General features: G+C 44.6%; 1 protein-coding gene across 2 annotated transcripts; it reads left to right on the top strand.

Annotated features, from left to right (window-relative positions):
• The first annotated feature begins 47066 nt into the window (after positions 1-47066).
• Positions 47067-71068, top strand: BMF (Bcl2 modifying factor). 2 transcript variants are annotated; one of them, XM_082318155.1, is made up of 5 exons: positions 47067-47128; positions 48613-48773; positions 49707-50027; positions 50988-51151; positions 64967-71068. In XM_082318155.1, exons 3-5 carry the CDS (start codon positions 49712-49714, stop codon positions 65066-65068), a joined length of 582 nt encoding a protein of 193 aa, XP_082174281.1. In that variant the 5' UTR covers positions 47067-47128; positions 48613-48773; positions 49707-49711; the 3' UTR covers positions 65069-71068. The 2 variants fall into 2 exon arrangements, with proteins under 2 accessions (XP_082174281.1, XP_082174282.1); XM_082318156.1 differs by lacking the exon at positions 48613-48773 and having other exon boundaries at positions 47074-47128.
• Positions 71069-71603: the final 535 nt, after the last annotated feature.

The following is a 71603-nucleotide window of genomic DNA, read 5'->3' as shown; positions in this document are numbered from 1 at the left end:
ACTGTGAACTGATGAAAGACAGCAAGGGAGTGATGGTTACCTCTCAACATAATATAAAATTTGCCTTAGGTGGGAACACTGTTTACTGAACACTTCATTCACCCACAGTGGAAAACCAATGATGGCATTTGCTGTTTTCATAACAACCCAGGAGAACGCTGACTCTGACAGGCTGCTACCCCCGATGGCTAAATAGCTAAGGAGAAGTAATGTGAGAAACAGCTCTGCTGAAAATAACTCCCGCCATCATCACTGAAGCACATGGACTCACTCCTGCCATAGGTCTGTTTCCCCTGCAGCAAAACCCCTCCAATTCCCCTCCCATAGTGGCAGGTTGCTGCTCAGGCTCTCTTTAGCATTGTCACTTCCCCCCGCCCCCGCTTTTTTCAAATGTGTAAACCACAGGACAAAGAGGAAGGGAGGAGCTGTCGAAAGCAATGTGCCATTCTGCTGCTGAACTGCTGGGCAAAGGGGATATCAATAAAGAAAACTGAAACTTAGGTGCCTAGATGTTCTGGGAATCAGATTCAGAACACTGTTTCCAGTCCATTTCCATTCTGGATCTCAGTGAGAGAGAACTGCACTGTAACTACCTACTGTGATGGAAAGTCAGGCAGAAAAAACAAACACAGGCAAGAACAACAATAACACTGGGAACCTACATAGGACTAGTAGTACAACCCAACAGAAGACCTCATCAACATTCACATGTAACAGCTAATTCCAGGCAAACCTAGGTACTGTCCACACAAGTCAGTCTGCAAGTATAGAACTAGATGAACCACAAAATCCAGTACCTCCTGCAAAGTAAAACTGTGCTGTGATCAAGAAACCTAATGACAGCTGCCAGAGCTGAAAAGTTGTCCCAGTAAAGGCAAAACCCTTTTCAGCCAAGAAGGATAGAAAGGACAGAGAGCTTACTTAGACTGGGTGGCTCTATATTGATTATTACATTGTGGAAGTGAATAGACTTGGGTATCAAGAGCAATAAGAAATTCCTGATGCATCAAAAGAGTCATAAGAGGAAACCAAAATAGCTTCCACTGTCTCTGAACAGTTTCTCTTAATTCTGAGAATGAAAAAAAACCTGGCAAGCATCCCCAGTAGCAATGCAAGATCTGAAGGTATTCCTGTGAAACCACCTGTCACTATGGGCAAGAGTGATTAAACACAGCAAGATCCGAGACAGGCTTTTCAAAAACCTCAGCAGTCAAATTTTGCAGACTGCTATATATGTGGTTCTTTGCAATTATATATGTATATTATCCTGACCAGTACTCACCATAGGTTAGCTGGGAGTAGCCCTAAAAGGCACTGCACTCAGATGAAGTCAAGAAATAAAACAGAACAGGGCTATACTTCAGGGCATAGCTTTCTACCTGACATTTTCAGAGTTTTTAAGAAAGACTCCTTATGCTCAAATCACAGTTGCTTCTCTGCATGAGTAGCATGAATTAATGTATTTTGCCACAGATATTTTGAAAACTATTCATGGGAGAGAAGCAGCAATACAGGTAGATTGGTTGGGGTTTCCTTTTAAAGGACTATAAGAATTTATTTTGCTTGGTGCAGAGATCATATGCAGATTTACATTTTGGCTGATGAGTAAGTCCAGGAACTGAACTTACAGCCAAACGATAACCTGCTTTAGGAATAAGAAAGAAAAATCCCTTGATTAAGTTGTTTACAGTGTACATTTCCAAGCCAAGAAACACAGATGAGCCTGATACAGGCCATCTGGTATGCTACAAGAATTGCAAACATCATTAAAGAAAACTATGCATCTGGGGGACAGTTAAACCTTCTGAAGGGGCAAAGAGCTTCACACCAAGTACAGAGTTAAAAATCCCATTGCTGGACTGTTGGCCTGATCCCCACTTGCATTTTCTCACAGTTGGTGGGCTTAAGGCTGCAGAATGAACCCACATTCATCAAAAATGAAGGGGTTTAAAGTTTGAATCCAAGTGCTTTCCAGGTGTGATAATGGTCAAAGTTGGAAATCAGATGGAGACACAACTTGTGTTTTTGAAGCTGTATCAGTCAAATCCAAGGCAGCAGGGTTTGTCTGAACCACATAGTCAAACTGCTACTCTCATCCAGTACTAAGTACTCATGTTTTCCATACCTTCCTTGCATCAGTACTGCTAGGATTCCCAAATACTTCATACTAGAAGAAACAGTATACATGTTGTGCCACCTTCTCTGGAGAGGAGGAAATGAAGGCACATAGAAAAAGAGTGAACAGGTTGGGAAATCATTTGAGTGACTGAGCAGCAATTATTCCTGAGGAAAAGCACTCAGCATGCCAAAGTGACAGCTAATATCTAATTAGCCTGAAAGTTATTTAAGAGAAATCTGGTGGTAGTCATGGGGAAGCTGCAGTGTGTCTGACAAATATGCTGTTGCTGGGGATTTCTCAGGGAGAAGCTATTACTACACAACTAGAGGCAGAGAGCTCAATTCACTTCTGTCTTGCACAAAGTATAATCAGTTAAATTTGTACAGGCACGTACAAATGGGTTTTAAATACTGAAATGTCATGTCTTACATCAGGATACCCCTAAGTAAGGAAAACTGAGAAGGTGGCCTGGTGCAGTGCAGGCCCAAGTGTGCTGCTAGAGACCCACTGAGAACAGAGCAGGGGACAGAGCCAGGAAAGCTGCTGAAAGACGGGGAGGGAAGGGGGTGCTGAGAAAGCTCTGGCCAGACAGCATAGGAGACAGGAGCTGTAGGAGTCCAAGACCCCCGGGAGCTCTGCTGCCCACAGCTCTTAGCTGCTCAGCCATTCCTCAGTGTGTTCCTGTCCCAAGGCTTCCTGGGGGATGCAGTAACATTTATGGCAGCTGTGGGCTCCTTCTGCTCTTTGCCTTTCCCAGTTTCTCATGTAATCTTCTCTTGCTTTCTCAGTCCTCTTCTATTTCCTTGCTTGGCCCAGAGATTTCCCCTTGGCTGCATTCTTTTCTTTGCTCTTATCTCTACCTGCCAGCCATTGACCTAAACTTTAAGAATAGAATCACAGAATAATTTCAGCTAGAAGGGATTTCCAGAGGTCATCAGGTTCAACCTCTTGCTCAAAGAAGGGCTACCTTTGGTCAAGTTGCTCAAGGACTTCTCCAGTAAGGGAGATTGCTGTGCAATACTTGATCACCTTTATTGCAAAGAATATCAGAATTTCCCTTGCAAGTGTGACCCTTGCCTCTCAGCCTTTCATTGTGCTTTTCCACAGAAACTTCTGCTAGAAGGACCTGGTGCAACATGAGTGTGGAATACATGCAAGTAGAAGGTGTATTTGTTTTTTTTAAGTTTGATGATCCATTTGATAGAGCCTCACATTGCTTTGGCCAACTCTAAGTATACAGTATGGGAAGCAGGGAAAAAATATGGCATATTGTGCTTTATGCAAGTTTACCATAGTCACTTTAAAACTTGCAGAGGATTTTAGATTAAGGCCAGGCTCTATCTAATCTCCTTCCAGAGCCGTAAGAAGGGGTCTCAGGGTAGTAACAAGTAAGGAACCATACTCCCTTTGTACCATGCAGCAGCCACTTAGAAAACATGTTTTTTGGTCTTGAAGTGCATTCTCCAGTAGAGTGTAGTGCCTTGGGCTATGCCAGACCTTCTGTAAGCAGCAGAGATGCAAGCCATCTCCTGACCTCCTTCCTTGTCCACTAATCAGCTACCAGAGTACATGGGGAAGATGGGCATGTCTAACTCAAGCACTTCTGGAGACTGACAGGGTATGCTCACTGCAGCTTTCTCTGTGGGATGATTATGGATGCTGACGGGAATAGCAAGTGCAGATTTCAGCTGACATACTAGTCCTGGAGCTTCATGTAAAGTTTCTCACATAAAGAACTTGGAATTTGGTTTTGTGAAAGCACAGATATTCCTGCCTGGTACTGGGGAGTGTTGGCATTTTGTCACTTCTGAAGCAGATAATTCTTAAGCATTAAGAGTCCACTGTAACAGATGCTATGGTGAATCCTCAAAGAAAGATGCCCCTTTCCTTTTTAACTTGCTGACAGGTTTTTAGAGCTCAGATCAGCTATTTACATGCCTCTCACGCACATGTCATCCTTCTCTTCCCTTTTCAGAGGTCAGCTATCCTGGGGAACCCACACATTTTTCCCCATTTGTTGAAGAAGGCTTTAGGACAACCACAGTAGGCAGTCTCAAGAAGAATTAGGTACACACAAGACAGTTTTAATCAGTCAATAAAAGCCTCCAATAAGGCTGAATTTTAAAGACCTAACAGCTTTAGCTTACTACTGAATGGCCCCTCAGACAAACTTGCCTACTAATATGTCTGTCTTAGGTTACAAATGAATGTGACCCTTAGACAAACTAGCACCCAGTATTGTTTCATGAATCTGCAGTAGAAGATTTCCCCACCACCACATCCCCATCCCCAATAACCATTTTAGGTTTGCTTCAGCTTGTTTGTATCCCATTAAAATGTTTTTAGCTACAAGTATTTTTTTCCATTCTGGTACCTTAGGCTCAGTTACACTCAGTGAAATAGAAATTAATAGAATCATAGAATGGCTTGGAAGGGACCTTTAAAGGTCATCTAGTCCAACACTCCCCCACACCCCCCACAATGAGCAGGGACATCTTCAATTAGATCAGGTTGCTCTGAGCCCCATCCAACCTGACCTTGAACATTTCCAGGGATGGGGCATCCACCACTTCTTTGGGCAACCTTTTCCAGTGTTTCACCACCCTCACCATAAAAAAAATTCTTCCTTATCTAGTTTAAATCTACCCTCTTTTAGTTTAAAACCATTACCCCTTGTCCTGTCACTACAGGCCTGCTAAAAAGTATGTCCCATCTTTCTTATAAGCCCTCTTTATTGAAAGGCCACAAGATCTCCCCAGAGCCTTCTCTAGGCTAAACAACCCCAACTCTCTCAGCTTTTCTTCACAGCAGAGGTGTTCCATCCCTCTGATCATTTTTGTGGCCCTCCTCTGGACCCAGCTCCAACAGGTCCATGTCCTTCCCATGCTGAGGACACAGTAGAATCATAGAATATCCTGAGTTGGAAGGGACGCACAAGGATCATCAAGTCCAACTCCTGCCCCTGCATAGGACAACCCCAAAATTCACACCATACATCTGAGGGTGTTGTCCAAATGCTTCTTGAATATTGTCAGGCTTGGCGCTGTGACTACCTCCTGGGGGAGCCTGTTCCAGTGCTCCACGACCCTCTGGGTGGAGAACCTTTTCCTAATGTCCAACCTAAACCTCCCCTGGCATATCCTCCTGCCGTTCCCTCAGGTCCTATCATTGGTTGCCAGGGAGAAGAGATCAGCACCTGCCCCTCCTCCTTCTCTCAAGAGGAAGCTGTAGACTACAATGAGGTCTCCCCTCAGTCTCCTCTTCTCCAGGCTGAACAGACCAAGTGACTTCAGCCACTCCTCATACAGCTTCCCCTCTAAACCCTTCACCATCTTCATGGCTCTCCTCTGGACACTCTCTAGTAGCTTTGTATCCTTTTTGTACTGTGACACCGAAAACTGCACAAAGTACTCAAGGCAGGGCCTCACCAGAGCAGAGTAGAGGGGCAGAATCATCTCCCTCGACCTGCTGGCCACGCTTCTTTTGATGCAGCCCAGGATACAGTTGGGTTTCTGGGCTACAAGTGCACATTGCCAGCTCATGTCCAGCTTTTCAACCACCAGTATCCTCAAGTCCTTCTCCTCAGGACTGCTCTCAATCCCTTCATCCCCCAGCCTGTATTGATACTGGGGGTTGCCCCAACCCAGGTGCAGGACCTTGCACTTGGCTTTGTTGAACCTCAGGAGGTTCACATACACCCACTTCTCAAGCTTGTCCAGGTCCCTCTGAATGGCATCCCATCCCTCAGGCATGTCAACTGTATGACTCAGCTTGGGGTCATCTGCAAACTTCCTTACTCAATCCCACTGTCTATGTCATTGATGAAAATATTAAACAGTACTGGTCCCAATATGGACCCCTGAGGGACACCACTCATCACTGATCTCCCTCCGGACATTGAGCTGTTGACCACTGCTCTCTGGATGTGACCATCCAAACAATTCCTTATCCACCAAACAGTCCATCCATCAAATCCAACTCTTCAGTTTACAAAGAAGGGTGTTATGGGGGACTGTGTTAAAGGCCTTACAGAAGTCCAGATAGATGACATCTGTAGCTCTTACCTTGTCCACTGATATAGTCACCCCATCATAGAAGGCCACTAGGTTCCTCAGGCAAGGCTTGCCCTTGGTGAAGCCATGCTGTGTCTCAAACCACCTCCCTGTCCTCTATGTGCCATAGTATAGCTTCTAGGAGAATCTGTTCTATGATCTTCCCAGGCACAGAGGTGAGGCCGACAGGTCAGTAGTTCAACTGACTGACAGGTCAGTCACAAACCCAATCTTCTCTTACAGTGGGAGGGACTTTGCTCCCCCAGTCCCTGCCTTGAGGTTCATCCACTCACGAGGTATGGGAAGAGAGGTTGCCAGTGAAGACTGAGGCAAAAATGTTCAGTGCCTCAGCCCTCTGCTCATTGTGCCCAACTAAAATACAAATATAAATCACTTAAAGTTCAGTTCAAATTTGTTGTCAATACAGTAATTGCAGGAAAAAACAACTAAACAGAGAAGGTGATTAGCCCTAGTTTTTTCATGTGGAGCACCACAACTGTAGCAGAAGCTAATGACAGAGCCCAAGCCTAAGATAAGTTACTCCTCCCAATATGCAGCACTAATTCCAATAGCTGTTCTTTCCACCAAGAAGTCATATACATAATGACATTTTATATTAAAAATAAATGAGCAATGAGATCCCACTCTCTTGCTTTCTTATTTCTTTTTATACTTCCTTTAAATCAAACTTTAACCTTGCAGTGACAAATTAAATCCTATATAATGCTATATACACATTCCTGCTGCACAGCTTTCCAACAGATATTTGCTTCGCCCACCACACTACTTGATTCAGTGCAGGCTAAGCTACTTTTATTTCCATTTCTTTGCCACCTGTTCAGAAGGAAGACAAACTCTCACCCCTGGCACTGCCCAGATGTACTAACCACATCCCTGACCTTGTTCTATTTCTTCCCAAGTCACTCTTTCTACAGGAAAGTTTCCTTCAAGTCCTTCCACTGAAGGAACACCTGAAAGAAACACCAATTTCAGGAATAGCTCTCTGTTTATAGCTATTCCCCATCTCCTACAGGCTCTTTACATAATTAAATACCTGATGTGTTCTACTGCACCCCAGATGGTGAGCTGTTAATGCCAAAGAAATAATCTGTGTAAATTAATAGGATAAGCCAAGTGGTTGTGAAATTTAAAGATCACATTTAAAACATAGCTTTCAGGTTGGTTTTTTTTATTCTACTTAAGCATTACCCATCACAGGTTTTAACAGACAAGGTTAATATAGGCACAAAACTGCTGATAAAATAGTCAATTCTTCACAGTCTAGCCCCAAGCACAGGGCTCTCAACTTTGCTGCCACCAAGACCTTTCTTCCTTCTAATTACCAGTTTCTGGGTTCTCATTTACAAAAGATTTCTGGGTCCCTTCTGAGATCCTGATTGGACCTATTGATTCAGTCCCATCTTATTTCACTCATTCCTCCGAGATCTGAGCCACAAGCTAATGGCCTGCCTGCTTGTCAAGTAGTCAGAGCTTTGCATCCTACTGCAGTTGTGTTAGAGGAGTACACACAAATATACAAGCAATAAATATGTAGCAGCTCCTAGTTATTTCAGCTTCTATTCTCAGTGGTAGGTTGTCAGTGTTCATCCCTCTAACAAAATCTTCCTGAGTGAGTTGACTCCAAGCAACAAGAATGCTGCAGAGACCATCCACATCAAGAAGCATTTGCTGAAGCCTCCTCCCCATGCTAAGGGCTTGTCTACAAGCAGACATTTACTACACTTGGACATTCTGAAATGGCTCTGGGTGTGAATCTAGGCTTGTAATAGCTCTAGGCTTATACCAAAACAGTTACTCCCTAATGCCTGTCCTGATTATTTTAAGTACAGATGAACTGTAGCAGTAGCAAACATGCTGGAATAAACAGGGTGCTGACAGCTGCTGGTGTTTTACATAGGAGGTCACAGAGCCCTACTTTGAGCTGGATTGCTTTAAATGCTAGTTGCTGCCTGGAGCACTGTTTACAGTAATGCTCCCTTCCTCTGAGGTGAACTGCTGTTAGCAACAATGGAAAATTCTAGTCAAAAACCATTAAATATCATTAAACACAGATTAATAAAAGCTGTTTAAGGAAATTACAGTAGCACTTTCACTTCTAGAGAAACACCATTATTTGGCAGTGATGTTTGTACAGATTAGTATTTAAATTCAATTATGTAACCTCAACTGTTGTTTCAAGGGCAAGGATAATCTTCCAAGTGTAGTTTATCTACATATATTTTCAAAACAATGTATTTACCTGATGTAAGTGGCATCTCTAACAGCTTCTTGCTACTATGTCCATTTTGCCCCCTTTCTAGCTTGATGTCTCTAAGTCCAGATGCCTCCTCCAGGGCTGCTACCCCAAAGGCAAAAATGATGTCCTTGAAGTCCTGGCACTGAGCCTTCCCGTCTCCCAGAGCTCTAGACTCAAGTGGTAGTAACTTTCCAGGGGCCCTCCAGCAGCCAGTGGCTGCCAATCAACCAGGTTATCATGTGTAACATTTCATAATTTGTTTTCTTGGGATACAGGCACTGAGAATCTCATAGCCTTCTCCATGCACAGGTGGGCTTGCCCTGAAACTGAACTCCTATTTGCATTTTGATGCCAGGCTTAGTTTTGGCCCTCACACTGAACTGCATCTCCACTCTCCCTCAATGATTACCACAGTACTTGCTCTGCCCCCATGATGAATGCTGCAGCAAACCAATACTTTTCAAGGTTTATTGCAACAAATCTCTCTTGAAGAGGCGGAGTTTAAAAGTATGTCATTACAAAGCCTTCTTGTTTTAGTTGAGCTTTAAATAAAGAAAAATACCCCACACTACTATTACAAAGAAAATTAACCCTATCCCAGCCAAAACCAGCACACCACGGACCACCCAACATAGTTATGATGTTGTTACTACCAAAAAATAAGCAAAAGAAAATAAAAACATAAAGACAGTTATCAGGATAAGAAGTCTCTTCCATCTATCAGACACAATTGTAACAAGACAGAGAATAGATTCAAGACAGCAGATTCCTCTCCATCTGAATTCTTTAAACCAAGACAAGCTCTTTTTGTGGAAGGTCCACCAAGTTCTGGTAAAAATTGTAGGTTTTCCAGAGGAATTAATAAATAAGATTCAGCAGACTATGTTAGACAAAGCATGACAAGATTATTTTAAGTTTCCCATCTAAAAAGCTACATGAGGGGTTTTTTTGTTTGCTTGAGATAGGGGATGCTTTCACTGCAGAGCCACAGACTCTCTCTATTTGTATAACAAACACTAAATGTCACAGCCCTGTGGACTTGCTTCATGCAGGGCATGCCTATCAGATAAACCAGTTACAGGTACTTGTCTCTAAAACAGAGCCAAATGTATTGATTGAACTAGCATTTACACTACCCTTAAAGAAATTGGACAAACAAGACCATACCTGCCTTCATTGAAGTTTGGTGTCTAATATAAGCCATTGAGGCAAGGGATACAAGACAATTTTGTTGTTACAATCCATTTTCTCAGAATCCACACAGAAAGCGTTTTTACTTGTTCAAGCAAGTAGATAGTAAATAGCATTAAGTGAGCCACCACACTCCCTCTAATGCAGCTTCCTTCTCTTCTTTAGTCTCTCATCTAAGCTTAAACACCCATTTTCACACTTAGTCCAGTGTTTCTCTCTATTTGCAGTCACCACAGGAATTAGCACAAACCAGGCCCTTTTTCTGCAAGGGATTGAAGACCCAAATTGATACAAAACTGATATTTCACTTTTATAGCAGCAGCCCAAATCTATTTTGATATGAGACTCACATTCCCTGCCAGGGAGCAGCAGCAGGCTGGGTAGCAACAAGGCATCAACACCCCCCCCCCCCAAACAGGGGGTACAGTCACACAGCACCTAAGCAAGAAGAGCCAGAGTAACCATGGCCAGCAATCCTACCTGTAAAAACAAGGCAGGTCCAAGAGCAAGACAGCATCTGGAACACCTAACCCACAGCACACAAACACTACAGCTCCAGCAAGGCCTGAGTCCCAGGCCTGGGTTTAAATGCAGCTCCAGGGCCAATGGGTGGATGATGCGTGGGTGGAGGCTCATGTGAGGCTGATCAGGGTAATTAATGCCTGCTGGCCTGCTCAGGCCCCTGGCAAAGCCATGCACCAGTCCTCCTCTGGTTTCTGTGGGGAGGAAAGAGCGCATGTAGGTCTGAAGGGACCTCATGCAGCATGTTCATGCTTTAGCGCAGCTTAGGCACAATTAACGTTTTTGAGGTATCCCTATATAAATATGCTTTTGGATGTTATTGGTGTGCTGAACCTCACAAGTAGGGTAAAACAAGAAATTAATGCCTCATTTGAAAGCTGAAAATCTTTAGACATCCCTTTTCTTCTACTGACTGTGGTCTTCATGTACCTGTCTCCCTGGTCTAGGTTGTAATCTGCCACAGACACAGAAAATACTAAGCACAGGGGAAAAAATGTCATCTGAAGATAGGCAGCTAGCCCTGAGACGCGAAGGGCGAGTTGCTAGCTGCCTGTATATTATCAGATTCTCCAGACCTTTCGGAAGCCGTCCAGCCCTAAAGAGCATGTGTTGGTGCTTGTGCAGCATCCAGTGCACAACTGCTTGATGATAAAATGTTTGATGGGGTTTGAAAAAAATCAGAGATTTATCTATGACCTGTTTTACCTGTTTAGTCTTAACTTGGAAAAGGAATTACAGTCCTGTGTGCTGTACTGTGTTGACTTTTCTGGTTGAGACTTTATTGACCAACAGCCCTTCTAGGCTGAAATACTGCTGCTCTGACAAGTTGACTTGAAACATACCTCACCTGCCTTGGTAACCTCAAGGGAATTTGCTGTAGCTTGTAGCTGATCTTTCTTCACTGCTTTGAATAGCATTGTGAACACCAGCTGACCCTCGTTTTCTGCCTTAGAGACAGGTGCTGGTTAGTAGTGCTATATGGGATTTGCTGTAGTGTGTTACCTAATGTCTCTGATAAAAATGTACAGCCCCTAAAATACATATAACAAATAATTATACAAGCAATAACAGATAATAGATAAATTATAATAAAATAGACATAAATCATATAACTATATAGTCATATAATATATATTTATTCAGGTATCCGATAATATATAGATATATATGGATAATAACAATATAGATCAATAACACTATTCTATATAATAATATATAGATATAATACTGATACTCTCCATAGAGATCTATTTTATATTTAGATATATAGAGAGCTAAAGATCTCTATAGCAAGAGAGATACAGAACTATATATACAAAAATTGTAATTAATTCTGTTTGGAAGCTTCTTCAGAGCAGTGGTTGGCAGCTTGAAGTGAGAATGCTATAGAGAATATCCTGCATATAAGAATTTCTACCTCTTTTTATCTGCATGAATCCTCTTATTTTCTGCACCTAGGCATTAGAAATTAGTTGGTTTTACCTTCACTCAAACCATTTACACCACTGAGCTCATCCTATATTATTCGGACAATCTACTAAATCATCCTTTTGTAAGACCTGTGTGCTGAGTAAGAAAGTCAGGAATCTGCTGGGTGATGGGTTTTATAGATTCTAGCAGCTGATGCACCTTTAGTCCTCCAAACTCTGGTGAAGTTGCTGTATTACCAAGTGTCTGACGAGGAACAACGTATCACACTACTCTGGCAATTCTACCTTGGGCAATGGCAATCATGTGTCTTGTACTGTTTAAAACTATCTAGAAAGTCTTGTAACGGCTGATAGGAAATTTTACGCTCTTACTGGCTTGTTTATTTTACCAAGTAATATGATGCAAGCTAGATTTGAACTACCTTCTTCTTGCGAGACATTATGTCTAATAATCTAGCTGGGGGCATAATATTAACTACAAGACAACTTTGAGACAGTCATGAAACATCGTAAAGGATGTTGAAAAACTTCATGTAAGGACTGACACACCACCTCTGGCTTATCAGAAACCTTTTGAAATTTGAGTGTATAAAGGCTCATGGCTATGGCTCCATCTTTGGAGGAAACTGGAACATCTGAACCTCTCTCCTCCAGCATTTTGCTTGCAAAGGAGGTAACAAGATTGCAAGAAACTGTGTTGCACTGAATAAGTCTTATTAAGACTGTCAAGAGAGACTGGCAAGCATGGCAAACTTCAGTTTCTTGGGCACAGCAAGAAATGTCTTGCGCTGCGAAGTCACTGACCTGATCTCAGGTGTTGATTGCTAGAAAGTGAATTGGCTTTTGACAGCTTCCCTTCACCTGAGCAAGTGATGGCTCGGGTTGCACCGAGGTGAAGCTGCTTGCTAATCGCCCTCTCACAAGGCTGCCTGGCAAACCTGCGCTGTCTTTGTGTCAGCAATCAAAACATCAGCTGGAATAGCAGCTTCTTGGCTCTGCCTTTGAAGGGAGTTACATACAGGTGACAGAATCTCGAAATGCTGTTTTTCCCATTAAGGTGAGGACTCATGGTAAGATTTTTCCTAATAAAAGAAGCACGATACAAGGAGGGATGTAGGACAGGCTTGCACAGACAGTAAGTTCCTGTTTGTTATTCAATGTTTTTATAGCGGTAGCTCAAAGAAACCTCAGTCAAGAGAAGAAAACCCTCCTTTTAGATGTGCAGAATTAATGATCTGAATTAGAGATGTCAAGTAATTGAATGGCTCATAGGCTGGGTATTGTGTACTCGGGAGGTTTAAATAGGCCACATAACATATTCATAATTTCATTTAAAAGAAAACTTTTTGGTCACTGAAAAGGTAGTGTTTTAGATATACACTCACTGCGAAGTGGCACAATGTTCCCTTTCCAAAGCACCAAACTGGATCAAATAGGGACTGAAAACTGTGAAGCTCTTATCCCTTATTTAGATAATTGAGTTATAGCTCTACGTATCTATATCGATCCACCTACGTGTATGACTCTTCAATATAGATTAAAAAAACACATCAAAATAACTTCATGGTTTCAAAGGTCAGATCTCAAATCTTAGGATATTTGAGAATTCAAGCTGCATATGCAATGCATATGATTTAGCACTGGTGCATTATGATATAGATGTGTACAGTTACCTGACCTTGTGGGTTTTCCTCAGAACACTTGCCTCATCTGACCCTGAAAGGAACTTGTTTTTCTATTGAATGATGCAGAGTAATATCATGCTTAAGGAAAAACACTGTTTAAAAAATGTTATTAGTGTGCGTAAAGTAGGTTTATTCTTGCTTCTCCCTGCTTTTGAGTGCGATGGGAGAACATAGCAATTTGCTACTGCAAATTGCATCACCCCTAACTGAAAAACAACCATTACCCTCTGGTTTAAATACCTGCTCTGAGAGAGAAATTCAGAAGAGATCCCTAACAAGAACCAATTAGCTAAGTACCTCTGATGAGCTTCAGTAACATCCTAAGAGTTATAAGGGCTTACTATCCCATGGGAAAGGAGACAGAGAGGAATCCTTTGGCCAAGCATAGATCTCATTTTAAATGAGATTATAAACATGCTGACCAGCTGAGCCAATTTTACTTCTGCATATAATACTGTATGCTGTTCCTTGCTTACAAAATTGTAACTCCTATTGATGTCAGCAAAAGCAGTAGTTATTTTATTTCTAAAGCAACAAAAGCCATTTTCTCTACCACTGTTACAAGAGAACTCCACAGGATAATATGATCATAATTAAAATAGTAATAGATCTTCCAACAATTTAATTCTAGCAACTCGCCCTTGCCAAAAAAGAGAGGAAGGTAATAAGTGTAGGGAATAAACGCGTCAGGGGTAGGCAAAAATGTTCCACAATTTAATCAGTCCGGTCTGCACAGCTGCATGGCAAACACCACTTCTAACCTGTGCTCTCTGGGAATGGGGAGGGGAGGAAGAGAGGAGAAGTTTTAAAATTGCCAGATGAAGCTGGCACCTGAATGCATCTCTTCAGCTCTGTTGTTGTGGCCCCTGGTAAACTAAAATCATGTACGATACTTAGGGAAAATCAATGTTTCATTCATTCATTTACCTTTTTTCATGTTTCATCCTCAAACTATGGCTTTTTTTTTTGTACTTTTAAAAAGCTTAGAAATTTCAGGTTTGTGATAATATAATTTATACTTTTTCAGATTAGAATTTTACCTGTTAAACTTTTTTCCTGCTTTTTCCATGCTTTTATCCTATTTATTCCACAAATACTTTCTATCCTCCTTATCTGTTTGCCTCTCATCTTTTGCTTCCTTTTCTAAGTGAAAACAGACTCAATATATCTTAGCTTGATGATCATCTCTAATTTCCACCCTTCATTTTCTTCACTTTGAGCTAGCAACTATTGGATGAATAAGAACCTGCCTGTAGAATTATGTCATTTAATTAACAAAGAAGGATACAAAATTCCCAATGTGATTGGAAAAGGCAGGGAAAGACAGAAAAAGTAAAAATAAAGGTCTTGCATGAAGTAGTATACCACTGGTGAGACATTATTATAACTGGTGACATGCCCTCTCGTGGTCATACTGCTACAAGAGCAATCCCTTCTTTTAATTAAGGGCAGGCTCCTGTTCAGCTAGTACTTAAGCTTTTTAGTTTAAATCACGTGTCAGAGCGCTAAAGTGTGAGTTTGCTGGGCAGAACCGTGCTACAAGGAGAGAAACATCAGTTAGGAAAAAGGGAAAACATGTATTGAACTGTCCCCACAGTTTTGGGGTATAGTTTTTGTGGTGATATCCTGAAAATACAGATCAACATTCCCTATTCAGAAATAAAAAGGACTTCATCAGATGGTTTGTGTATATTGTGTACTTTCTACAGACTCCTGATGTTATATATATCCTAAAGCTAAAAAAGCAGACTTGGAAGACCTAAGACGTAATGACAAGACTTAATTTCTTTCTGAATGTCAGATGCCATTTCTGATCTGCAGTTGAATATAGATCAAAAATACAGATTTAGTCTGCAGGTAAATATTGTTGATTAGTTCCACAATTGATTCTTATTGAAAATAACAAGATACACTTGTTTTCTAGGATAAAGTACCCTGATTTAATTAGGAATATGCAATTATGTTCTTCTTTGGGTTTAAATGGATAGTACACTAATTTTAGAACCTGAATCCAAAATTATCCATATGAGATGAATCCGCTGTCTTCATTTACATTCAATTTGAGCTAGGCATCACATCTTTTGAGTCATTGCAATTTCTGCCCGAATTGAAGCCCCTGATTGCTCTTGCTGCAAGTGTGCTGAATGATGCAGAAAGCAGCATTACATCTGCTGTTACACCACTATTTTAATCCCCTAAAAACATCATAACACCATTTTAATTCTCTATACTTACGCATACCAATAGGTACACACGTAACAGAAGAAAGTTTCATTTGCAGCTTAAAATCTCTGGAAGTGATGACTATGTTGTCCACAGTTTCACAGAACACCTTTGGTGCCCATTATTCAGGAACTTGGCCTTCATTGCAGGTGCAGTCATATGGCATTGATAAAGGAAGTTGCATCGGTTGAAATTTAATGGCCTTTACACTAGAAAATATGCTAAAGGTTATTAAATAACAATACCCAGGTGTTCACAAAACACAACATCAGAAACTCTGTAACTTCATTTTCGTCCCTCCCTTGTGGATTCTTCCAGGAGATCCATGGATTTCTTGTAAAGGGTGCCCCAGTCTGGACACTAGAACAGTAGTCCTACTGAAATCATCATCTTAGTATTAGGGCAACATAGAAGCAAGACTTCCATTCAATGTAAAATCCACAACAGCACAGTGCCATTTTGTGCCTATTATTATTACTGCAGTTGTATTTGTATGTTTTATTGTTCTTGCTTGAGGTTTTTAACCAGTGTTCGTCCATCAGATTTCTCTTATTTTTTTTCCAGAGCTTATCTCCAATCTGCAAAAAGATCTTGGTTTCTGATTCTGTCATCCAGTGTGTGTTTTTTCCCAGCTGGGTTTAAGCTGGTTCATTGCATCAACCCATGTACCATCTCCATAAATTTATATTAAATTATTCAAAATTATTGCAGGCTGAAGAACTCCTAGCCACTGTTGGAGGTGATGACCTTGCTGTCTCAATGAAGTAGGACTCTTTGAGTTAGAGTCTAACTGCTGCCTTTTTTGTTCTCTTAAAAACATGTTTTCTTCAGGTTGGTTTATTCCTCCTAGCTTATTGCTGTCCATCTGCTCACTGTATGTGCACCAGTGGTACCAGCTTGCTCTAACAGTAGCCCAGTGACACTGGAGCTTAGGGAGTCCTGTCTACATTTGCTGGGTCCCAATTGCCTTCCCTGCCAGCAGTGTGAAGGGCAGGGGAGAAGGGTCTAATGCATCTGGGTTTCCATTTCAGTGCTCCTGGAAAATGCCCTCAAAGCAATCCTATGGCTAGTTATACCAGCTGTGGAACTTCTTTGTATTTACAGGACAAGACAGCAAAGCAACAATTTCAGGATAAGTTCAAGTCTGAAGTTAGAAAAATCATCATAATGCAAATTGTCTCTTGACTCAAGATCCATGTTTTTCATACAAACGTCAGTAGAGCAGCCTGGCATCTGTGGCTGCATAACCACAATTACTGAATATTTCTAAAGAAAAATGTCCTTCTATAGTTTTATTACTATGGATACTTTCTCAGATAAAATATAACAGCTTAGCCTTTCAAATCAACCAAAAAGATTTAAATAGATGGACTTAAAATAAGACTGGAAGATAGGTGCATAAAACTGCTCTGAAAAATCTGGGCTATAGTTCATATAGCTTTAATTATGCACTTCTAAAGAAAGGAAGTGCTCATTGAAGTTAATGAATATTTTGGTTCCTTATCAACTTGTGGATCAGAGCCTTGATATAAACACAGCTGGTGTGTGTTCAACCACATCTTCTACTGCTCCGCAAGTTATAGGATGTCATTTACTGAGGAGGTCTTGTGAGGATGTTTATCAAGTTAGCTTGAGTTCTCCAGAAGTAGATGATGTAAGCACTTTACAATAGAAACAGACACAAAATATGCCTAAAGCTTGTAAACACCCCTCCCCCCCAAAACAATTTAAACAAGAAGTTGTAGATTACATATTGCATAAAATATCATCATACTTATAAATTGTATGTGAAATTTGTGGGAAATAGTTAATCTGTTGACAAAGAAGTAACTAAAATTTTTATTTACTTTCACATCATAGTACATCTGTTTTGTTTGATTTTGAAATTCTGTTACTGCAGATTAACATTTGATGTCTATCTGAGCTTTCCATGTGTAACTTCTATGGGAACAGTGGCCCTGCCTAAGATATTGCCATGCTGTACCATGTGCTACAGTGAATTAGATGTCTTATCCATAAATAGTTCAATGCTGTTTCAAAAGAAAAGGAATTATCACTCCTGTTTATGGAATTTCTCCCCAAAACCCGGAATTTGGTTGATCTCAAGGTCAGGCAATATAAGAAGAAATATGAAAAAGATCTTGGAAATATGAAAAAATCCTGGTTTCTCAGTTGTCACTGCTGGGTAAATACCAGTTTCCTTCTTGTCTACAATTCCATTTTTCTTTCAAAGAAAACCCAGACATATGGGACAATGATGTACTGCTTGGTCTCCCTCGCGGTGTTCAACACAGAATTACTGCAAGACAAAAGCACAGCCAGAGACCATGACCATGGGACACCCCAAGCATCTCCATACCTTGCAGCCACAAGTATTTGAAAGATGCAATGACTATTTTGTCAGAAGTTTGTTGTTTAGCGACACTTAACCTTGCGTTGGACACCCAGGCTGTGATGCAATTAAAATAGAATTCACTAAAGGAACAAACAAACAAACAGCAGAAAGTTGTCTACCCAGCCTAATGAGAAACAGTGAAGAGAGAACTAAAGTTTAGGCTCTCTTCTCATCCCTCAAGAGTAATTGGGGGTCACCATCTGACTCTACATTCTGGATACTAATTTCTCTAGAGTTTAATCAAATCAGATCATCCCTTTTCTCTTGAAGAGCTCTGCACGCTGAGCATGTGTTTCCATTATAACGCCATTCTGGTTGCCAGGAGCCAGGCTGCTTTTTAGTTTAATCAGTGGAATTTAATACAAGTTGGTAGAATAACTCCTGATTTTATTTACATTCTCAAGCCTGAGACTGAAGCTCAGGGCTCCCTTATGGATGACAGTTTCCTCTATGTTGGATCAAAGACTGTAAATCATTCATTCCTATTGACTTTAAAAATGACAATGCTGAAATAGAAATAGAGACTGTCTAAAATGAGCAGTTTATTATGAAGGAAGATTTAAGTTGAACTACATTTTATATGGTGGTTTTGTTGTACATCCTGAGTTTGTATGCTTATTATACCAATATCAGATTGTGGCTGAGACAAAACCTCTGGGACTATCTCATTTCACAAAATATGCAAACTAAATATCCATATAACTGATAGGGATTGTCTATGGAAATTGGCAGTCTGTGGGAAGTCTTCCATAGTAAATGTGCTCTTTGGTTTAGTTTCCTCTACCACAGCATTGTAATTCATTACAATCTATGTAAATGAAGCTACTTTTTATTGTACATTAAAAATTACAAAAAGGCACCCCAAACAGCTTAAAATCTCACATCATGTTAAATGCGTTAACACATACATGCACCTACAGGTATATCGCATAAGTGTGTTTATTCAAGATCTATACACAAGTGTTTCTGCCTATCTTTTGTCAATGACAATCATCAGTTGTATAGTGGAATATTGCTATTCGCAAACAAAATAAAATGTAGAAAAGGAAAATTAGGATAACTTTTTTAGGAATCCAAGTTTGACAGTTTAATTAGTAAGCATTTAGTGACATTTATTAGTGAGTTAAGCCTTCGATACACTGTCTTGCGCTGTTTCAAAAAGCTTTGTTGGGAGCTCAGATACTAATTCGTACATGCTGGATGAGTGGTGCCTGATACTGTGATCCTTGCTCTTGGGGTTTTTTTCCAGTACATACATTTGAGTCCAGCAGGCTGCCTGACTTATGATATAGCATTCATAAGGATCCTAAAATAACTTCTGTCCCCTATTTGATATTTATTTTAGGAGCACACAAAATAAAGGATAGGGAAATGCTGCCACTGGTAGTATCAGTAGAAGTTAGAAGTTTCCTGTCCCTAGGGGTTCATGGCATCTCGTATAAACCTGCTACTTGTCACCTTGACGCTTCCTCACACAAGGCTTGTCTACTTAATTATAGTTAGTTAGTAAAGTTAAGGCGAAGGAACTAATGCATCAAAGGTGATGAACGTTAAATAAAACCCCTCTGGATGCTCTGACTCAGTGACTCGGCAGGAAAAAAGAAAGCTTAGGGATAACTGATATGTAAAGTGAAGAACTAAGGCCAGTTTACATCTGCTAGGAGCACTAATTTTATCCTCTGTTTAATTCTGAGCCTAATGTGCTGATCTTCATGTACTTCATGTGTCTAGGTGAGTTGACTAAACTCCTTGTTTAGTCCCACAGCCCTCGTAATACAAATAAGGAGAACTTCAGTTGAAATCTGTGTCATTGCCTGAATGCAAAAACTGGAATTAGAAGAGAATAGCTATTTTTGTTATGGCCAAAAGATAGGATCAAATTATCTTTAATATTACCAGTGGCAGTTAGTCTTGGTTCTGATCATCCGAACAAGAGCTTCGACTTTCAGGGAAACAGGGTAAGGTTGTGCAGAGTGTGTTTGAAAATCCCACTGAAGATGTGCCTGTTCAGAATGAGGAATGATTTGTATTTATACAAATATAGGGCATTTATTTGTATCTCTGCTTCTGCATTACTCTCTTCTCTGGAAATGAAGCTCCAGTTATGTTGCGAAGTTCCTACGAATCTGGACCGGAAGTGATGTTTATAAATAAAATTAATACGTCACCGTTCATAATGAAGTCTCCTTTAAGGAAACATTGCATGGCCTCAGTATGGTAAAACCACATTGTAGCTGTTCTTTCTGTTTCCTACTGTCCACTGCAGCCTTCTGAGAAAACACTAGTGAATGACTCAGAAAAGAAGAAAACCAAGTTTGATCATGCGAGATGTAAAATATATGAAACATTTAAATAAAGCAGTATTCCCTTAGCAACTTCTAAGCTTTTCTGTCTAATGCAGAACACCAAAGTGATAGTTACAGCATGTGCATGGGAAGGTATATGGGGTGAAACAGAAAACAGGCACAGATACACCCTTATTTTGACATTTCCTTTTAATCGTTCTTATAAAGTAATAATTCCTTTATTCTCAGAGACGAATACCTGACTAACGTTTACTCTTTTGCTTCTGTAGTTACGAATTGTACTTTCTCTTTGAGGGAAACGCTTGCTGAGGTTGAAGCCAATGGGGCTGTGAAGTTTTCCCTCTGGCCACTAGATGCTAGCACAGCACAGCCGTGGCCGCCCGGAGGTGCCGGGCGGAGGGAGCCAGCCCGGGGCCCCCTTACCCTGGAGGCTCACCTGCCACAGACACCGGAGCACTTCATACCCATGTACAGGCTGGCAGCTGCCTCCGTACAAAAATGCAGCTCACTGGCACCTTGTACTTCTTCAAAAAGACCATTATATCAACAGCGATACTTGGTGCTCAGGGAAGAACGAAAACCTGTAGGACGGTTTGAGCAGCGCTACGGGGTTTTACCTGATTGACTCAGTCATATATACAATTATTTTGGTGCAGGTACAGGGGTTTATTGTATTATGAAATAACAGACCTTATGAAATGAATAAAAACCCAACCATGCTAACTGCAAATCAATACCTTAAGGATTCCAGAAGATCAGATTCAGCAACCAAAATGAAGCAAATATTAGGGAAAAGAAGCCTAAAAAGATTTTTCTGGAGTGAAGAGAGATGTGTAGCATTATATATATGTGAGATGCGTATCTTAGTCAAGTTTGATTCATTTAGAAATTCTGCTTTTCAGAAAGTATTTGGTACTGGTATTGGTATTTCATAGAATCACAGAATCATAGAATCGTTAAGGTTGGAAAAGACCCTTAAGATCAAATTCTGAAGAATTTTTAACATTGTTGGCATTTCTTTAACAGTTGTGATTTCAGGTGTTTTTGAGAATAAATAAGTAAACAATAAATAAAATGCATTCTTTATAAGTGTAGGGCTTTGTTATATTAAAGACAAAAAACCCAAGCTAGAAGAATACCAGAAAACTTAAAAATTCAAAAACTTGAAAGTCAGGAATTGCCAGAATCAAGGCATGTATGTTCTCTTGATTTGGTCCATGTGTGCATACATGATGACAGTCATTAATTTAATAACCATACTGTGCTTTTTCTAAAGACTGGAGACCTCATTTAGTGCACATGAAATGGTAGTTATTTATTAGTTACTTTTCTCCACTTCATCACATATATACCCCTCTGCATTATCTACTATACAAACCATACAAGCTCTGCTTTCAAGATAGTATTATTTTTATCTCTTTGTAGCATCCTCTATGTTCATAGTATCCTCATTTTCTACCCCTGGTTAATGAACTTTGAACTTTTCTGTATGGCACCTAAGAAGGCCAGATGATCATATTCTTATCTCGTGGATAGGAGGCTGAGCCACAGAGGGTAAACACAGCATTTCTCAATGAAATTTATCTCATACCCTGTATGAGAAAACAGTTCTACAAACTTTGGTGGCTCTTGAGCATCTTGTAATGCATTTTATGTTCAAAGCCCAAACTGCCTTTGGTTACTGTAAGTGCTCAGTACCTTTCCAGGATGCATCCCAGATTTGGGAGCCAGAAGGAACACGAACATTTGTCCCTGTGTGATGCTGAACAGATGGGGTGGAATCCATTTCTCCAAAGCAGCCCTCAGCTGCCTTGGGCAGTCCCTTCTTGCCTTTCTTGACACAGGCCTATCCTGTCTGTTTGGGCCCTTCTGCAACAAATAAAGTATAGGACACATTCCTGAAACAAAAGCTGCCCTCCTTACCTAATTTTGAATTCTTGCTCCAAACTAGCAGCATATCACATTTAGGAAACCGAGTATGGATTCAGCCCTATGCTACGCCACGATCACATCACCGAGGGGCACTGTTGTCTTTGGTTAAAGTACCAGCCCTGGAAAATGATGGTTCAGTGGGTAAAGGATCTCTGTACCCAGCCCTGGCGCTTCCCAAACAAGCTGCGCTGCTCCATCAGTATTGCCCTACCCTGACAGGCAGGAATATTTCAGAATTAGAGAGGAAAAAGTGACGCTGTTGCCTAGTACTTGGGCTTTTTGTTGAGATCACCTCTTACTACCAGCTGTGAAATTGCCTTGGAGATTTATCCACTGGGAACTAAGAGAGACCGAGTCATTTTGCATTCAGATAGTGACTGCTCAGTGTGATTCAACTGATCTGAATTAAGGTAGAGGCAACAAGCAGCATCTCATTTCCAGGCTCTGGTTCATTCATTTCTCAAAGAGATCCCAAATTTTAAATTTAACAAAACTGATTTATCATCTGTTTCATTTCAAACTCCTTCCACAAATGCTGCAGACAACCTAAGGCATCAGATCCTGATCTTGGTTGCTGTGAATGTGGAGTGAAAAAACACCAGTAGCTTCAACAGATTCATATTAGATTGGTTCCATTTGTGCTGAGCTACCACAAAACTGTTTTAGCCTTGGAACTGGCAGCTTGGTTACATTACTATGAAGGTCCTGGTCACTGCACCAGAGATAAGATGACAGAAGGCTTTTCCTTTTAATGGCATTTCTGCCAGCTTGTACTTCTGTCATGAATATTCTTTTAAAATAGCCCTCCAAAGGCAATTAAGAAAAACAAAAAAATAAGGAGAACAAAGAGACTGTCATTAGTAATCCAAGTAGGGTTTAGTTTCTGAGAAAGGATTAACAATGAAGACAAAGAGCAGAATGAGAAGGCAATTGATGTTGTCATTATCAGCAATTTCTTCAAATTAAATTGGCAAGTCTTGTATTCAGCATGCAATATTCATTGTGGATTGGCATTTGAAAAGATTTGTAAGAATTAAAAATAAGTCTTTAGAGCAGGGCGGCAGAAATATGGTCTGGATCGGGACCTTGGGTAAATTCCATCAGGACTCCACTGCAGCTCTAGCTGTGCAACATGTTACTTGGTCCTGGGGAGAGCCTGTATTTTTTCACTGTTCTCTTCATCTCTCAGGGCAAAGTTAAGCACATGAAGTTTTTGGCAGACCAGCCAAAACTGGAGCGTGTGCATTGCCTTCTGCTTTGCAGATCTATGTAGAAACTACGTAGCAGACCTCAGCAAAATTAAATGAGTAGCCTGGTTTAGAGTGAAGGAAACATTAATAATATAGTAAAAGAAACAGAGCTGGGAATTTCCCTCTTTGCAATAGTGAAGAGCTTCGCCATGTAACTAATGGCAAGTTTTAATAGAGTATATGGTAGGGATGGCTGAAGAACCTCAGCTAATTTATATCATAATAGGATTTGCTTGGTGGGGAGCTCGCTCCAGTGAGGGGAATGAAATGTCACTGAACATGTGGAATTTCAGAACAAAAAATAGTTAGTAGCCAATGAACTATGGTGCAATATTAACATTGGCAGTCTCCTTCAGCTCATATCGTCTAGCAAATATCATTAAGAAGATGGGAAATGTCAGGGTGTTGCCTGTGCCTATTCTAAGCTACTGCCCTGAAATGATGGGCTGGTGGCTTCTCGAGTCTGCCTGTCCCTGGCTTTGTCAAGGAACGCACTGAAACACCTTGATTCCATCCTAGAATTGAATTGAATCCATCCATTCATTCCAGAATGAGAAAACTGCACAAAGTGTCCTAGGATGAGAGATTCGTTCAAATAATGTCATCAACAAATCTGATGTCTTTGTCTCTGTCCTCTAATATCTTCTAGCTTTGCTTAGCCAAGGCCATTGAGTTCACAAAACCGAAGCGAGACCTTGCTATTGTCATTCATCCCTGCACGCTTGCTCCTTGCAGTGCTTCTCTTAGCATTTCCCACCATTCTTTCCTGTCCTGCGTTTCTGCTGCTCCTGCCTCTTTTCCCCTCCGCTTTCCCTGCTTTCTCTCCTGCTTTTGTCTGCTGCTCCCCACTGCGCCTCTGTTACTCCTTTTGTTGTGTCCCTCGTGCCGGTGTGTGCACCACTCCTCCTTCAGCCTCCCCTGCTCCTCCTGCTTCTTCTCGCTGTGCATCCAGCCACTTTCCTCGTATATCTGCCACTCCGCCATGCACAGCTGCTGCTCTTCTCCCCACCTCCACCACTCCCGCTGCTGCTGCTGCTCCAAAAACAGTTTTGACCAGCTCTACTTCCAAACAATGAGGCTTTGACCTCTTTCCCCTGGGAGAAGATTTCACAGCCAAACACGTCTCACTGGCAGGAGCTTTTCCTGATATTCAGCCTGTTTCCTTCTCCCATTGCTCCTACTTAAATCTCTTTATATTGAACGAACAGCTCGAGCTCCGGGCTAGGTGTTTTACCCCTCCTTTTCTGCCTATTGCAAAGAAGGGCTGGATACAGCTAGCGAGGCCAAAATGAACAGGGACACCCTCATAATACGCAGCACTCTGCATCCAAGTAAGCAAGCTCCTGTCGTACCCAGAAGGAGCAGAACAAACACACTTACTATAATGAAAAATAGGCCACATGCCTTACAAAAATTCACCAAGGGCCAAATCTTGATCAGTTTTTATCCATCTGAAGGAAAGATACTCATACGGACAGCTGTGTCAACAGCCTGTGAGCCAGGAGCTGAGTGAATCTGAGCTCCTGAAGGGGGGACAGTGATCTGAAATAGGTGAATACGGCTCAAACTGAGTAAGTTTGGATGCAGAGGGAGAGGTTTGAACCCAGGAGGTAGAGGAGAAAAACATTAAGCTCACAGAGAGTGCAAAAGCAGGAGAGACTGAGTTTAGGTAACACAAAAGAAAGGGAAGAAATACAGCAGACCGTATGGAAGGGAGAGGGGCGGGAGGGGTGTTCGAGCAGCCAGACGTGGGCTGAGGTGCATTAGGTGCCCTGCAGTGGGCTGACATGGGTTGAGTGGGGCCAAAGGCGAGCACACCCGCCACACACAGCCAGGTCAACAAGCTGTGGAAGTGACTGAAGCCAACTGGGAAGAGACTCGTGTTTTAAGGGCAAAGACTGTCTTTTGACTAAGTATCAGAAAATTGTTCAGCAGAAAAGGGGATTAAGACTGATATTAAAGCTTCATTTCCAATTTGCAGTTTCTGAGGCAGCCAGCTGATGTCTGTATACATGTCTCGGTAGCTGGTGTGAAACCGAAGTGGTCATCTACCCATACAATCACCTAGACTCCTCCTTGCTAGGCTCAGCACAGAGGCCAAGGATAGAGACTGTAGTTTTACCAGGTAGAGTGAGCCAACTTAACTGCTGAAGAAAGGTGGAGATTTTCTGCTCATTCCTATCCTGTCTCCCAGCTGCATCTTCCTGCCACTAACTCGGCTCTGGCACTTGTTTGCACCCTTCCATCAGCTGATCCAATTCACTAAACCACCACAAACATATCCATTTCTTTTTTGTGATCGATTTTCTGCTGGCTTAGTGAATTGGTTCATAAAAAGGGTCCAGAGAGCACCAGTTTTAAAGCAGGGAGCAGGACTGTACAGCTGGGCAGGGGATAGTGGAGATGAAGGGAAGAGGGAGCATGATTTCTCCTCGTCAGAGGCAAGACTTTAACCTAGCTCAGTGTACAGGGCACTACACCCTGAGCGAGCATCTGCTCCCTTTTCTCCAGTGTTTTAAAATGTGCTAACCAATATGTACCCATTAGCACATTGTAAGGGCTGCTCATTTTCCTAGTCTAGACAGGCCTTTCAAGCAGACATGCAGATCTGCCTTCAGGCGTATTGTCAGGGCAGTCCTCAAAAGTACCTTTCAGAGGCTCAAAAGACGACTTCAGATGGCAATTTGGAATCTTATTCTTAGTGATTAAAATAGCTTATTTTGGCCAGTCCAAAAGCTAAATTATTAATACCAGCTGAATTAATAGCAGTGAAAACCACTCATTAGAAATTATAATAGCACTGAACACCATAACAGATCCCCTATAGTGTAAATCAACCTGGCCCCATTTATTTAATGAAGCTACAGCTGCTTACAGCAGCCAAAGACCTGCCCTAACATTTTCTTGCTTTTGCATGTACCTAACATAACATCGCAACCTTCTTGCTCAATTTTTCTGCCATTCTTATAATTTTTCCCTTAGAGGGCTTCTTTAGACATAGCAAAGACTGCTTGGTAATTTTTATGTCTAGCCTCCTATTTCCCTTGCTACTCCCCCATGCAGTAATTTCTGTGGGGAAAAGGTAAATCAGAGCCACATGTTCCCTTTATAAGCCTGAGATAAAGGGCAGCAGCAATATTGTTTGCTGTGAATTCACCAGGATTAGTCAAAACGCTGTTAACTACGGAGAAGATCACAGTATCAGCATGCTTCCTCTGTTTTGCATGTTACTTTATTGGGGTGAGCTTAGTTTCTTCTGTCCGTATAAGAGGCAGCTGAGGGTGGTATAACACCTCCCGGTGTTCCTAGGCAGAGGCCTTCCCCCATCACAAGCTGGCACAATTAGATGTGCCATATTCAGCCAACCAAACGTGCTGTACCTGATGGAGCATAGGCACTAGCTGAAGGTATGAAGAATATACAAACATTTTAAAGTTTTTAGTTACTGCCATAGCAAAAAGATTGGGTTTTAGTTCATCAATGAAAAAATAGGAGAGGTGGATAACACAGAGATTTTTTCCAAGGAAACTATATTATTCATGGAAATCTGAAAACATAACATTTTTATTTTGAAACACCACCATTGTAGTGTGTGTGCGCATGTGTGTGTGTGTTTCTAATCTGTCTCCTGTACTGGGGAGGGAAACGTGCATCACTGGTTACGTCCCACCATAGGAGATACAGTCCAATCAGGTTCTGCAGCTCTCAACAAAGATTAGCATTATTACTAGATCAAAGAAAAAACTCCTTTATTAATATCATGCCTAGGGACTGACAGCCCACCGAGTCACAGCATTGTGAACTGTGATCTATTCCAATGAAGTCAAGAGCATCACTGTGGAATTACACTTACATGGGCGGAGACTAAAACTCTTGGTCTTATTCTGGCTCTCATATCTGTTCCCAGTTATGCTAATTAGCATTTCCCTGAAGACCAACCATTAATCCACCTATCGCCAACTGAAGAGTGCAATGCTGACTATTTGAGCAGGTATTTAATTCTTCCCACCAGATATTTTTAGAAACTATTTGTTTCATCACACATTTCCCTAGTTTTGCATCTCCGTTTGAGGTTGCATAAGCACAAAAACATGCATGTGTCCTGCACTCACATTTACGCTGGAAGTAAGTTAAATCCACAGATCATTTTAGCATTTCAGGTAATGCTTTTGCGCTAGAGCTGCTGGCCAGTCTGGTTTGTAACACAGTTGCTTAAAATCAGTGTTTTCCAGAGTGTTTCAAAAAACAGTTATCAATAACTTTTAATGAACATTTGCTTGACGTGCACTCAGCAGTTCTGGACTACTCAATAATATCACCTGTAGCCACATGGCTTCAAAGATCAGTCTCTTCTACTGCCAAACTGAGAGTGTTGGAGGGACTTAGACATTGTTGACACTGGTAGTGGAGCATTTTTTCCCAAATGGATGCTGTTATTCATCTCAGGCTGAAAGACTCAGGGGATGTTTTCTCCCACTTCATTTTGGACTCTGAGACTTGCAGGGCTTTTCTGAAGCTACTAGGACTGATTCTCAGTGAATGATACCCATATGTTTTAGCTTTAAAGACAGAAGAATCTCTTACAGTCATACAGTGGGACCTCCTAATACTTCTCTAGGACATTTCCATCAGCTGGTCCAAGTTTTGCACAGAGCCACCATGCTTTGCTGTAGGCCTTGTTTGACAGGAGATGCTGCACCTGAGGTGCAGAATAAAGCTCATCAACACCACTATCCCCCTTTTAGCAGAAAACTAACTGTGACTGCAGTGTAAAGCCCCGGCCAATATTTTCACCAGCTTGCTGGTGTAAGCAAGGACAGGGACACACCAGCTTACAACGTGGTGAACTTGGCTGTGAACTGAAGAGGCACCATCACCAGCTGCATGGTGCTTACCTGATAAGCAGTCACCCGGCATAGCCCAACATAAAGGGGAGGTGGCTGTCTCTCCTCCTCCTGCGGTGGCTGCCTGTCTCTCCTCCTCCTCCCAGGGCCAAACAGTCTCAAGTTACTCCATGCTGGCTGTGGGTAGGAGCGTGTCTCTGCACTGGAAGTTTCGCAGCCTTTGATGATTTAATGTGTCTGTACCCTGAGGACAGGACTAGGTATTCCTGGTTTTCAGTCACAACCTCTGATCTTTTTAAAACTCCCTTAGCTCTTCTTTACTCATTTCCTTTCCACCTTGCTGGCTTAGTCCAGGTTTTGGTCAGGTGAGATGGCTCTGGGAAGCTTTCCCACTGTGGAGGTAGCTACTCCATTACCTCTGTTACTGTACATTTGTTTAATTAATTGCTCATTTTGTTCCTGAGCTGTTATGCTGGCCCAGTGCACTTATGGTATGCATGAGTGCCTAAAAGGTGACGAGGCTCCGAGGGATGACTCTGTCCCTTTCATTTATTTATAGAAGTTGAGCACATGATCCCTTATTAATTCCAGGCACCGTTGGCTCAGCCTGACTGGAGATAAAGTGGCACAGGCTCCAGCCCCACTCAGCTGGCACTGACGGCAAGCAAGGCAGTAAGGGCCACGCTGCAGAGAGCAAGACTGATCAGCCTAGATCAGGAAAGCAATTAAACTTTATGTGGCATTTGAACTGTAGACCTGGAGGTGCACAGAATAGCCTTTGGCCACTCTAAGGTCTTTTTTTTAAGTGCTGTGACTACTTAACAGAGGTAATTGTAAGAGCATAAATCAAGGTTTCTGTTATTCCTCGGGAGGCCAACATTTATCACAGCAGATCTTAAAATGAATTTGAAGCATAGAAATTATGAGAATTTACGTAGCAAATGACTTATCGTCAACAGGCCACATAGCAAAAGCTTCAGCAGCAGCAGCTGAGACAAGCAGCCTCATCAGTATATGGGCTTATGTTTAAGCACTGAACTATGGCAACATTTGACAAATGTTTCTTCTGGTGGGACTGCTGGTTTAAACAGCCCGAACTGCTTGTTCTTATCCCTGAGCTGCTCTTTCAGATGTGCCTTGGAGTAAACCAGGGCCACTCTGTCAGTCTGGGTCACCATCCAACCCACAAACAGCTGCACTGGCCAACCGAGGAGGGGGTGGCACAGGGTGGGAAGGGGAGAGGGTGTGAGGGCTGCTTGAGCCAGCACCGCTGCTAAAAGCCATCCTTGTCAGACTAGGTCCTAGCAGTCCGAAGCCCTGGGATCTTTGCTCCTTTTCAGCCCACAGACAGCTTTGAAGCTTGCTCAAGTGTCGAGCTGGGGATTTCCAGGTGCGCTTCATCCACCTTCTCAGTCCCTGGTGTGTGGGCAGGGAGTGGGTACAGCGCAGTATTGTGGGGTGGGGATGTGCTGCACCCGGGTAAAACATACATAGTCAATAGAAGTTTCGCCTATGTGTGCTTGGAGGGCAGTGGATGAGAGGAGGTGACAAGCAGGTGTCCTCCATAGTAGATCTGTGGGTTGAGGGAGTCCCCTGAGGCACAAAACCTTCCTTGCCAGGCTACGTCAAGTCCAGTGCAGAGAATTTATTGTCCTGGATCCAGGCCCAAGGACTGCAGCTCTCGCTCTGCTGCTATCTGAGTAGTCTGGGACCAACATTTTACCTGTAGTTCACTTTTCACCATCTGTTAAACATCTTAAGACATTTGTGCTGAACGTCGAACATGCCGAGTTCTGTATCAGCTGGGTTATAATTAATGAGCGGTTATGATATGGCTGTTGGAAGACTTCCACAGAAAGTGGAGCTTCTTTTATCCACAACAGCTCTGCTCCCCCTATTCATCCTCTGCACGTTCCCTGCGGGTGCGCGCAGCTGAATCACACAGTACTGATCTGGATTTCCTTGTTCATAAGCACTGCTTTTTTTCCAATACAAAAAGGAGATGCCAAAGAAGGTTGTTGACTTCGTGTAATTTCTCTGAGGTGCTTAGATACTGAGCTGCTGAGCATACTCTTGATAGATGAGATTAGATAAAGAAGGAGTGAGATCAAATAGCAGTTTTCTGTTACTGCCTTCCAGACAGTTGAGATGGAGCTCAGATACTAATGTGATGGGCACCCTAGAAACACCTAAGAAAGACAGGTCATTGAGAAGCAACTAAATAAACCATTCTCTCCCCCTACAATTGTAGCTATACAGATGCTTTCCCCCATCCCATTAAACTCTTCTCTATTCCCAAGAGGCGGCAGTCTGGGTCTCTAAATATTACACAGCCAGGTGTAATATTTCTGGCTCTTTTTGTCTGCCTGCAGTGGCTGTTGGAAAACTGGGTTTAAAGAGGAGTAGGTAGCAAAACGCGAATTTGTACATATGAAACTTCAAAAATTCATTAGCAAAAATGCTATCCCTTTTTAAAATTAGCAAGGATGATGATTCTAATTCCCATGATGTTTGATTAGAGAGCTAGGAAGTTTGCAAAGTATACTTTTGCTAACAGATTCAACTTGACAATGTTTTGTGAACTAATCCTATGCCTTGGAAAGGCTTTGATATATATTTTGTCTCGATGAATTGATTCCACAGAACACAAGTGGTCAGTAGCCTGTTAGCATTAAATAAGTTCGGAAGAGTGCTGCTCTGTTGGAATTTAAATCTTTATCTCAGCGGTAATACTTGCCATCTAATTTTGACCAATAGTTAGAAAAGCATAGCTAGCTTCCAGGAAAACTTTCACAGAAGCTGTCATGGGAATTATTTTTTGCTGAAACGCCTGGAAGCATTTTTGGGAGAGATGTGGGGAAAAGAGGAAGAATCAAATCTTCCCACATAAAGACACTATATTAGAGAAGAATTTCAAGCATTTTCATCCGGAGACATCCCAGGTCATCCTTCTCTTCTGTCCTGTTCCCCTTGTATTCTGACAGACCATTTGCACTCCCGCTAGCAAAACGTGTAGAGGATTTGGGACCGTGGGATCCATGCAAATACAGTTTCCATGGCCTTCCTGGGACTACTTTCCTCCTGGTCTTCTACCCCTGCTGGTTCAGAGACTCTTCCCATGATGAGAAAAGTGAGAAGAGTTTTGTGCTTTGGTTCTGAGATCAGTACATTTCAACCACAGTGCCTGAAATTTAGCAGCCAGGGTCGTGCACCCGTTGTGAGAGGCAAACTGCCTGATTCAGCTCAGAATCTAGGCTACTGAGTGTGCTTGGAGAAGGACACCATTTGCAGAAGAGGGTGCTTACAAAGGCTTCCACTGTTTTCTTGAATAAGAAGAACACCTTGTGCACCACAAACTTCTCTTGGAGTTCCTTCTTGAGATGAGTCTCTCTGCCTTGGAGATTAGCACACTATAGAGGCAATGCCCCCAGTAGAGCGAAGAAACATGCCTCTATACTGAGCCAGCACAGTAGCAGCTTCATTAGTTACTTGAATAAATTGTCAGCCAGTGTAGCTGTATGTCTCTAGACTGTGACGCTGGTGAGGCTGTATTGCTATCTATCTGTACCATTTCGAGCTGCAGTGCCAAAGAATGAAAGTATTTCTAATATCATGTCAGCCAGCTCTGCTCACGGATGTTCAATGCTGAAGTGAGTAAGAGAAGATTTCCAGAGTCTCTCATCTCCTGTGGCATCACTGTTTCAGAAATCCTAGCACCCTTTCCTCAGGAAGAAGCTTCTGGCTGCCATTGGCATCACCGAATGATCTCTTTGCGAGCTTGCATTTAGGCCCTGGACCAGTGCCCGGTTTTCAAATCACATATACTTCGTTCTACGAGGGGTGCCCCTTCTGACCCTGGTGTCTCCGTTCCATCTCAGGCCGAGACTACAGAGGTTTGGGCCAGCAACTTCTCCATTACATCTCCGGTAAGAGTCAGTTCTTCCGACGAGACGTGGTCTCCAGAAGTCCCCGGCGCGGCGGTGTGCATTCCAGATTCCACTTCAATTATTCACACAGGGCTGCAGCGCGCTACCTGCCACTCAGACAGCCTCTCTCTCACACTTTTCTTTTAAATAAGACATGCTCTGCTCTAACCACAGAGAAAGGTCTTGGGAGCTGACATGTATTTACTCTAAGTGGGGTTCTTGATCCTACCCTTTTGGAAAGCGTATCTCCTGTAAGGTATCACTGGCAACCCCAAAGACAGTTTTGGTGAAGCACATTAGGAGAGACTTGCACCATTTGAATTGATGTGGCAATTAAACAAGAGCAAATGTCCAGGTCTCTGTCCCTCAAGCTTTGGGGACCTTGGGGCCTGCACCTGAGCTTTAAGGCACTGATGTTCTGTAGGTTTAAAATACAGTGTTTTCTGTTTTAAAAACTCAAGAACCCTGTACCTGGAAAGCTGCTTTTTCTGCTGAAGGATTCGCTCTCATTGACCCTCAGAATCCAAACTGACCTGTTCAAAGCCTGGTCTTAGGGATGCTGTTGGTTGCTTGTGACCTGTCAGAAGCGCTTTGCTCTTGGGCTCACACACCTCAGAGAAGATCAACGACTGGCATCACTCTACTGGAACCCAGCAAGCAACAGCCAGCTCTGTGCAGGCCACATCTGGGGTTTCTACATGTACAAATGGTCAGACAGAGAGTCTTTCTGGACTACTAAGAATTATGCAATAGGCTAATTAGAGATGACGTTTAGAAAGGTATTTTCCATTGTAGTCCCAGAAAGTCTCAGATTTCACCTATAAAAGGGGTGCTCTGACTGGCAGCCCAAGGGCCGTGCTTTGCCCACAGAAAATTCCTTTGCTTTGCTGGAAATGGGGAACAGCTGGTAGGACTGCACACAAGGCCCAGCAGCTGAATGACCCCTATGGTGCCTGTACGTAATCAATTATTAAGAGTCAGGACCTGCCACTGTTGCATCCACGTGACCTGAAAGACAGCTTGTGGGGAGAGGGTTGGAGAGGGATTTAGCCAGAATCACCTGGAAAGGCTGCATTTTCCTAGCTGGTTGTACTCACAGCTAGCGTGTGTGGGGGAGCATGCAGCTTGTTTTACACTAGACTGCTAGGTCAGACAGGGTCAGCAAGACAGTAGATCATACAGCTTTTAACTGCGTTCAAATCCTACAGAGCTTTGTAGGATAAAAAAGGGTGGACTGGCATCAGCTATACCAGTGCTAATAGCATTGGCTGGCTTTTTCTGTGAAGGTATTGTTTGTACTGCCTAAGAGCAGGTACTACACATTACCTGAAGAAAGGTGCATTTTTATATACCAAGGCCAAGAAACAGTAAGGCTTGGTTTTGCCAAACATCTCCACAGCTGCTTTATAGCCACTTGCCTTTGAGTTCATGAGCCCCAGTTAGATGACCAGTGCCCTGGAGCAGCTGGTATTGGGAACGAGATTTACAGCAGAGGTGATGAGCAGGGGCATACTGAAGGAAATCAGGAAGGCTGGGGCATGTGTGGAGCCTCACCCTTCCCTAGGACTTAGGTATTTACCTGTGGCCTTGACTTAGGCACCTGTGTACAGTGGGGATTATTCATGGCCCCTGAGTTATTTCCTAAAAGTAGTCATCCCTTTGGACACAAGTAACTGGGTCATCAAGCATGTACTTGACATTGTAACCAACCTAACTATTACAGCAAGGCAGAAAACACAGCAGCTGTAACCACTTTCATTCAAAAGCAAGGCTGGAAGAGGAGACAGCCACATGCCTGGTGTGCCACGGCTGGTGGTTGGCTCCCACACCAAGGAAATGTCAAGAAACAGAGCGGCGTCCTTGAATCCTGGTCCTGCACATCTGCTTTGCAGCTCCTGCAAAGTCTATATGTTAACCATGGTGCAGCAGGAGCCTGGCAGTGATGCAGAGTGTGTGAAAGCCATCATGCCTTGTAGTCAGTCAGGCTGTGCAAAGCCCATGTTCAAATACCTTCCAGGACGCCTGCAAGTAGGTCACACTGTGAACAAAGGCACAAATAAGAAAAATGGGATTCTTAGAGCAACTTTTCCTAAATTTCCAGCCCTTCAAAGTCTGTGTGTCCCGTCAGCCCTGTTTGGGTTATACGTAAAAAGTACAGACTCGTTTGTAACACTGCGTATTCCCGTACTGCACACCTATCTGATGACATGACCTCACTGCCTCCTCACGCCTCCTCTCTGGCCATCTCCTGGCTGAGTCACAGCCCCAGCTTTGCTAACAGTACATTTTCACTGTGGTTGTACGAGGGAGTATCAGTATTAGCAACACCAAATACCTGGCGATCATGACCTGAGCCACAAAAAGGCAAGAGTTTACTTTAAAAACACATGTTTTTAAGAAGCAGTAAGTGTGTAGGATTCATTCTACCTGACTTCTTGCATTTCAGTATTGAGACTCTTGCTTTCAAGCTTTTCTCGTCCATCACCATGGTTAGAAATAATATTTTGGTCCATGAGCTGAATGTGCCAGAAACCACTAGATATCTTGAGGCTTACAATGAATTGTTTGAATTGACAATGTTGTTCAGCTGTTTACAAGACTATCTGGCATTTAAACCCGGTGCACAAAAAAAATCTGAAGTGGGTAGAAAATGTTGTCAGACTGGAATGGCAGCTGACTTTGCAAAGGTGTAAACCACGGTGAAGGATGAGTGGTGCCAGCTGCCTGCACCATCCCTCGCCTGCCATGGACTTCCCAAGTGGCCTTGGGCAAGTCACTTGGCTTCCCTGGGCCTCAGCTTCTTGCCACTGTAAAAAGTGGGGCATTTCCTCACTGCACAGAGGTACCGGGGAGATAGGTGTGTTACAAGGGAGATGGGATGGGGCAGTAGGGTTTCTAAGATTAGTTCTACAAGGTCAAAGTAATAGAGAGTTAGGGTTAGCCTGGAATCAGAAATTCAAATTGTTTATTATGTTAAAATTGTTTCAGGAAACTAAGATATTAAGTAAAACATTCCCCCCCCCCCCCAAACCTCTACAACTTGATTCTGCTACAACAACTTGTAAAAAAACCTCACTTGTCTTTCTTCTTCAGCTGTTCTGAAATATGAGTGGTTTTTCTCATTTCATTCTGAAATTGCACAAGTATCTTCATCTAGGCATGAAAAAAAGCTGCTTGGTTAACATTAATTGGTGGGCCTTCAGTTTAGTTCTCAGTCATCTCTCTCAGGGACAGCAATAAAACAGGTTAAAAAGGTATTGCTGCATAGGATACAAAGAGGAGTTTGGCTTCAGAATTTATCAAATTGAATGAACTAGTGGGAAGATCCCTTCAGGTCTTTGCACTTCAAGTGAAATAGCTCCGCATGTCTGCAGTGCCGCCTTAGTTCAGGTGAGATGTTTTAGTGATGCCTTCAAACAGTCTGTCTGGTCTCCTTGCAGGGAAGAGCAGCCAGGCTCCACCAGCGAGACTCTGCCTTGCAAACCTGAGCTCAAGCGGCTCTGTCTGAACCGAGCCAGGGACCCCGTGCCTCACACCGAGACCCTGGGTTCCGGCGCCTCAGAGCTCACCGCAGCTCCCTTCAGCCTCTTTACTACTCCCCATGGGTCTGTAACGAAGCTGACTTGCGAACACAATAAAGATGTACCTAAAGGAGAACTAGACCGTGTTTTGTCATCAACCCTCCAAAGCTTTTGTGGGTTAGCAACATGGTTCCACTTTTGACTCATCTCTAGAAATGAGCTTCCTTTCTTTCTGCCAAAAAAGGTGACCTGCCAGCCAGTCTGACGCAAGGTAATTTGTCCTGTTTATCTGATGACTTTGATAAGGTGTAGAGATTACTGCTCTTCCTTCATACTAAAGTACCGGTTTGTTTATGTGTTGTAATCCCAAGTGACTTTTTTTACGGTGAGAGCTTGAACGTGACAATAATTTGGAGAAAAATCTTGGTTGTAAAACTAAAAAAAGCACTTTAAATATACTCTTGGTGTCTTTTCTTCCAGCTTGCACATTATCCCTTGTCCTGGCCCCTCTCAGCAGTCACGAGATAAGCTTCGAAGAAACAAGGCCGTTGATTGACGGCTCATTAGAAGTTGCAAGAGCAGCACAAGGGAGCCTGCCGGCAGCCGGGGCTCGCTGCCTGCCTGGCCGGGAGGCTGCTGGTCAGCACTGGCCTGAGAGGAACAAAGACCGCGGGAGACACTGGAGGAAAACAACATGAAATTTTCATGGTGCGCGAGAAAGGCCAGGTGTAATGGATCAGGGCCAAAGCCTCCCCTGCCCCCACCGCCCCGCCGCGTAGATTTACTTTCTATTTATAGGCACAAACGGAGAGTATAAGTTGTGCCACACGGCACGTACACGCGTGCAAAATTCAGGGAATCCTGACTTCTCTATGCCAGACTCAATTTATTTGTCGATCCATTTATAAATGAAAGGCTCCAAGTATGTACGGTGTTAATATCCGTACATATTAGATGTCACGGCTCCAGCCTTAAATAAGGTCACACGCTGAGCCAAACTCACCCCTGCAGCGTAAGCCAGGCAAGGTTTACTAGGAATGAATTTGGCTTAATGTGCCTGCCTGTAGTTCTGTTTGTTTTTACAAATCCTGTTTATCCCTCGTGTAAGCATATTCCTCATAGTTAGAAGACTTCTACCAGGCACATGCCAATCCACCTTCAGCCCACGAACGGGGATGGCTGTTTCGTTAGCTTCCCTCAGGGGTCCTTCGAGCCCCCTGGTTCATGCTGGAGACCGCTTGCTCGTCAGACGTCAAAACCCCTTCTCACCGTGCAGGGCTGGCGACAGCCCTCCCTCGGTCCTGTGAGTGCTAAACAGTAGAGAGGCGTTCATAACAAATTAATGCAAGGAAAATTAGCCTTTGCCCTTCGTATACAATGTCCTCTGACAATAGCTACAAGTGATTTTTTGTTGATATTTTCCAATTCCAATTTTTCAATTTGTAACTGAAGTGATTTTTAGTTGAAATTTTCCAATGGCCTTTTTTTCCTCAAATTCCCTCTTTCTCATGCTGAGGAGTATTCTGTTTAACGTGTAGGTACGTGTGCTTGTTGTCAAAGATCGTATGATTTCTATTCCTGTAGGTGACCTAGTCAGACTTCTTCTGTAATTACTCAGAAAAACATGGTTATCTGTCTTATCTAGCAGTTATCTAACTTCAAGGAGTTATCTAACTTCTAGTTATCTTCTAGTTACCTACTTTTCATGAATAGTCAAATACAAGACTTCAAATTTCTCTTTTGTAAGCTTTCGTACTAGTAGAAAATAGCTATACAAGTGGATCAGCATGGCTGGATGATGCTTGTTTTGGCATTTTAATACATTAAATAGATGCAGAATTTTTGTAGGATACTCCTAAATCTGGGACACCCTGGTGAAAACACTAGACTTCAAGAGAAAATTTCTAAAAGAAAATAGAGGTGGGCTGCAACAGCTGCTGTTAGACTGTTTAAGCTTAGAAACTCTCGCATCCTGCTGGAATTTAAGCAACACTTCTATTTGCATAAAGACTTTGCAGGTTGAGGAGAGACTGTGTTTTGTGAAATGGATAAACCGAGACCGTAGACATTATTATGGCATGGAATTTGTTGATAAAACCTAAGCCCATGACCTCCGTTCTTCAGTAAGTATAGCTTAATACTAAATTCCCTCAAGCTAGTAGTGTTATGTGGGCATAAAACTGGGGTAAACAAGTATATGATCTAGAGCTCAATTTCAGATTAAGAAAAGTTGCCTTTCCTATAATACAGTAATAACCTTTTTCACTTCTTTAATATGCTTTCTCTTCAGATCTCAAAGAGTTCTACAGGTGATGCATAAAATTGTCTTTATTTTAGCAACAGAAACTCTGAGTCATGAGCCAGGCAAGGTGATTTGCCTAAGATCCCCTACAGATTCATTTCGAGCCATCTTTCACTCCTTTGTTCTGCCTTCTGCTCATGCCAGATTTAATTTTACTTTCACTTAACCATTGAATTTACTTGTAAGTATTCAGAAAAACTTCCAAAGTTCTATCTGCTGTAAAACATGATAAATTAGTACGGACTGGAGCTTGCATACAGAAATCAGCTGATTTCGGCAGAAGTGTGAGTATGGGAATCGGGAGCTCTGAGAGAATCACCTAACACACAGCTATAGCAGACAGCCTGTGTGTGCATGTGGAGGCAAATACCCTTTCAAAAACTGCTATCGCAGCACAGCGATACACAAAAAGGCACGAGATGTAACCTTTCTCCTATATTGTAATCCACCCCTTCCCTAAGTGGCTGCAGTGAATTGAAAGGAAATATTGAAGCAAGCTGCTCATTCTTCTGGCGTGGGGCTGTGTGGGCTTCCTCGAGCCCCGCGCCACACAAAGGCGAGCACCGCTCTGCAGGGACCCGGCGGTCCCGGGGGGCCCTGCGCGGGAGCTGCCATATCCCTCCATTGTGATTTCCCCTCGAAAATAGTCTAGCGCTTTACAAAAAGCCCAAAAGACAATAGCGTGACTCAGCAGTTTGGATCTGCAGGCTACCGAGCCAGCTCTGTAAAGGTGCCGTTGCTTGTGACCGCAGGAGGGGCAATTCCAGTGCCACCTGCTTTTCAACCTCGCTTCGCAGTCAGCCTTCGGTAAAGGCGTCCAACAATCTCATGTCAGTGCTGCCACTGAGCTGCTGGATGTCCTTGGGCAGACATATCAGCTAGTGTGAGGTGCTGAAATAATAGGCGCTTAAGGAAAATATACATAGAAATAACATAATTGTCAAACCTGCCCCGTGATTTTGGGAGGCCAGCTAGCGTCTCGGACTGGATACCAAAAATCATTCGGCAAGCAGATGAGGTAGCTACCTCAGCTTCCCTGTCAACAAAGTAGGTCGGATACTGGCTTCTCTGCCTCTCTCAGTTACCATAACAATACTATTTGTAAAGCGCTTTGACAACAGAAAGCACCAACTACAGCTAGCAACACTCTGCGGCAGCACTGGGGGCCGGAGTCGCCGGTCCCCTTCCTTGGCAGGAGAGAGTAAGGGAAAGACAACTGAAAAATGAGACCAGGTTGTAGAAAGCAAGGGACGGGCGGTGCAGCAAAGGAGACGAGAGGAAGAAAAAACAAGAGGGGAGACAGAATTAGCAAACAGAAGCAGAGATGTGAAGAAGAAAGAGTAGCAGAAAGCTGTAACGAAAGAGAAGGAAAGGGGAAAAAGAATATGAAAGCTGATTTGACCAGAAATAGTCCCTCCAGTTAGTCCCCCGGGAAGGGGAGCGATGAGTCAGGCCAGGCGTGAGGCTGTGCAGCAGCAGTGGGGAAGGCAGGGTGCTTCCCCAAGGGGGGACGCACCGGCCCTGAGTCGCACAGGCAGAGAGGGAGGCGATGCCTGGCCATCGCCCTGCAGCTCCCCTGCGCCCCGCGCGCTGCAGCCACCCAGAGCTGGGACCCACAGCTCCCAGCCGGCCGCCCGGCTCTGCTCACCCTGGCTTCTCCCCGCTTTTCCGCCCTCTCCTCCTGCCGCTCCCCTGAAACCAGCAGTCAGCCTGCTGTCTATGTGAAACCCTCACGAAAGCTCTAATTGCCCCAAGTTCGTGGGTACCCGATCGCCTTTCAAACTTCCCCTTTTGTTTTCCCCACTTTGTTTTCCCCCTAAGTTTTCCTCCAACCAGAAGTTCTGGGCAAGATCTTAAAATCTGTGGCAATGCTCAGGCGGGACTTCTGTACCCAAGGTACACACGGACATTTGAAAAGATGGCCATTTGGGGTTTGGTACTTTCCAACAAAGTGGCTTTTTGAAATGAAGCATGCTATTATTCAATTGCAAACCACTTTTTCCATGGAATTTTTTGAAATGGTTATGTTAATATCTCCCTTTAAAGAGGAGACAACTCTTGCACTTTGCTGGGTTTTTTGTTCCAGACTGCTCTATTTTCAGTGAGCAACCCCCCAAGTTTTCTTTTCTTTTCACAAAAATTGGAAGCAAATAATGAAAATCAGTCCAGAGAGTTTCATGTTCAGTTATGAGTTTTCCACATGTGTCAATCTACTCTGCCTGTGCACACCCTCAGCACCCGGCAGGGAGGGAGGACAGGAGTTTGAAGGAAGACAACCTCCCTTTAACGAACTGGACAAAAATACCATTTGCCACCTGCTGGCACCTTTTGAAGGAGCTCAGAATGTTGTCCACCACAGTATTGTCCATACCGGACACCTGTCGAACCTGAAGCACAAACCAAGGGAGTGGATCCCGCTGTAGTATCGTGCCTTTGGCAGAGCCGGGATGCAGGCGTCCCCTCCTGATTGCCCTGCCCTCGGCAGCTCTCCCTGCCCTGGCAGTCCTGGCGGTGGGTGACCTGCTGGGTTTTCATGAGTGGGCCGTAAAAATGAAACAAAGTTTGTGAGAAAGAAACAGCAAACACCTCTCCAGATTTAAGGAGAGACTTTACTGTACTTTTGTAAGAGGATCTTGTCTATCTCTTTAATAAGTAAAGAATTTGGGTGACACAGGACCTTCTTGTCTCCAGTGGAGGACATTTTTTCCCCGGGGAACCTGAAGCTCAGTTATTAAAAATGAAAATCTGTCTCAGCCTTTCAACTCAGTTCTTGGAAACACCAGCTGTTAAAAAGGGGAGAGTTAAAAAGGAGCCAAACTGAGGGACCCTTTCTAGATAAAGCTTTCCTGTGACCTAGGGACCAGGACGGCTGCATCCAGCTGCACGGAGGAGAAGAGGTGAGCTATGATGCTTGTTGCATGTCACACAGAAAATGCTGCGTTTCCTCTTAGGTGCTGCCTACCCGGGGTGCTGAGCTGCATGTTCACGAGTCAAACCCAAAGAAAACCCTCTTCCCAAAACCGGCTGGTGCTGCTCCCCGGGCTGGCCCGGGAAATGGGTTTTCATGAGCATTAGAGGTACTGCGATGAACTGGTGAGTCCTTGGTTGCAAACATTCCTTCAGGAAAATTGTAAGGCGTCCTGTTCTGACAGATTATTTTCAGACTTGTTTTCCAGGTTTTGAGATTTGTCAGAAAGTTGTTTGGTTTTTCCTACCCAAACTGTAAAAGTCTATCCATTCTAGTTTTACTGGAATTTGGAGATGATTTGCCACTGGATTCACTGGGAGGAGAATAAGGTCCTCAGTTTTATGTTAGTCCTCATAAGTATCCATAAAAATACTACATTTACAACAAATACAGTGAAAACAAAAAGTCAAGGAAGCAAAAGGAGATTTTTCCACAAAAAGTGGGGGTTTTTTTGCCTTCATAGCAATCTTTAACTTTTGTGGTTTATAAAAAAACTTCTAACACGAGGAGAATTTATTAATATCATTTGCTGAAGACAATAAAGACAAAGATCAAAAAGTACTTTAAGAATATTCTGTGAGTGGTGAAACAGAGGACATAGATTTGCATATGAAAATGGAGGGCCTGAATTTACAAACAACGGTGTCCCCAGCCAGAGACTCTGCTCAAAGGTAGTCTGAGCTGACTCAATAGTCAACATCCTGTAAGCTCTTTATGAAACTGATAGGAAAACCTGCAATTGGAGAGAAAAAAGTTCTTTTTATATTTTTCTATTCTATATTTTTAATATTTATTTATCTTTGTATATATTTTGTATATATAATGTATATATATTTCTTTGTATATATTTTGTATATATTTTTGTATATATTTGTATATATTTTTAATAAATAGATAACAATGTGAAGCACGCAGCAGCTTCTAGCACTAGATGTTCCTTTTGAACTATTGGCAGAATTAGGCAATTCTGGTTTTATTCCCACTTTTACTTTCTAGCTTCAGTTTAAATTTTATTGCACCTAGGACTTGGTGCTCCACTGTGCTGAACACCCTGCACGGTCCTGTATTGCAACAGAAAACATAAACACTCAGCACTAGGGGTCAAGTTTCTCTGCTTTATCTTCACATTCAGGATCATCAAGCTCTATTTTTCCACCATTTCCCATCCAAATACGAATGTTTTTGAGGTCAAACCTCAAGAAGTAATGCAGAGCATTTACCAAGATAAATGCAATAGTCTCTGCTGGTTCCAGCCAAAGGTCCATGTAGCCCAACGCGCAGTCTTTGGCAGTTCTTTGCCAAAACACAACACACAAATGCGATGTTCCTCTTCTGTAAGATGAGAACAGTAATACATCTGTCTTCTACTGGGACTACCTGCAATGTACTTTGTTAGGACCTGATTCTGCATCAACTTCTCTGTTTTATGTCCTGTGAGTGGCATTGAGAATAATGAAAAACCAGGGAATTTAGAACCTGTGTATGTGCCCCAAGATAGAGTTGATTATTGTCATTAGTTTAAAAAACAATGGAAAAATAGACTGGGGAATTTTTAAAAAATGTAATAAAAATGTATCACTTTTCAATATTTTGAACTTGTTATTTGAAAAGAATTTTCCACCCAAGCTGTTTCACACTGGCACAGGTTGCCCGGGGAGGCTGTGGATTCTCCATCCTCAGTGATACTCAAAAGCCACCTGGACATGGTCCTGGACAACCTGTTCTAGGTGGCCCTGCTTGAGCAGGGGGGTGGACCAGATGAGCTCCAGAGGTCCCTTCCAGCCTCAGCCAGTCTGTGGTTCTGGGATGACGGAGTGCCAGAATCAAATAGTCTCGTGCAGGCAGGGAGCCCTTGCAGGCAGCGAAGAGCATGGTGTCAGGCCCCGAGGTTACACATTAGCCAGCTGTGACATTTAACAACACCATAACTTTTCGTGCAGTGATATAGAGGAAAGACCTAATTCTGCCTGGCACTGGGTATATCTGGTGAGTACTGCGTATCTTCAGTGTCCATTACCAAGCGTGCTCAAAAAAGTTCTTGGTATTTCAGAGTTGGATCTTACCCCTCTGAAGTCAGTTTTCCTTTGCCTTTGGCAAGGAGCGGATCAGGCCTTTACAGAATGAGGCTGCAACTCCGTAAACCTTATATACAGATTTTACTTTAATATCTAGCACATTTCCCTTACAAAATCCCAGTAGCAGAGTCAAATATCTGAGGGAGTTTATGCTGCAGGAGTTGGTCCAGAATACAAGAGGGAAAGATGACAAAGGAAGGAGAAGCAAACTCATAAGAATGAGATGATAGGAGTACATAGATAGGAGTACAGAATCAGGAGGAAAAGACGGGCAATGGAAGAAACCCAGAGATGTGAACAAATGCTTTTTTTGGTCTCTTTTTTTCAATAAAAGGGAAGAGAAATCTTCATGGGAACTTCCCCCTAAATTGTTGGCATGGTGTAGAAATTCTGTTCCGTGCAAAGCCTCTGTAGAATTGGACAATTCCTTAGAGAAAATGGAATTGTACAGCAAGTCTTTGTGAGAGGAGGGGAATGAAAGAAAGAAAGAAAGGAAGAAAAAGCAGGGAGGAAAAATTCAGGATAACCCCAGCATACAAGAGCGTGTTCAGTGATACACAGAAATGTGCACACCTCAAGCCCGGTTGTCAGCGTTTCCCTCAGCCCGCTGCCTCTAAGGCCACGAGTGAATTATGCAGGTCTGACAGGAGAAACGCGGAGTGGAAAATGCAAACTCCTGCCTTCAGCATTTGTAGTAGGAGTCAAGCACAGCACCCCAAGAGAGAGGATGAAGCATTTTCCCAAGGCAGTGCCATTATCTGGGGAGAAAAGGAGTGTTTCAGTTTTGGTTTCAGAAAAGCTAAAAGGAGCAACCCTGGCGAGCTGCCTTAAAATTTGCTCCCTTCAGAAGAAAACCCCAACAGCAATATCCTCTCACTATGATTTATAGTCAGCAAGTGATCCTGCTCCCAAACACACCTTTTAAAATGTGCAACATTTTCTCCTACCAGCACTGGGTGCTGACTGCCGTGAGCCCTTCCGTCAGGACGGAGGCCAGCCTTCTCCAAGAGGTCGGCTGGCATGAGGAATGCACAAGAACAGTCAAAACCTGGAATTCAAGCTAGGCTTTTTCTGCCTCACACAACAGTAAAATATGGCAGAACAGAGTTAGTCTGTTGATATGTGTCAGGGCAGGAGACAGTGTTTTCCACTCCTCAGCACTCAGATTGAGCCCCCTGAAAAATCATCCCATTGACCAAATGTTCTTAAGATAAGAAAATAAATAGAATCAACCCCGAATGTTTTTCTTGTTCATCCTTGGCTTTATGATCCATGAGGCCACCCTTAATTTCCCTATTCCAACCATGAGAGCTAGAAAAATAGAAAAATAGAAATGAAAACTGAGCTCATGAGACAAGACTACCCCCCACCAAAGTCAAGTTGGCCCTGTGTGGGTTTCGGAGCCCACCCAGGCAGAGCAGCTCGCAAGACCCGTGCCTAAGATCACAATGTACTCTGCAATTACGCCACAAGGCTGACAATAGCGTTTTGTCAGTAAAATAAGAAGAAATAGTTCTGAAGACACGCGGGGAATATGTAGGGGGGGCTAACTAAATAAAAGCAGCGATTTTGTTCAGTAGTCTTTTGAGCAGCAGAGCAGGCTGACAGAAAGGCTATAGGATGGCACAGTATTTCCCTCCACAGATGTCACAGGGACACTACTGCATGCAATTTAAGATTCATCTCTTGAATCAAAATGCCACCATGTACACTAATGAGCAAAAACTCTCTGGCAGAGTATCCGTCCCTGGGGCTCCTGCTCCAGGTAAGAAGTTTGTCTCCATGCTATTGTAGAAACACTCTCTCGGCAGAGTGCGGTGAGGCTGGTGGTATAACTTGCCCCCGGTTCACAATTTTCCATTTCAGACTCGCTGTCTCTGTCTTGGTTTCGGTCTATTTACTCGGAGCCATTTCTTAACAATGTCTAATTTCCTCAAGGAATCCCTCTGAGTCCCCTCTCTTAGAAATGCTGCCATATCTTTTTTTTTAATCACTGAAAGGCACAAATATCCTTCCTGAGCTCTCTTACCATCCAGCCTGATTATATACATAGATTTCAGTTTCCATACATTTTCTACACAGTAGGAGTTCCCAAAACGCAGCCTCTGGGGATATAAAGTGTGGCCCCAACTGCAGCTCAATGAGATGAAAACAAAGCCGATCAGGTACGGTTTTTACTGTTAATGAGCCTAACCAGCAGGCAGTTATTACTCAGTCTGGAAGACATAAGTGGTTGGAATCATAGCACATTCATTTTTTATTTATAGTGATGCACATTCAAATTAGAAGCCTTCCAGCAGCTGGCATTTTGCCAGGGCCTGACCATCAGTGTGATAAAATTTGAACATCTTGAAGATATAGAATGCCTTTTGTTGCTTTTTTTTTTTAACAGCATTCTTTTCCCCTCCTACTCGCAACTCCCTTGACCGTCAAAAGTGGACAACGAGGCTTAATTAATTTAGGGTCCTGGCCCTTACTGAAAATGAAAGAAATCGGTCCTTTCTCACCTGGTGGTGAGGTACAAGTCAAACATGAGCTGATCTTCTTGTAATAAAGCAAAGGCTCAAGCCTTCTGGCAAATAAAAGAGTAGAAATGAACCCTTGGACAAGGACCATAAAGAAATGGGTTCTTGGAGAGGATGCATGTTATTAGCCTGTTGATCTATTAATGGCAACTGTAAATACCTCACCCAAAATCACACTGACTCTGAAGCATTTAACTGGAGAGGCTCACAGAGCCTGGCCAGGAGAATGCGATACAAGGAACCTGCAGCAGTTCGCCTCACCTTGCTAGTCATCGGTTTCCAATCTAACCCCTCCCCTGAGTTTAAGTTACAAACCTCAATAACTGTGTGGCAGACTTGACAGCAATTAACATTACTCAGCTGCCAGCTGGGCTTTAAAGTCTCCCTTCCAAGTGATCTTGTAACATCAGTTTTAAAAACAGCCTGACAGGGTGCTGCTCCATGCTGAGGAGCTGGGTCCTGCCTCTCTGAACTTGGTGAGATTTTGCTATTGATTTCAGGGGGAGCTGGTAAATCAACGGTAGAGTAAGGGTAAATGGCACTGAGCTGTTGTTCGGAGCGTGAGGCTTGGTTTTTTGTTTTTTCTTCATCTTCTCAGTGAGGGGACTTCACAGAAAGCACTACTGAGAATTTATCATTATCAGTTTAGTTCTTTAGTCCTGTGTATTACTCATATACAGGAAGGAGCAGGACATGCTGCAAAGCACTCCTTGACCCTCATACCTCAATGTTCAGACTTTAAAAGTCAAGGAGAACTTTCTAAGTCATTTAAAGCCAAGAAATAAGAGTTTTGTTGGAAAATAACTAGCTGGAGTCAAACCCCCATGTTTTAAAGCCAGCCCAGCAGCGATGGTAGCTCTGCTCTTGGCTTGGGACGATTGCTGGGGCAGGAGGCTCAGGCTGAGCGTGGCTCCAGGGGGGCCTGGGCCCAGCCGTGAGTCCCGCTGAGGGCTGACAGACAGACAGACACTTATTTCCTCCCTGCTGCCACCTGAAACAGGACGGAGACATTTATTTTCCCGCAAAGACAAGGGATGGAAAAGCAGTTCTTAAGCGAAGGCTGCTCTCCCTGTCACGCAGCCCCGTCTCTGGGCCGCGGGCTGGGCCCTCTCCTCCGCCTCCTTCCCACAGCCGGCACCGACGAGGAGAGCGGCGAAGCGAGTACTCGGGCCTCCCCCACAGCACTCGCCCGGACGGCGTCTGCGAGCGGGGAGTTGGCGGGTGGCACACGGCAGCGGCGGCTGCGCCCCCGAGGGGGCCGGGCCGGGCTCAGCCCTCGGCGGGCCGGCGAGGGGAGGGGAGGGGAGGGGAGGCGGGCCCCGGTGCCGGTCCCGCCTCTCGCCCTCCGCCGCGCCGCTCCGCGGGCGGGGCCGGGCGCACCTCCCTCGCGGCGGCGGTTGCCCCTCGCGGCGCGCCCCGCCCCTCTGCGCCCATTGGCCGGCGGGCGGGGGCGGGGCGCGGCGCGGCGAGGGCGGGGCCGCCGTCAGCTGTTCGCGGTCCGCCCGGCGGCGGCGGCGGCAGTTTGGCGGCGGGGAGGCGCGGCGGCGGCGGCGGCTGCTCCTCCCGGGACGCCCCGTCCCCGCGGGACGCTCGTCCCGCTTCTCGGTGAGTGCCCGGGAAGCCCTTTCGCCAGCGGGGGCCCGCCCCTCTGAGCCAGGTCTGCGGTCAGCGCGGCGCCGAGGCCGGGCGCGATCGTGACAGCGAAGGGGGTTCGCCCCGGGGCAGCCCCGGCCCGGCCGGGCGGTGCGAAGCGGCTCCTGCCCGGGGTCCCGCGGCGTCCGGGGCAGCGGGGAGAAGGGGGGAGCGGGCGGGCTGGGAGTGAGCCGGGTGGGCACCGAGAAGGCAGCGATTTGCTGATGTAAGCGATGGCCGATTACCGGCAGCCAGCGCTGCCCCTCCCGGGCCGGGCCGCCCCGCCGGGCTCGGGTGTCGTCGCCCGGCGCTGCCCGGAGGCGCCGCGTTTAAACCTCTCGGCCGGGGGTGAGCGCGCGGGGCTGGAGCCCGGAAGGGGAAGAGTTAACAGCAGCTGGCGGTGCCGAGGCGAGGCCGGCCAGCTTTGTTTTGGGAAGCTGGCACGCACGTGGGCGCTGAGCCCTCCCTCCGGCTGCCGGCCCCGCCGCCTGTCAGCCCGCCCCGGCCGCCGCGCAGCCGGGCTCGGCGGGGGCTGCCCGGGCTCGGCGGGGGCTGCCCGGGCCGGGGGGCTTCGGGGTGGAAGCGCCGTGGGCCGGGCACGGCGCTGAAGACGCGCGGGCTCCGTGTCCGTGCGCCCGCGGCTGGCAGAGCCCCCGCAGCCCGGGCTGCGGCGCGGCTCCCCCGGACGAGAGGCGGCGGCTCTCGGAGGCTGTGGCTCCCAGCGTGAGCTGCGCTTTGAGGCTGTGGAAGGAACTTAGGGGAGTGGTAGGGTGAGTTTTCCTTCACGCTGTTTCGGCATTCTCCCTTCAGCTTTTTCCAAGAGCTCTGGCAAAGAAGTCGGACCGTGTTGTGGGAGGTCGAGTAAAACCTGTTGCTCTCCAAGCCCTCTTTTGTTCAGGGTTTGGTCTGCCGGCTAGCTTTCTGCCTTTGTTGCGCTTTCTTGCGCTGAATGCCCGTGTCCCAGTGGGGCTCTGACGGATGAGATCTGGCAAATCTTGCTGCAGAGACAAAATACGTTATCGCCCTGCCTTTCTGTCCGGCGGTGGCCATCCAGCAGCAGAGCTGGCAGGAGATCACCCATGCCTGCGTCCCAGGAGCTGTAGCTCCTTTTGGTGTGCTGCTTTAAGCCACGGATGCGAGTCTTACAAGTGTTACGCCAAGACAGCACTGCTGTCTTCCAGCGGAGCTGGACCAGCTGTGGGGCTGGTACCTGTTCTGCTCTGCAGGCTCTTCTTTGGGGGTTGTGGCTGGGCTGAGCGAACTGCTGAGATGCAACAGCTTAAATAACTGTAGTGCCTCCGAGTGAGAGCCCTGCACAAACAGTTCTTGCACCGCTGGGTCCCTTTGTCTCCTCTAGCCTGCTGGTGGTGTGAGTGCTGCTCACCTGGGGGGAGATGGGAGCACCGAGGGGACCACTGAACACATCCTTATAAAATTATTATTAATGTCTCCTTCAGGCCTGAAATTCCTCTTGCTAGTCTTCCATTCTGTTAAATGGCAAACCAGAGCAAAGGAAGAGACGTGAAGAGTTGAATTTCACTGCCTTGTTTGGAACTGGGTGGAAATCCTGGAGATGGATCTCTTAGGAGACTGTCTTCCAATTGGGTTAGATGCACAGGTAACAGTAAAGGGACTTGTGGCTTTTTTGGTAAATCTGCTTCTAATTGCTATATGTTTGCAAAGAGCTCTGAAATAGTGATTTAGGGTTTATTGGTTTTTTTTTTTCCCTCCACCATCTTTGTCCAGCTGTGTGCTGCAACAGAGCTCAGGAGTGTTTACTATGGCAGCTACAGAAGTCCTGCTTTAAACACTGACACCAGCAATGTTTTTTCTTTAGTAGTAGGGTGAATTAATGCACTGACAGTGCATGTAGGCTTTAGGGTAAGAGGGGTAACAAAGTGACTGCATTGCCAAATTTGGGATATGCCTGAAGTTGAGCTGAGGGAAGAAATGAGAAGTTGAAAGGAAAGTTGGCCCTTATAGGGAGAAGTTACGGAGAGCTTCACAGAAATGGCTTTGCCAGCTCTTGAGTTTTGCAACCACGGGGGTTTCTTAGAAGTCTGGCCTTGCAGCCTTGTGATTACAAGAGCTTTTCTTCATCAATAAGTAATAGATGGGAAAAAGTGAATGGGGCATACCATAAAGTTCAAATACAGCAGGCCAAAGCAAAGCAGACCCCAAAGAAGCTGACTGGCTGACTGGATTGGGGTTGCTTTTTAAAACAGTATCTTTTCAGTTTCTATGTGCTGAGGTTGGGGGTTGGCTCCCTCCTTGTGACGAGCTGTGGAATTGGAGCCGTGGGTGGACTCTTAGACACGTGTGAACTTTGTCTCCCTCTGGCCCAGCACTCGAGGACTTTCCACAAAGCCCTGACCTTCAGCACTGAGTCACTCGCCTCTCCTGCCCATGCAGATGGGCAGCATTGGGAGGGAGGGAGGCAGGCAGGCGTGGAAAAAAGAGCTGTGTTTTATTGTTGGTGCAGAAGGCATTCTCTCCGGGACAATGTTCTTGTTGTGTCTTAGCTGTTTCCTCAAATGTCCCTTTATTGCAGGAGCAATGGATCGCCCCAGCTACCTGGAAGAGGACTATTCTAGCCTGGATGGGCTGGACGATGACGTGTTTCACTCTGATGACTTTGGACTTGCAGGTCAGCCTGGTGAGATGACTGCAACTGGCATTTTCACACAGAACCAGTCCTACAGCTGCCTTCTGGGGAGGTTTCAACTATTCCCCCTCACACACTGCTGTGGTCCCGGTATCAGGCATCCTGAGCAGCAGGACAAGGCAACTCAAACACTCAGCCCATCCTCTTCCAGTCAGGATGTTATGTTGCCTTGTGGAGTCACTGAAGAGCCCCGGAGACTCTTCTATGGTAAGAGCACTCCAGTGTCACCAGCTTTACAGCAAGGAAACTGTCCCTTTAGCACTTCCCCGATCAAGCAAGGTTTCTTTCATTAGGCTGTTCTGTTAAAGGACTGAAAATTATTTTGCTGTGGTCTTACTCCCTCAGGAAAGACAGCTTGCATTTTCTTACCCTTGCTTGTCCACTGCAGGAACGAGGCACTTGCTCATTGCTTCCACTGTCCTTGATATTCCCACTCTTTTTCTTTTTGGCTTTTTTCTGTCACATTTTATTTTACTGCTAGAGTTTAAGTGCTCACCATACCTCGTATCCTACAATTTGCCTACATTTTTTAACCTCTAGTGCTGTTTCATCCATATAGGAAGACTTGTAGAAGTTTTCAGTGGAGAGAGGGAAATGCAAAAATTTACACTTAGTGGGACACCTTTTAGGCTCTTTACTGGAGTTAAAGTTGTTGAATAAGTAGCATGCCCATCCAGTATTTTACTAGTAACTGATGGGACACCACTCAGCTTTGCCTATCTGATTCAGCTTTAATTCAAATCAGTCCCACTAAATGCCAGAGAACTGAGAAAAGTCTGACGGAAAAGATACAGCAACCTTTAATGGGAGACAACTTGAGGCAGAGATCTTGTAAAACTGAAAAATTGTTATTTAAAAAAAGAAAAAATCAGCACTTGGCTGAACTATAAAGAAGCAAAAGGAACCAAGTGTAAGATCCTGCCAGTCATTTGATTATGGGAAGCAACACACAATGCTCTGCCTAATCGATATAAATCTGCTTAAAAGCTGAGCAAATGCTTTACTGCATGGTTACAGTACAGAATCATTGTTTGGGCTTCAGGAGCTGGACTTTAACATGAGTGAAAAGTTTAGGATTATGTGCAGCTCTTTCCTCTGTAAAGTGTACTGAGTAGAAGAGCTATTCTTTGCGCTGGAAGAATGACTCTTCTGATCTCTCTTTTGTAGGGAATGCTGGTTACCGTTTACACGTCCCTCCAGTTGGCTTTGCGTTGGATCCGCACCTCCAAGAGGAGCCTCAGGAAGGTCAGCGGGAAGCGCGTGCCGAGGTGCAGATTGCACGGAAGTTGCAGTGCATTGCCGACCAGTTCCACCGGCTCCACATACAGAGGGTAGGGTGTCTCTGGAGGGGAAGGTGGGGTTTAGCTCTCCAAGAGTGGTGCTGGAGAAGACTGGCTCCAGGCATCAGCTAAGCAGGCTGTTGCCTAAGGCAGCAGACTGCCAGCAGCGATAAAATGGCAGGAGTATCCTGATGGATTTTGCTTATGCTAGATTGCTGGCTCTTCCTAAAGATTGGCAGGTGGAGGGAAGAGAATGTATGGGATTGCATTTACCGCCTGGGAAGGTAGCTGTTCTGCGTTAGCTGCTGTTATTCCCGCTCTTCCAGTTCAACAGCAACAGGGTCACTGAGGCTTTCTCCAGGGATCTCCCCCTTGCTTTTTATTACAGCTTTTACTCTTCTCCACCCTCCTCACCACCAGTGTCTTCTCTTCTGTGGCACAAGTGGCGATCGCCATCTGTGGCTTATATCAGCTCTTCATCTTGGAGATGACAACAAGCCTGGAGTCTGTTCTGACACTCTTTGTTGTCTAGGGGTAGTTGTCTGAAATGTTGTGGAGTATATTTAGATCATGCTAGACTTGCTAGCTACTCTGTCAGACAGTCCTAGCTAGTGTCTCAGACTTGACTAACTTCCTCACAACAAAGGACAGCTGTTAGATGCCATCAGGTCTGAAAACCACACTCAAGAATCTTGATTTTGTTTTCTTTTTAAAAAAAAAAAAAAAAAGAAGAAACCCTGCTCTTCAAAGAAACAAAATAAAACCAGCACCCCTAAAACCCCTGATTCTTTCTTCCTTGCATTCCTTCCCCTGTTGAGTAGGGGTGGAATGGAAATCCCAGCCCCTGCCGTTTGTCAGAGGTGGCAGAGGTTTGGCAGTAGGCAGCACTTCCCCACTTCTGTGCGAGCCCGACAAGGAGAGTGTGTATCCGCTTGCATATGAAGAAGCTGATGGTCTTGCTGACTTCAGAGAGGGACAGAAAGCTTATCTTGCGCCAAGTGATTGGTGCTCTGTTAACTGCGGGAGCTGTTGCAGTTCTTCTCAAAGGTAAGTGAGGATCTCTGTCCTGGTCAGAGAATGTGGCTTGTGGCTGGGCAAAGGTTTGGTCCTCTCTGTGTCATGAGAGGGATGAGGGAATTCTGGGACTCTTCATTTCCAACTAGCAGGAGGATTAAAGAAGCTGTAACAGGAATGTTAGCCTGTAGCAATGTAGAAGGGGCTATGAATGTCATTTAGCAAATTGCAGGGATAACGAGCTACCACGAGGTTTTTAACATGTGTTGTGTGTGGTTGAATGGGGTTTTCCCCAGTGCCACCTTTTTGCCAGCGACAGCTGAAGACCCCGCTCTCCCTAGCCAGATTCTGACAGGAAAGGGAAGGTTAACCTCCTCGGTGGAGGAGCCCTGGAGCGAAGCGGTGGAACTGGTTGTAACTTGACCCCTTTCATCTTGGGGAGCCTACCTATCTGATGTCTGTGCCTTGGAAAGGCATCCAGGGGTGCCCACCCAAGCCGGACGGGCTAAAGCTGCCCTGGGCTGGGCTCTCTGCTGCCCGGTGGCCCGGGGCGAGCTGCCAGCCGCCGGGGCTCCCGGTGCCACGCACAGGCCCGCAGCCAGGGCCGCCGGCCCCGGGCGAGCTGCCCCTCAGCCAAGCATGTGGGAGAGTTAGTAAACAAAAACCTCCGCCTGCGCTACCCGGCGGCGCAGCCAGCAGAGGAGGAGCTCTGCTGTCTTTGTTTGAACTGGAAGAGCAACAAGTTGTAAAGGGGGGGAAGAGCCGTTCAGCCATTTAATTTTGAAAACAAAACAGCAAAAAAACCCAACCCGAAAACTTAACCCAAGGATGGAACAGTTCAGCCAGTGGTTCTCCACGGCCTGACCCTGGGATAGGCCTTGGCATTTGGATCTGTTAAGGGATTTTTTCTTGTTTGTCAGGAAAACTGAGTACTGAGCCACATGTTAGTGTCCAAGGCACTGTTCCCCGTGGAGTGTTTTGTTGTTGTGCCCAATCCCTTCCCTGCCAGCCCTGCATGGAGGATTTCCTTTGGCTTTTGGCACAGATCTGTGCAGAAGCCCCTCTGTCCTGTGTGCAGTGACTCTTCCCAGCCCGTTGCTGAAGAAGCAAGCCGTCTGCCCCTGGAGACACGCGAACTGCTTCACAATGTGTTGTGGTTTGGAAGGGGCAGTCTCTGAGACGTGGAAAACTGGGCTGTCGTTTGTCTTGCTGTGAAACTAATCCCTGATTTGGATGCCCCATTCCAGCTTGTCTCAAACATTTGGTCAAAACCAACTTTCCAGAGTGGTGTCTTGAATCAGATTTAGAATACCACAAAGTTAGTCACACCAGTGTGGTCTTGTGAAGTCCTGAGAGAGAGCAAGCCTGGTTTTCAACAAGCTGTGCCTCTTTTCGGAGCCTACAAACATCTTATCTGTGAACATGTGGAAAGAAAACGTATGTGCCCTTTCAGTGGGAGTTAGGAAAGGCTTTCAGCATCGGAGTAGTGCATCCAGCTAGTGTTTAAGAGTTGCCCTGTCATGGCGCTTGAGTTCTGTGAGACTCTCCAGCAGTTCAAGTATGGCTCCCATTCTGCTGCTGCAGCAGCAAGACTGTGTTGACACAAAGGCCGCTGGTTAATGTACATCCCTGGCTGAGAGAGGAACTGAGCAGGCAATAGCTGCTGAGGTTGACGTCACCGAGTTGTCATTGGACTCAGCCGCACACACGGTCTGACCCCATCCCACACTGGGAACCCTGGAGAGTCACTGTTATCTCTTCCCTGGGCTCCCGGAGCTATGTGGTATTTATTCTGTGGTTCTTGGCTATACAAAGGATTTTTGGGTATGCATATCGTAAGAATAAGAAAGTTGGCCGCACCTATGCTTGCTTTTGGCATGTACACCATTTTCAGGGTTTCATTTCCTATTAATATATTAAACAGAATACAGTAGTTTAAAACCTGGCGTTTTCATCCTTAGAACAGTGCTAGAGCTATAACGCAACATTCGCTAGCACCCTGCGGCTTTCATCTTAAGATGCAGAATTTATTATAGGAAGGACTTGAGCAACGCTCTGCGTTCCTAAGTAGCAGAGCCTGCTACAGGTTGGTCCAGTTTGCAAAGGGCTCTGCAGAATGACATGCAAGACCCATCTATGTTTCTCGAGCTCTTTAGTGCCTCTTACCTGTCTGAGGCTGTGTAGCTTCTGGCAACGTTCCCTCTGTTGTGCTCTTCTCACCCTGCCCCTGGAAAACAGAGGTAGAGCCAAGCCATGCTTTCTGGAGGAGAACCTAGTACCTGCCACCTCCTTCTTGGTTTGGAGCAAGTGTGCCTTTGCCATGGGATCTGTGAACTGTTTGCTGTAGCCCAGCCTGTGGCTGAGCTTAAAGAGGTTATAGAGAACAGAGCTGAGCTTAGGGGATCTGCTGGTCGGTTGGCTAGGATGCGCTGGCTGCGCTCCACGTGCCCAGGCCGTGGCAACAAGTACTTGGGCTCTGCTTTGGGTCCTGAGTGGACTCAAGCTCCCTCGCCTTGAGAAGGGGCTTCAACCTGTGCTGAACTGACAGTGTATTTCACAACATGACATGCTGCTAGATGGGATGGGAGTAGACAACCAAGGACGGCAGCAGCAGCAGTGCAAAGCCGCCCCATAGGAGCATGGGGTTATACAAGAGTGGGGTGGATGACACTGTATATCAGTATCACACCCCTTTGGTTTGACTTGCTCCATTGAGACACTGGAACGCTATGGCTTTTTCCAAATAAAATAACTCTTTCTAAGCAGGCTGCAGCTTTGAGGGGACTGCTTTTATCGCATCTCTTCTTCATGGTGATAAGATCACTTCACAGGGGATGAAATTGTCTCTTTAAGAGCCAAGGAGTGGTAGCCTTGAACAGTTCTGGGCTCGGGTCCAAGCAGAGCCACTGACTTGCTGTATGACCTCAGACAAGTCTCTTGACCTCCTTGTGCTTCAGTCAACCCATCTGGAAAGCTCAGTTTAAAAAAAGCTGAGCCTCAATGAGAACCAGATGCTGAATCAGAGCTGAGCTTTCTTGAGTAAATAAGTGCATTACAAACAACAACAAAGCCCCTTTCCAACACATCAGGAATCCTGCAGTTGATTTAGATATGCTGACCATGCTCAAAAAGCCTCTGTGGATCTAGCTATAGAAAACTTTGTTTCTCTAAATTTCCCAATTGGTTCAGCAAGAAATTCTCTTGCAGTCACTGCAGTGGGCTTGAGCAGTCTGTGGAGCCCGAATGCCTGCATCCACACCGGCTGTGGACAGACGGCTAGGCATGTACCTGTTTGCCTCAAGTTAATGACACTGAAAATGTCCAGGAGGAAATGTTGTTTTCCTTTGAAAGTGAAACTTGTTACGTTTTGCATATTTTTTCCCCTCTGTCTCTCATGAGAGTTATCGAGGCCTCCTCTGAGACACTTCTGCTTATGCAACAGGGAGCCCATGTCTCTTGTCGGAAACTTATCGGTGTGAGAGAGTGGGCATGCAGCGCTACGTGTACATCATTTATCCCAAACTCCATCGGGCTTTTCTCCATCGTTTCTTGAGGACACTCAGGGAATTTTTTAACAGTTGCTTTTTTAAACTGGAATTGTTTGCAGGAAACTGCCCTTTATGATGAATTTACATTTTAGGAAAAATGTTCAGAAAAGCTTCCTAATAACGTAACACAGAGACTCTCAAGCTGTCCTGCAATTGAGCCTGTAGCACCGGCAGCTCCATATTTTACTTGTAACTGTGGTCTCTTTGAGACTTGGGGTAAGTGCTTTCATTCATTTGTTTCCCGAGTAGGTCAGTGCGTTTCAGGATCTTCTCTGCTGGCTAGTGCTTGCTGGTCCCTGCTGCTGCTGTGCAAAGCAGTGGGTCTCCTCTTCAGCTCTGCTGTCTGTGGGTTGCCCATCGGTGCAGGACTTGAATTTCCAGCTGAGGATGCAGGAGCATGGCGAGGGAGAGTACCAGGTGGAGGACTCCTGAAATGGGTGAGCCCGGTTTAGAGGGCAGGGGGTAGGGTGGGTATGAGGTTGGGAAGATTGGGATGTAAAGCAAAGTTCTTGCAGGGCTATGGAATTGGGATCCTAGGCTTGAGAAAAGGAGGGTGCCATGGGTGGGGGAGAGGAGTTCCCACAGTCAGTGGAGTCAGGAACTTGATATGAGGAAGCGGAGACAGATTTTTTTTTGTTAATGTTGTTAGATTTTTTTCCATTTTGACAAATGACAATGAAGAAAGAGGTGGGCTTGGAAGTGCACCTTCCCCTATGCATACAAATGACACAGCAACCTGTTGCCCCTTGCCTAGTACCTGTTCTGAAATCCTGCCACCTGTGGAGCTGATTACTTGACATTTAGGTTAACAGAAACTTGCTGGACTCTTTCACATCTGATCTGAAATTATATTCTTTGGTATGTTAAGAAAAGAAACTGAGAACAAGAACATAGTTATGCCACTTTATAAATCCATGTTTCTCCCATATCTTGAATGTTACGTACAGTTCTGGTTTCCTTCTTCCAAAAATGATGCAGCAGAATTGGAAAAGGTTCAGAGAAAGGAAAGAAGGATGATGAAACTTCCATATGAAAAATGAAAAAATGGGCTAGGACTGCTAAGCCTAAAAAAGACACAAAGCAAGGGGGCAGCAATATTAAACAGAAATCAAAAGTGACATGAACGAGATGAATAGATTAATTTCTCCCAGTACAAGAACTAGGCAAAATCAAGTCAAGCTAGTAGGAGCCAGCTCAAAGTAAATGAGGTAGTTTTTCATGCAATAGGTAGCTCTGTGGAACTCCTTGTCAAGGCATATTGTGCATCCCAGTGCTTTATCTGGGTTCAAGGGGAATCGGGACAAGTTTATGGCCATTGAAGGAGACATTAAATAAACAGAAACCAGATCTGACTCGGGAAGTCCTAAGCTCAAACTAGTTAGGTGCTGAAAGAGTATTAGGGGGAGCTGTTGCATGTACTTGCCCTCTTTGCTTTTCCTCAGGCAGCCACGTAAGGCTGCTGTTGGAGGCTGGGCTAAGCGAACTCTTGATGCGACAGTCACATACAACCATTGTATATTGGTTTAATAAAACCCACAAAACTCTTGCAGCAGCCTAATCTGTCCTTCTTCCCTATGCTTTCAGCTGACAAAAGATTTAAGTATGTTATGGTTTTGTTCCTGCATAAAATAGGGGATAACGTTAAAAGGCAAAACTTCCTGCCTAGCTCTGGTGGGGGAAGTGGGCAGAGGATAAGGGAGCCCAGTGGCAGGAGAGCACTGCGAGCTGTGCAGTGGCCCGCTGTGAATCCTTCACCCCGCTGGACATGGGACTGCAGTGTCTTAAGGCAGTGGGGCCACAACCTCAAAATAACAAGATTGCCCACATTAGAGAACACGAAATAATTCTTTGGGACGGTACAAGTGAATTGTTTTACAGTATTTCTAACATCACCTGCAGTATCGGTGTATGATTTAAATTGCATTCAGTGCTGCTGCGTCTCCTGTACAACCTCAGTGGTCTCCCCAGGCTCTTCTGTATTTCTTCAGCTTTCACAGCACCGTGCTGGCTGTGACTGGTAATGTGCTTTCTGCTTGTAGCAGTGTGACAGCTGAGAAATTATTTTTCAATTAAGAAATAATTGTGGTAATATCCCACTTCTTTTTTAGTGTGGGAGACTAGGAAATGCAGGTTATAACTTGTCTGAGATCATGCAGGGATCGCTGATTGGAACCCAGTTGTTCTGCCTCCAGTCCTCCACTTAGGTTGGTTGATCTTATTAAGATACTGCCATCTCTGAGGGGGATGATGAGATGTTTGGACTGATTATTTATGGTGAGGAGTGTGCATGTTTGTATTTTACTCAATGAAATTTTATGGTGGAAAGGCAGGAAAGCAAGTGCCCAACTGCAGAGTCCTCCTTTGTTTCAAGCCATTGAGGAGGAATGTCCCGCTAGCCTTTTATAGTTTGTTTGGGGTTTTTTTTGTTTCCCCTTGGTAGCTACCCTCGCCAATGGCAAAGGAATCTTTCCGAGGACTGTACCACAGCAGAAAGAATAGTGATCTAAAAATAAAAGCAGTGAGGCAACTTCTATTAACCCCAATTAGGTTTTTCCTGATGTAGCGCCTGACAAGACGCTGGCGATGGGGGACCGCAGCCACCCGCCGAGGAGAGCCCCCGAAGGGCGCGCGGACCCCGGCCAGCGAGGAGGAGCGAGCCCAGCGGGCCATGCGTGAGAGCGGCTCTGCCGGGCAGTGTTTGCGCTGCGGCTGCTGTGTTTATATCGCTCTCTAAATTTAGCCTCTGAGTCATCAGAACTGCTGACGAGAGGCTGCTCTGCCCGCAGGCTCCAGCGCTGCACCTGCCCGCCCGCCCGCAGGCTCCCCTCGCAGCGGGGCAGCGTGTGCCCAGGCCAGGGCCCTGCGCCCCCTCCTCGTCCCCCCGCCAGGATATTTTCCTGCAAAAACTTGCAAAGTGTTATTTTAACCAAAACCCCGAGGTACTCTTTAATCAATAGGGGATGTCTCCCGTGCACCAAGCAGTTTCAGCAGCACCTCCCTTCTTCTGGCGGTGAGGGAATCGATGTGAAATAAGGGTCAGTCTGTCCCACGGCCTGTGCAAGTTAGGTGCCAAACAGGGTAAGCTGTGAAACACCTCTGTCAGTTCACACTTGGGGTCTGAGTGAACAAACCTGCCTGCACTTGCTGCCTGCAGCTGTGGCTGTGGGAGGGGGTGTAGGTCTTCTCCTGGGCACGGAGGCAAGGTCTGGGCATCTCTCCCTGCACACTCATCCCTCCTCCCAGCATGGGGGTGAATCCCCCCGGACCCCGTGCCGCAGGTAGGGAGCAGTATCAGGTGCGGCTCTATGGAAATGCAAGACCCTTATTTACTGTATTTATGGAAAATAAGCCGGTGTGCCCCCCGGGGGTGCAGGAGGGGAAGGCTGGGGGCCTGGGAACGCGGTGGCCGGTGGTTGCCCTTCCCAGGTTGCCGTCAGCTGGCTGTTGCCATGGCGTCTGTCTGCTTCCCCTTCCTGCCTGCTCCGGAGAGGAAGGCGCGAGTGGCTGCATGTTTGTTTTTGAACTACAAGAAAGTTGAGAAAAGGCTCACCTGCGCAGCTGTGCCTGCAGCAGGTTTGGGGCAATGAATGTGGCCGTTTGCTGCTCCGACCAGTGCCTTGGCAGGGGTCAGTGCCGTCCCCCTTGCTTGGGCTGGGCAGCCCGTAAATGGGTTTTGGGGGTCTCCTGCACCCCACATCCCCCCTGCTGCGCCCGCTCCTGTACATCCTCTCTCCATAAACACACGTGCTGCTTATCTTACTTTGCAAAGCCTGACGGAGGCTTTGAGAAAGGAAGCAGTACTTGAGATGACGCCTCCCTCTACCACAAGTTTAGCCCCACATAAGAGAGCCATGGGGTTTGCAAGCCAGAAGGATGCAGATCCCCGAGGAAGATCCTTGTCCTCCTCTCTGTGTCATCACGAGAAATCGTGCTGCTAAGTTCCTCGTTCAGTTTTTCTGTTACCGTCTCCTTTTTTTTTCCTGCTGCTTTTACACATGCATTATTCTTTGGTCATTAGGAATCACAGCTGGAAAGATTTGTATTTGACTTCCATTGGCCTGCATTTCTCTCTCCAGCGGGGGACACCTTCTGTAACCTCTGTTGCCTTGGGGACTGTGACTTTCTAGTCTTTCTAAGCTAAAGCATATTTTGTGGTAGCACAATATGCCTCCAGCCACCTGGCAGCCAAAACAGCCTTCAGCGATGAGTCAGCAACTGCTCCCGGTGTGCAAGTATTTTTGTTTTCAGTGAATAAATAAAGTCCCAACAACTTATTGCTAATACTTGTATTAGTCATTAAAGGAAGAATGATGTTTTTATGTACACATATGCCATTATTCTTCTTTTGCTCTAATAGTGCCATTTATGGCCATATTTTAATCCTTCTAGTTAAGATGGGATCAGAATTTGACCCTTAACCATCTGGAAGCCTGAAGCAAAGTCAGAAGTTGCCCATGAGATCAAGAGGGTAGACAGGTATACCCTTCTGTCTACGTGATAGGAAGGTACCAGACCCACATACGATGTGTATATGATGAACATATTCTTTATTGGCCTCAAGTTGTGCCAGGGCAGGTTTAGGTTGAATATTAGGGAAAAACTTCACTGAAAGGGTAGTCAGGCATTGGAACAGGCTGCCCAGGGAAGTGGTTGAGTCTCCATCCCTGGAGGTATTTAAAAGATGGGTAGATGTGGTGCTTAGGGATATTGTTTCGTGGTGGACTTGGCAGTGCTAGGTTAACGGTTAGGCCTGATGATCTTAAAGGTCTTTTCCAACCTAAACGATTCTATGATTCTATGATTTTTTTTAAGGAGGGATATTAATGGCACGTATGTATCCGGTGGAAAAGTGAATCCTATTCATCTGTTAAACATTTACGCTCAAGGATTCAAGAAGCTGTGTCAGAGGGACATCATTTTCTTCAAGGTGTATTACCTGTCCTGATCTTCCCTTGATCACCCCATGCAAGGGCTTGGTAGGAGTAAAAAGCTTTTGTCATCTGGGGTGCTGTTTGACAGATATATATCTGTATGCTTACAGTGTGAAACATGTATTAGGAATTAATTATGGGGAGGGAATAAATGTTGGGTCAATCATGTCCCTCTTTCATTTGCTTCCAGGAAAAGTCTTGCTGTTTTTTTGTGTTTGTTTACCAGTATTCTGGCTTTTGGTTCAGCACAGTTCATGGAATAGACTTCACTAACATACTGTTGTTGCAGAGGACACTTTTCCTGTAAAATGGCCTTTCCTTGTGACTCATTGAAGCATTCATGCTAACGCCTCAGACAGACAGTCTCTTAAGGATATCCCCTTTAAAAAGCAGCAGCTGCAATAGGAAATGGTTTAATGTGTTTCCAGCTTTGTGTTGACTTACTGTATTCACAAGACTAGTCCTCTTTAGTTACAGTTAGTACAGAGGGCAAAGGGGGCTTCTTTCCATCTTGGGAAAGGAGCTTCAAAATGTTCATTGTGTTGCTACCACATGGAGGTGGCAAAGTGTTCATCCCTGATACTTTTGTGCAGTAGTGACCCTGAGGATTGCATTGTTATGATGAGGGACAACCAGCCTAGGGAAGCTTAGGAAATTATAAACCTGTGCCACAATAGTTATGAGTCTTAGAAGACTAAGAATTAATTTGGAATGTATCACATCTGAAATAACGAGATACCAAATTCATGGAGTCAGTCTCCTGGGTTTTCTGTCGTTCCTGGCAGCTAAATTATACCACACAAAACCCCCCCAGTCCTGAAATATTTTACTATTTTGGTCTTGGCAGAGGCGTGTCTAGGGAAAAGCTACTGAAACTTGTGAAAAGGACGTTTTTTAGGCTGGGACAGTTCTTTCCATAAATTGTTTACTCTATCTGTATTGCAAAGAATATCTGCCGTTTCCATTCTGTGGCTCTTGTCCCATGCTGAATTAGTACCACGGAAAGCAGATCAGCCCAGAAGTGAAGCCATAACTCTAAACCTGTTAGCTAGGCTTGCTGCTGAAGCAAGCAGTGCCAGCTTGCTCCTCTTCTCAGGTCACCTTTCTCTTGTGCTGGCACAAGCATCAGCTTGACTACATGATGCCATGGATCAGATGGATTAGGATGACCCGAACAATAGTAATGACAACTTCTTTATCAGATTAGTTCTGGCCTTGATCATTGTCCTGCTCTAGTTCACTTTCCTGCACTAGTGTGAGGAGAGGACAGCGCGAATGGGCTGCTTCAGTACGCAAGCCAGGGAAAGTGTGTGTGGGACCACACCACCGTGGAAGGAAATGCAGGCTGAATACGGACCCAGGGAAATGCAAGCCCTAGGTCTAGGAATAAAACCTGGAAAGCTGCCCTCGGCCTAGTGCTCTATTTTTTCACTTCAAAATAAAATTAATGGTGTCAATGTCCTTCAATGTCCTTCATAAAGTGATTTGAGATATTATGCTTTTTCTAAGCAGGGCGGAACAAGGGTGAAGTAATTCCTATTCTGCCCTTGCATGGAAATCTCCTTGAGTGTCTGAGGCAAATAGTGGGAAACACTTTTAACTGGCGAAGGACAAAAATGCTGTACCAAAAACATGGCTTCAAGAGGCAGTGGAATAAACACAACAGAGTATGAACTGAAAAAAAATTAGTTTTTCTAGTATTTGTGATGCCACATCCCGCTGGTTCTCTTGCAGGTCTGTAACCCTCCTGAAAGTAGAGATCTGAAACTCTTATTTACCAAATAAAAACAAAACCCAATACCTTCCTCAAAAAGCTCTCCCACCTTCAAAAAAAAAAAACCAGGGAGGAGGATGAGCTCAATCCTCCCACTGTTTTTCCTTGAACATGGCTTCCTTTACCTATCACAGCAAAGAACAAGTAATCCTTTTCTCCTGAGGTGGCATTTAAAACTTAAAGAGGAGACAGAATATTTAGAAACCCGCTATGGTGTGTGAGAAGCCCAAAGCAGCCTCCTACACGGAGGAGGACATTAATATGGGGATTCTTACATGTATTTGTCCTCCTGACAGTGTGGAATAGTTGAAATTGCACGTACCAGATCAGCACACCTCCTCTTGTCTGCCCCCAAATTAACCTGGTTTATAAAATTCCATGACAGCTTCCATTAAAGAGGGTTCACCAGTGAGGCTGAGATATATTTCAAGTTTAGGATTTTGATACCAATTTTTAAACATCCTTTTGCATTTCCCATACTAAGTCCCTATAAGGCACTTCTTTACCCTCTTGGCTGCCAATAGAATAAAATAATCTGCCAGAGCAGATTGTCTTCAGAGCATCTACAGAGCAGTGTTTGCCCACCGTGCTCTCCTAGCATAGTTCCCTACTTGTGGAAACTGCAGAAGGCGGCATTGTGCTTGCGTGCCACTTCACTGACATGCTACCCAAGGATCTCCGTTTAAGCAGTCCGCTTAAGCTGTAATGGCTTGATAAAACCATGGTATCTAGATGTCATCGGGACATTGTGGCTCCACGTGCATGTTCGAGCAGGTTTGGGAGTGTGGCTCAATGGAGGAGGGTGAGAAGAATCTCTGGAGTTTGATGAGGAAGGACAAGCCTGGTCAAACCGAGAGGCGAGTAACAAAACAAAAAGCATCTTGCTTTTTGAGATCAAATTCGGTTTTTGTAACCCAGCCGTAGGGGATGGTTTATAAAAGATTGTTTTCACCTGTAAACCTAGCAATGCCTGGACGATCAGTACGGACCAAACCCAGGGCCGGTTAGTTTGAAATAAATGTAGAGTCGCTGTCTGTGGGTTATGCTCCAAACACAGTAGTGTTGAAATATGTGATGGGATCTACGTGAACTCTTCTAAATCCAGGAGACAACTGTTAAGTCTTGAGGGTAAGAATAATGACCTACTGCTAAGATGCAAGATGAACACAGGTTTTCCGAAGCCCGTTTTGTGTGTACTTGTGATTCAAATGGCACAGGTCTACTCACGCTGAAATACGAACATAATTTAATTACTATCTGGGAAGGCTTTGAAGAGCTGTCTATTGACACATCTCCAATACACCAACTCCGGTTGCAGCTCTCTCTTATTTGTGATTACATAAAGAATGCCTTGCAACCGTGTTGTTCTGCCCTGTTGGGCTAATCTGAGTTGAAACATCTTGTTCATATAATGTGCTTCAGTGCTCTTTTATGAACTCCTGTGTACTGAGGCAAAGTTGTTGGAAGCCAGTCTTCTGTTTCCTCGTCTGCTGGGGATTGGGGGGGGGGGGGGGGGGGGATTGGGGCCGGTTTGTTTTGTTTTCCAGAAATGATCAGTCCTGCTTAGCAAATATGGAATTCTGGATGAGAAAACAAAGACTGACTTCTAATAGAGGGTTGGTTATTGAGGTGAAATAGTATCCCAGGCTGGGCAATGTAAAGAGAAACCCACCTGTTTCTATGAGATGCCATTTAAGTGCGAGAAGGTGGGGGTATAATCGGAGCCACTTTTGCAGGGGTGATTACATATAACAAAAGAAGGAACAGTGTTCCTGCCCCAAAGCTGCATTATATAGTCTGGTGTCCCCCTGAAACTCAACTCCCATGTTTCTTCCTTGACAATGGGACCTGAAATAACCTCTTGGTTTTGGTTTTTTGTGTGTTTTCAAGTATGTTCTTGCTTAAGGTTTAATTGGCTCCAGTCAGTAGGAAAGGGCTCCAAGGCTGATTATTTATGGCTTACTGTCAAAAGTGGCTATAAAAAGGGCAGTATTATCTTGGAGATGCTGGGAAGGAAAATGTGGTGGGGGGAGGGTGGGGGAGTGTGTGTGTGCACGAATGTGTTTTCTTGTACTAGATGAAATCAGAGTTTTGCTGTCTCAGCAGTGTGGTTTAAATTGAAGATTAACCCTTTGACCTTCACGGTGTCAAATCACTTACAGATGGATCACCAGTTATATTTTTTCTTTTTTTTCACTTTTGGGGTGAAGGGGGGCTTTTTTTTTTTTAAAAAAAAAAAAAAAAAGGTTGTTTGTTCATGCAGCTGGGGCTTTTGAAAGGCTCAGAAGCCAATCTGATTAAAAACAGCACTTGGCTAAACTCTGCAAAATCCTACAAGCAAAAAAAAAGTTTAATCCTCTTGTGCACAATGCATAAAGGGTCTGCTCTTTTCTTTTTGTAATGTTAGAGCTACAATTATTTCTGGAGAACTTATCATTTCCCTCTCTCCCCTCATCCCTTGCTGCACCCCCTTGTTATGCTGATGGGATTAAAGTGTCTGCTCTTGAAAAGTGTAACTGAGTTGTTACTGGAAAAGAGAAGTGGTATGTTGCAATTTTAGAAATATAAATAACCTTGCTTCAACTGTTCTCCTCTACAGCATCAGCAGAACAGAAATCAAGTGTGGTGGCAGCTTTTTCTCTTCCTACACAACTTGGCCTTAAACGCGGAGGCGAACAGGAACCACACTGGGCAGAGGTGAGCTTCGCCTGCCTGTTTCAGGCCGCATCCAGTCTGCAGGGAGCACTGAACAAACACTGGTTCGGGGGCGAGACATTGCACACCGCCGGCCGGATGTGAGGACTCTGAATTTCTGATACTCGTCTTCAAGTTTGGGGTTTTTTACGGACTCTTCTTTGCTGCTGCCTGCCTCACGAGGCAGGGAGCTCTTGTCCAACACTGTCGAAGGAAAGCCAGAATGTGGGTGTGTTTGGTAAAGCTTGCTGCTGGTTCCCCGCGCCGGTGACCTCTGTGCAAGGGAGGCAGGTATTAGACTAACGGCTTCCTCTGCCCTGTGCGTTAGTCAATGGTAGAGTGCAGGAGTGTCATTTTGGCTGCTAGTTAAAAATGATGTCTGGGATTGATGACTCTAAACATACTTTGGGTATCTTCCAGAGCAGAGATGCTCAATTCCTCCACAAAGAAAGTTCTTTTTTAGCAATGAAAACATTCAAGTAGCTTATATCCATCAGGTTATTTGTTTTCTGCATGGGTTGCTGTTTATTTCCTTGCACCCTGTGTGCAAGAAAATCACAAAGAAATCTGATTTCTTCAAGCTTTCCATTGGGCACCAAGTTGTTCTTTGTCATTGCCATCAATAGACAAAGTCATTTCAGTAAAACAGTCTTAAAATTAAACCTTCCTGGGGTTGCTGGTGGCTGTTAGTTTCTGCCACTGTTTGCTTCCAGTTCAGTGTTCGCAGTGCCTGTGAGCCAGCATGAAGCCAAAAACGACGGAATATGACACATGCGTCATTCTTCTACAATGCTAATGTATATGTTTTTATTAGTTTTATGATGGGTGTTTATTTTGTTTGGGTTTTCTTTTCTTTTACTATAATGTGGTTGGTCAGGAAGGCTTAGGTCCCAGGCATCCGATAGTTTTGCTTCAGGATTTGACAGGGAAATTAATTAGCAACTAGTCTGACATGTACACTGTACAAGCAGTCTGTCCATTACTCTAGTATGTAATGTTTGGAGGCTGCTGTAAGCCTATATTGACTCACAGCAGTAATATTACTTCAAGGGAGATCTTCTAACAGTTCCCGGTTTGTATGCACTCGGAAGTTTGTCCATATGACTGACACTATTGGACCAGCACAGGGAAATTACCCTACCAAAAGGAAGTAGCCTTAAATATCGATGGCTACTTCTCTGTAGCCTTAAATATCGTTAGTTCGCAAACCCAGTGACAACTAGGGTAAAAGACGAACAGAAAAGCAATACAGAATTTATTTTCTTCAGACCATTTCCGTATTGCCACTGCACCTTTTTGTAGGTCTCAAATGATACAACCAACATGAGGAAGAGCTGTCCAGAGAATTACTCTTCAGTTCTGTTACAAATGTCGACTTCAGATGTTGAGGAATTCTTCTGCTCTTGGTCCACTCTGAAAAATAAGCATTACTGTACGGGAAGAGTAGTTTACTTGCACATATGCTTTCTCCTCCACCCCTCTCTGCATATCCTTCTCTAATTCATGCTTTCTCTGGTATTTGTATAATCTCATCATTGCACTGTAGTGTCTGGTAACAATTTGCTGAACACAGTTAAATTTGGACGTTCTCCCTGTCTCCTAGCCCCATTCTCTTGATTTGCATCCTGCTCTACTGTGGCAAAATGTGCTTTAGCTCCCTGAAAGAGGTCCCCAAGCCTTTTTCACTTTCATATATTCACAGTCACTCTCTCTCAACATAAGGAGGGTTTATGTGAGAAAAGCTTTTTTCCTCCTCTTATGTTATTTTTCTAGCTAGAGCTAGAGTAATGTTTGTCCATGATGGTTAATAATTCATATAAATGAATCTCAAGCAATATTTTGGGGGGCGGGTTTTATGGAGAGGGCAGGCGGGTGGTTTTTTTAGGAGGGGAGATTGTTTTTGGTTTTGTGTTGTTTCTTTAAGCATGTGCACTACAGAGTTACCCAGAGGGATGTAAGTGATAGCTGTTGCTGACTATGCTGCATCAGTATGGGAAGCCACTCTCTGCCCATGTTCACAGAGATGAGGCTTTCCATACTTTGCTTTGCACGGTCTGCTCGGACATTGGAGAACGAGGACTTACATGGCAGGGAAAGCCTGAGGGGTAGTGCAAGCACAGACTGAACTGGGGACCCCTGAGATGATGGATGTGAAGGAGAAGAATCTTAAATCAGAAGCTCTTAAAGAGGCAGGAGTGGAAGTGCTGAGGCTCAGGAAGCAATGCAGCAATGTTGCCTGCCCGCACGGCATGCTCTAGGATGGATCTGCTGCTTGCCTGTTCCCACTGGTTGTCAGGATCCCTTTATCAGCAACAGTCAAAGCTACATCATAACAACCCTGCAAACTACAAAACATTCAGCAAGTGCATCTGACACTTAAAAACCATCGTGAGCTTTCCCCTTCCCCTCTGCCTTGACTTGACTGCCAAACAGGCCAATAAGGCCTGTTCTCTGGACGCGTAAGCTGGAAAGATAGGTCTGGTACTGGCCCTTTCTGGTGCTGCAACCCAACCTGTTTATCTAGGGTAAGACTCCTCTTAACATGGAGACACAAGTATCTGAAACCATTCCTCAGTCAGGCTGCCTGCCTCAATAGAGTAATTTGGCTCAGGGAAAGACACATCTTTGCCAGTCCCTATTTCCCGCTGCAACAACAGACTTATCAAAATTGGTCATGCCAGGGTCTCAAGTTAAAATCTCCTTGAACAACAATACTTCATTGGAGACATAGAGCTAATGCTAGACAAAGGCCGACTTCCTGCAATATGCGTGTTGGTCACTGGTGCCAGAGATTTACAACCACTGATAATATATTTTAATTATATTCTATATCTGCATATCTTGGAGAAAGGAAATATGCTCTGTCAACCGAAAAGTCTTATTTTGCTTTGTGTAGATTTGGAGGGGCAGGCTGGTTATTCACTTAGGGAAAAGCGCCTACTTCATACTTACAGTCTCACTTACTTGAGGAAATAGTGGGAAAATTTCACACGTTTATCAACAAATACACAGATGCACAGCACCCATGTATATCTCACCCATTCCATGTTAGTGAGGCCCCTCGAGCACGCACTGAGGAGGTCTTCTCCGCAGAGTAGTTATTGCAGTGTGGCCACAGACATCCATTGATTGTTGGGGGAAACAGTTCCAAGGAACATGGTTTAAGTCCTGTTGGTGAAGGAGTATGCTTGGGTTTTTAGATATTAGTTTGTGCTGGTGAAAGGAATGGGGCACTGTTTCTCTGTGTTGTAAAACTACAGTCTAACAATTTAGAAAGAACAGTGGGATCTTTCTCCTAAAACAAATTCCTATTTTTAATGAGCAGTTCTTAAGAAGAGCTTGAGCTGCTGCTGATGGTACCAGCAGCCTTGAAGTGTCTTGCTTGCCTTCCCCAGATCTCCAAAACAGCTTCAGACCTCAGCTCTCTTTCCTTGAGGGACGGAGTTCTTCCTGTCCCTTTCCAACTTCCCACCCTTTCGAGTATCTTGTAACCTGCCCATCCCTGGATCCAGCAAACCTGGTGCTAGTAGGGAATAGTTTGACTTTTGTTTCCTGCAATTCTTGAAAGCTGAGCCAGTAATCACAAAGTGACTGCCCAGGGATAGCTGCAAACTGCCGTAAATAGGATACAACAAAGGCAGGGGAGAGGATGAATTTGCATGGAAAGGGTTGCCCTTGGATCTGTGTGGGTGACTGCAGCCTTCTCCCAAGGTGCTGATAATCCCTGGTAGCACTGAATTCCTGCATAACTGATCACATATCTCAGTTTAAATAGCTGGTTGTTATTAAAGTTTTGTTGGCTAAACTCTCGTTAGAGGAGTCCTGAAAGAAACTTCCTTATCAGCCTTTGCTTTGGAGCTGTGTATCAACAAGGGAATAGAGGCAAGGAACCCAGTCCCTCTTGATGTAGAAAGGGTGACTGCAAAGACATCTTTCTTTCTACTGGCCATTTACTTTGTCCCCTCAAGCCTGGATTAAAGGTATAGGCGATGTGTGCATGTGAGGTTACTACAGTCCTGGAGTTGTTCCGTAGGAATCACTGGAGCTGTACCCAAGGTTGAACTTCATTCAGTGTGGGGCTTGGCACTCTTCTGGGAAACTGCAGATTCTGCCCACTAGTAGACTAGGGAGAAGGGTGGGTTTTTTAAGAAAAAGCAAAAGTACTTGAGGCAGTTGTTGCAATGTGACCCTGTCAACTCTACAATGAATTCCACCCTGCCACTGCTGGTCCTGACCCATATCTCTGCTGAAGCTGTGGGAATGGTGAGACTGTGACATGCTGAATGGTGTGCTATTGAGAGTATTTTTAAAGGGAAAAATAGGGAGAGCAGTCAGCATATGTGCTAGGATCAAACGAGAATGCAGATATGTGGAGGTCTTGCCTTGTTTTACCAGCAATATTTACGTCAGAATTAGGACCATGGAATGCCCGTTCAGATTCATGGGAGCTCTGCACATGGACCAAGCACTATCGAGTATTAGCATAATTTGACAAAAAAGGTTTTTAATAATGTCCTTCAAAAGAGTCTGTCTTTCAAACTGGCATTTGTGATCATTTGCAAAAATGCCTACCTGTTGCCTTTGATTGTTTTAGCAAGAAGAAATACCTCAAGGAATTGATAAAAGATCCTAGGACAATCTTTTACAGTTCCTAAAGACTTCAGTGGTCTCTGTTTCTTTGGTTTGCATGTGTTCACGCAGGTGTTACACAGCTCAGTTCTTCTCCACCAGGAAAAGCAGAAAAGACCAAACACATCAAATGCACTGGAATGTAATTGTGTGTGTGTGCGTGCGCGTGCGTGTGCGTGTGTGTTCTTAAACTGAATGCAGTCTGACATCCCCTACCCCTTCTTTCTTCCACGTGCCTCACCTTCCCCCTTAGCCACAGAAAGGAGGGTCTCTTCCTGCGAATCCCATGCTGGAAGTTGGTTTCTGGGAAGCGAAACCTAATGTCTGTGGGCTGTTTTTTAAAGCCATGTTTCAGTTCTGTCTTCAGACTCTTTGCTGCCTTTGGGGAACGGAGGGGTGGGAAGGGTAGATTCTTAAACTGTTTTTAAAATCTATTATGGAAATTTTGCATGTATAAAGTTATTCTTAAATCTAAAGGAGTCTCCCCGATTTGTGGACACAGCTCCAGGAGAGCATCATCACAGATTCCTGAGCTCTGGTTTTGATCAGACTATTCTGAAAGGAACATTTCATGACAAAATGGGGAGAAACTGGTGTGATGGCAAGGTGACATTGTCAGTATCTCCTTAAATAAATGTCAGAAGTTAGACTTGTAAAAGGGAAATTTCAAAACAGCCCAAGGGATTTGTATGTCTGTTTCCACTGGCTACATTTGAAAATCCTGCCACTAAATTTGCGTTTGGGTATCTAGACTGTTGGGTTTTTTTCGTAAACTAATCATGGATCTCCTCTTCTGTTCTCTTCAATGGTATGTAGTACAGTCTCCCATGTTCCTAGGTAAAATTCACTGATGAGAGTACTGTGAAATGTGGATTCACATTTTGTCCCTTCCCTTCCTGCATGACTTTTCTACTTTGGTGGGATACTTTTTTTTTTTTCTTTTGTAAAACTTCAGAGTCCTTCATCTGGAAAACAAAAAGGGTAAGGTGAGCTAGAATTTGCAATGTACGTAATAAACTTTCCCTCAATGGAGGGTTTCCCCATAAGTTCTGATATTCACCAGAATATGATACTGTCCTGCTGCAGAAGTAAACCCGATGCTCTCCTGTGAGATTCCTGTCTGGATTAGTCCTGAAGTGCACACACCTTCTTTGCCATGGACTGAGACCCAGTGAGAATGTAGCATTTTGTTTATCCTGGTTGTGTGCCTCCAGGACTCCTGCCTGTACCAATGGTGACTGGGCAGAGCTCCTTTTTTTTGTATCTGTGCAGTATATTTGCTTTGTGCTTTCTTTCTTTGGTGCTTTTTAATACTTTAATACTTGGATTTTTTTTTTCTAATAACTGGTACAATTTTTAATAAAATTGTTAAATTCTTTGTCTGTGTTCTTTGTTTTATTTTTTAAGGGATGAAGGGCATTTACACAGCTGGCCCCTTCTGGAGTTACCCAAATCAGTGATACAATTTCGGTTGTTCAACTTTGAAAATATCTGGTAGATCCTTTTATGTGCACCCTAATACCAGCCCTGCAACAAAGACAAGATTTTCTTTCCAGATTGGACTGCTCTCCTTGGACATAATTTAATTTATGAAATAGTCTTCCAAGGAGGTATATTCCCACGCTTGGATAGAGAACTGCTGCTACTTGGAGCTGCATCATTAACTTGCTGCTTCAAATCAGGAAGATCTCTTAAGACCTATGTGCGACACATCCCCCAAATTTGCAAAATGTAACCTTTGATTGATGGCTGCTTACCTACCGCCTACGCAAGTACATTCAAAGGCACTCGGGCCTTGAGAATAAAGACTCATTGCGTGGTAATCCTGCTAGGGAAATGCAGTTCTTGCTGGTCTTCTGACATAAAGGCAGCGGAGGAAGGTGGCCGTGGCTTTGAGAGGGCTTGTCAAGGGG

The sequence above is a fragment of the Platalea leucorodia genome (genome assembly GCF_965183815.1).
Source record: "Platalea leucorodia genome assembly, chromosome: 7".
Taxonomy (NCBI): domain Eukaryota; kingdom Metazoa; phylum Chordata; class Aves; order Pelecaniformes; family Threskiornithidae; genus Platalea; species Platalea leucorodia.
The sequence above is the reverse complement of the archived record's forward strand: the minus strand, read 5'-3'. Positions and strand labels throughout refer to the sequence as shown.

What these genes read in the sequence shown, in the direction of transcription:
- BMF (XM_082318155.1), top strand. Translation starts at nt 49,712, where the DNA reads ATGGATCGCCCCAGCTACCTGGAAGAGGACTATTCTAGCCTGGATGGG. An exon ending in GCCCCGGAGACTCTTCTATG is followed by an intron (nt 50,028 to 50,987) that starts GTAAGAGCACTC and finishes TCTCTTTTGTAG; the next exon opens with GGAATGCTGGTTACCGTTTA. An exon ending in ACCGGCTCCACATACAGAGG is followed by an intron (nt 51,152 to 64,966) that starts GTAGGGTGTCTC and finishes TCTCCTCTACAG; the next exon opens with CATCAGCAGAACAGAAATCA.